Below are 72,089 nucleotides of genomic sequence, written 5' to 3'. Positions count from 1 at the left end.
TAAAGTTAATGGGACACCAACTCTAGCGGCTGATTATGAAAATTGCTCAACATATACAAGTTAGCATCCGGTGGTTTTTACATGCTGGGGACCCATACTCAACATTTCTAACATACAACTTTAGGGTACTCAAAATGTCCGGGTCTACAATGGGGCTCTATGGGCTGGCTACTAGACTATCATGGAGTCATTCAGATTAAAGTTGTCTCATTGTGGGTGTTATCATGGAGTCATTCAGATTAAAGTTGTCTCATTACTGTGGGTGTTATCATGGAGTCATTCAGATTAAAATTGTCTCATTGTGGGTGTTATCATGGAGTCATTCAGATTAAAGTTGTCTCATTGTGGGTGTTATCACGGAGTCATTCAGATTAAAGAAGTTGTCTCATTGTGGGTGTTATCATGGAGTCATTCAGATTAAAGTTGTCTCATTGTGGGTGTTATCATGGAGTCATTCAGATTAAAGTTGTCTCATTGTGGGTGTTATCATGGAGTCATTCAGATTAAAGTTGTCTCATTGTGGGTGTTATCATGGAGTCATTCAGATTAAAGAAGTTGTCTCATTGTGAGTGTTATCATGGAGTCATTCAGATTAAAGTTGTCTCATTGTGGGTGTTATCATGGAGTCATTCAGATTAAAGTTGTCTCATTGTGGGTGTTATCATGGAGTCATTCAGATTAAAGAAGTTGTCTCATTGTGGGTGTTATCATGGAGTCATTCAGATTAAAGTTGTCTAATTACTGTGGGTGTTATCATGGAGTCATTCAGATTAAAGTTGTCTCATTGTGGGTGTTTTCATGGAGTCATTCAGATTAAAGTTGTCTCATTGTGGGTGTTATCATGGAGTCATTCAGATTAAAGTTGTCTCATTGTGGGTGTTATCATGGAGTCATTCAGATTAAAGTTGTCTCATTGTGGGTGTTATCATGGAGTCATTCAGATTAAAGTTGTCTCATTGTGGGTGTTCTCATGGAGTCATTCAGATTAAAGTTGTCTCATTGTGGGTGTTTTCATGGAGTCTTTCAGATTAAAGTTGTCTCATTGTGGGTGTTATCATGGAGTCATTCAGATTAAAGTTGTCTCATTACTGTGGGTTATATCATGGAGTCATTCAGATTAAAGTTGTCTCATTGTGGGTGTTATCATGGAGTCATTCAGAATAAAGTTGTCTCATTACTGTGGGTGTTATCATGGAGTCTGTTACGCCCACAGGGCCTAGGGGTGTTTGCGGGGTAACAAAAGCAAGTTGTTTAATGCCAAGAAGTAGTTTTTATTACAATAGATCAAATAGATGTTACAGGATTATGCAAATTAAGGTTGCTCAGTGACTGGGTGAGACAGGGCTGGGCAGGCACCTAAAACATAAATGAAAATACAATACTATCCCTAACCTAAAGTTGAACCCCCAAATCTTCCTAACTGTCTACTTAGCCCAAATACTTCCCTGACTGACTACTCTAACCTAAACCTAGCCAAACATACACAGTGAAGGTGAACCTGCCCCTACCTGAGTGCTAACACGGTGAAAACTACAAGAGAGGAAATACTTAACCATATACCTTACCCTGCTCACCACAGTTAAACGTGGACTCTGCAACAACCTTCACAAATGGAACCAGATAAACAAGAGGACACTAGTAAGCGGCTAACAGCTAGGCTACCTCGTTGGGCACGCTGTCCCTAGACTACCCTGGTAGCTTTGACAGTGTGACAGCGGCGATGCGACCTTCTTCAGTAGGCTATTTATAGCCCAGGGGCGGGGCCGTCGGAACAGACGGACCGAGCGTCGATTGGCTGGAGGAGTTCTGAGTGACAGGAGCCCTTCTCAAGCACATAGCGGCAGCAGGGATCTGTAGACAAATACATACAAGCGCGCGCAGACAACACATAGCAGATCCCAACCCAAATGGCACTAAGGCTTTAATTATGACTCTCATCCGTAACACCCCCACCCTTAAGAAACAAACCCGCCGGTTTGTTTCATGTTTACATGGTTACATCAAAACAAGAAAATCAGTATAATGCATAACAAAGTAAATAAATATTTACAATACCAACCTCTACCCATCACTACATTTACGTTAGCCACCCCACACTCTGGACAGGGCGTCAGCTAATACATTGTCTTTCCCCTTCTTGTGTTTAATCTCCAAAATTTGGAGATGGGCTTTGATAGTCCAGGATTATAATTTAATTATAATCCTGGACTATCAAAGCCCATCTCATGAGTCTTTGATTGTGATTATACATTCTTGACAGAAACACCAGAGGATTGTGGTCAGTAAAAACCACCACAGGTAGGGAACTGCATCCTACATAAACGTCAAAGAATTGGAGAGACCACAGCAAAGCTAAAGCTTCTTTCTCTATAACAGAGTACCGCACCTGGTGTTTATTAAATTTCCGCGAAAAATAACACACAGGGTGATCCACTCCGTCAGAATCCTCCTGAATAAGGACTGCGCCAGCTCCGACCGAGCTCGCATCGACCTCTAATTTAAAAGGACGAGCGAAATTTGGAGCAGCAAGCACAGGGGCATTGCACATGAGCGATTTAACGCTCTCGAATGCATGCTGACAATCAGGAGTCCATACAAAACCAGATTTGGGGCTAAGCAAAGTAGTGAGGGGAAACACGACCGTAGAAAAATTTCTACAAAAACCACGGTAGTAGCCAGCGAGACCAAGGAATCTACGGAGCGCACGACGCGTGCAAGGAACTGGATATTCCTTTATAGCAGCAACCTTGGCCTCAAGTGGGCGGACTTGGCCTTGACCCACTTGTTTTCCGAGATACGTGACTGTAGCTTTTCCAAACTCGCATTTGGCGAGATTCAAAGTCAAAAACGCCCGAGCTAAATGCTGAAAAACTTTCTCTAACGTTTGCATGTGGTCTGCCCAAGTTGAGGAATAAACAATGACATCATCCAAATAGGCATTACAGTTTGGTACACCCGCTAGCACAATGTTAATGAGCCGTTGGAATGTGGCTGGCGCGTTGCGCATACCAAAAGCCATGACAGTGTATTGTAGAAAATAGTCAGGTGTCACAAATGCTGAGATTTCAGATGCACGTTTTGACAATGGCACTTGCCAGTAACCCTTTAACAAATCCAGCTTGCTCACATAGGAAGCGCTACCCAGGTTGTCAATGCAATCTTCCATACGTGGCAATGGATATGAATCAGGCACAGTTACATTGTTCACCTTCCTATAATCGGTGATAAACCTAGGTGAACCATCCGATTTCAACTCGACCAAACACGGGGAGCTCCAGGCACTTGTGCTGTGTTCCGCAAAGCCATGCTTTAACAAATATTCAGCTTCACTTTTCATCATCGCCCGTTTAACCGGGTTGGCACGATAAGCGTGCTGCTTAATGGGTTTGGACTGTGTGACTTCTATGTCATGTTCTACCACTGTGGTCTGAGTGGGGATGTCACCAAACAATGCTGGGAATTCATTAACCAATTTAACAATATCACCACGCTGCTCTGCAGTCAGATGCGTGAGATGAGAAGGCAACTCCCTTACCATCTCAGAATTGGGCAACCGCACACTCTGCTGCAGAGTAGGGCGTAATACCAGCCCATCATCCAACTCAGACCCAGTAGGCGTATCAGTCACAATCAGAGCCGACACACCAGAACACACAGGCTCAGCAGGAACAGCACTGGAGGGATCCCTGGAATGATAACGTTTCATTTGCGCCTCCTCTCAGGAGTGCATATGACATAATCAGTGTCACTAAGTTTTTCCAGAACCTCAAATGGTCCTTCAAAACGGGCCGACAGAGCCGACCCGGGGACAGGCAACAAAACCAAAACCTTCTCCCCAGCTTGAAATGAACGCGCCACCGCCGCACGGTCATACTGACGCTTCATTCGAATTTGGGACTCAGAGAGCGCATCCCTTGCAAAAGAGCAAGCCTGGTGAAAACGCTCTCTGAATTGGCTGACATAGTCCAGTACATTTTTCTCAGAATTTGGAATGGCAGACATGAACCGTTCTTTTAGAACTTTGAGAGGACCCCGCATTGTATGGCCAAACACGAGTTCAGCTGGGCTGAACCCCAGTGACTCCTGCACTGCATCTCGGGCCGCAAACAATACAAACGGAATCCCCTCATCCCAACTACGTCCAGTCTCCAGGCAGTACTTGCGTAATACACATTTAAGAGACTGATGCCAACGCTCTAGCGCCCCCTGGCTCTCAGGATGGTACGCGCTAGAGACCTTGTGTACAATGTTTAATGATTTCAAAACCTGATTAAACAATTTAGACTGGAAATTAGAGCCCTGATCAGTTTGCAGAAAAATAGGCAGACCGAAGGCAGCAAAAAACTTGTGCAAGGCTTTAACCACTGATTTGGCCGTGATGGTGCGCAGAGGAATAGCCTCGGGAAACCGGGTAGCTGCACACATAATAGTAAGCAAAAATTGGTTACCGGAGGACGTTCTGGGCAGCGGACCAACACAGTCCACAATCACCCTCTCGAATGGTTCACCTATTACAGGGATTGGATACAGAGGGGCAGGGGGAACAACCTGATTAGGTTTCCCCACTAGTTGGCACGTGTGGCAACTTTGACAAAACTTTGCAACATCAGTTTTCATTCCAGGCCAAAAGAAATGCTTCAGGAGGAGATTATACGTTTTCGTGACACCGAAATGACCTGCCCATTTACTTTCATGAGCCACTGAGAGCACCTGCTGGCGAAAGACCATAGGTACAACAATTTGGAAAGCAGCGCTCCATTCTGCGCCTGCATGAACAATTGGTGTCCATTTTCGCATTAGCATGTCCTGATCAAGAAAATAGCCAACTTGCTCACCTTTAATGGCGTCTGACGTCATCACCTCCTTGAAACACTTCCTCAGGCTGACATCACCCTTTTGCGCAGCCACAAGGGACCGTTTGGTTATTGGCACTTTGGGAACAACACTCGGGGGACCCTTGGTACATGGTACTTTGTCATTCTTTTTCTCAGTGCTATTTTTAGCATTCTCAGTTTTCTTTCCCACCTTTTCCTCTCTGAAAACGGGGCCAAGAATAGTCTCAGATAAATCAATCACATCTCCCAACCTCTTTGTTTGGGCGCGCGTAATTACGCACGCAGGATACACTCTGGAGCGATCCTCGCCCAACGCATCAAACACAGGCTCAGTGGGGGAATCCATTACTTCAAGTGGAGGAGTCACTTTCCCACCCGCTATATCATTCCCCATAAGAAATGTAATCCCTTTAATGGGCAACTCGGGGCAGATGGCAACAGGGAAACATCCAGTGATCAGCTTTGAACTCACATGGACACGGTGCAGTGCTCTAGGAACATAACCCATTTCTATTCCCCTTAACACAGTACTGTACCCACAGGCAGTTTGATCAGAAAACGGCAACACACCAGCCAGAATAATAGACTGAGAACCCCCTGTGTCACGTAAAATGCGCACTGGCTGCTGATCACTAGTCTCCCCAGTGAGTGACACAAAACCATCAAAGGTAAACGGAGCAAAACATGCGTCAGGGTTCCCACCCACATCAATGGACACAGGCTCTGTTTTAATCAACCCCATACCATGTGCTTGTCCCGTACCTTGAGATTGCTCTTTATTGCGCTTCACTTGATAACAATTGGCAATCACGTGCCCGATTTTATGACAGTAATAACACTCCCGGTCATCTTTACGCACCGCTGCTGACCTGGTGGAAGCGTTATTATTTGGCGCCGTAGCACCAGAACGGGGGGGATGAGTTCTCTCACTCCTAGTCTCTGCTGAGAACACACTCCTGTGAGTGAGGACAAACTCATCTGCCAAAATAGAGGCCTTCGAAAGAGTCTCCGCTTTCTGCTCGTTCAGATACACCACTATGCGCTCGGGCAAACACCGCTTAAACTCTTCAAGCAAAATGAGCTCCCGTAGGGCATCATAACCACCAACCTTACTTGAGGCGCACCACCTATAAAATAAGGTACCCTTCTCACGGGCAAACTCAACAAAAGTTTGGTTGGTCTTTTTGTGATGTCTAAATTTCTGCCTATATGCCTCTGGCACAAGCGCATAAGCGGTTAGAATAGCCGCCTTAACAGAATCATAGTTAAGACTGTCCTGCAGAGGGAGTGCTGCCACCACATCTTGAGCTTTGCCGACAATCTTACATTGTATTAACAAAGGCCAAACTTCTCTGGGCCACTTGAGTGCGGAGGCTATGCGCTCAAACACACTGAAATAGCAGTCAACTTCAAGTTCAGATTCCCGGAAAGTAGGTACCAAGGAAATGTGTTTAGATATATCATATAGATTCAGATTAAAGTTGTCTCATTGTGGGTGTTTTCATGGAGTCATTCAGATTAAAGTTGTCTCATTACTGTGGGTGTTATCATGGAGTCATTCAGATTAAAGTTGTCTAATTACTGTGGGTGTTATCATGGAGTCATTCAGAGTAAAGTTGTCTAATTACTGTGGGTGTTATCATCATGCCTGAGGGAAGTAGGGGTGCTGGGGGTGCGGCCGCACCCCCTCCCCCACGTCCCACCGCACCCCCCACCGCACCCCCTAAAGGGGGGTTGGGGGAAAAATATTGCCGATCGGCAAGTAGAGGCTCTGACATCAGTGGCGTGAAGTAGGAGCTATTGGCTACTTCTATTTCCAGTACAATTTCAAAATAAACATGTGTTGAATGATCGATTGTATAGACAAAAAAAAAAAAGAAAGGCTCTTGTTTTGAAATGTGCTTCTGGGCACTGTTTAGACAGGAAATGGCTTTCAAAGGACTTCCCTTTTAACTTGTCTAAGCGTCTGTCTCTCCGTGCGTAACATATGCGTCATGGACTCGGTGAATTATAACAATACGGGCATAAAAGGAATATACAGAACACCAAGACAACACAACCTAGGCTATGAAGGCATTAAACATCGCCCTCTGCTAGCCCTGGCGTCCTCACTCGTGAGTCGTGGCTAAAGACTTGTAATGATGGATGCTATGTTATGCTGCTGTGCTGCCTGGCTAGGCTAATGTTTGGGCTAGCTAGTGGCTAATGGCTATGGTGTACCAGAAGTTGACCAGCTGTTTCCTAACACTGGGGTCTGGACCGATGCGGCGGACAATATAGCATCTAATAATATACTGCTGGCTGCAATCAGATCAGTGGCATATGGCCACTGTGTGCGCATTTTTTATATGTCTCTGCACTGTCCACAGCCCGTTTGGAGAGGCAAAGGGAAAGTTTAGTGTGCAGTTCCCAATTTTGTTACATTTAGCTAAAAAATAAACCTGGGAAACCCGAATAAAACCTGCAAAAAAGGTTATAAAACACAATTAAAATCCGCAAATAACCGCAATTTTGCGCGCGCGCACGGGGATCGTGTCACGCACGACACGATCGACAGCCCCTCCTGTCTCAAATGAGTTCCCACGGCTATGGTTATCATGGAGTCATTCAGATTAAAGTTGTCTCATTACTGTGAGTGTTATCATGGAGTCATTCAGATTAAAGTTGTCTCATTGTGGGTGTTATCATGGAGTCATTCAGATTAAAGATGTCTCGTTGTGGGTGTTATCATGGAGTCATTCAGATTAAAGTTGTCTCATTGTGGGTGTTATCATGGAGTCATTCAGATTAAAGTTGTCTCATTACTGTGGGTGTTATCATGGAGTCATTCAGATTAAAGTTGTCTCATTGTGGGTGTTATCATGGAGTCATTCAGATTAAAGATGTCTCGTTGTGGGTGTTATCATGGAGTCATTCAGATTAAAGTTGTCTCATTGTGGGTGTTATCATGGAGTCATTCAGATTAAAGTTGTCTCATTGTGGGTGTTATCATGGAGTCATTCAGATTAAAGTTGTCTCATTGTGGGTGTTATCATGGAGTCATTCAGATTAAAGTTGTCTCATTGTGGGTGTTATCATGGAGTCATTCAGATTAAAGTTGTCTCATTGTGGGTGTTATCATGGAGTCATTCAGATTAAAGTTGTCTCATTATGGGTGTTATCATGGAGTCATTCAGATTAAAGTTGTCTCATTGTGGGTGTTATCATGGAGTCATTCAGATTAAAGTTGTCTCATTACTGTGGGTGTTATCATGGAGTCATTCAGATTAAAGTTGTCTCATTACTGTGGGTGTTCTTATGGAGTCATTCAGATTAAAGTTGTCTCATTACTGTGGGTGTTATGGAGTCATTCAGATTAAAGTTGTCTCATTGTGGGTGTTATCATGGAGTCATTCAGATTAAAGTTGTCTCATTACTGTGGGTGTTATCATGGAGTCATTCAGATTAAAGTTGTCTCATTGTGGGTGTTATCATGGAGTCATTCAGATTAAAGTTGTCTCATTGTGGGTGTTATCATGGAGTCATTCAGATTAAAGTTGTCTCATTGTGGGTGTTATCATGGAGTCATTCAGATTAAAGAAGTTGTCTCATTGTGGGTGTTATCATGGAGTCATTCAGATTAAAGTTGTCTCATTGTGGGTGTTATCATGGAGTCATTCCGATTAAAGTTGTCTCATTGTGGGTGTTATCATGGAGTCATTCAGATTAAAGAAGTTGTCTCATTGTGGGTGTTATCATGGAGTCATTCAGATTAAAGTTGTCTAATTACTGTGGGTGTTATCATGGAGTCATTCAGATTAAAGTTGTCTCATTGTGGGTGTTTTCATGGAGTCATTCAGATTAAAGTTGTCTCATTGTGGGTGTTATCATGGAGTCATTCAGATTAAAGTTGTCTCATTGTGGGTGTTATCATGGAGTCATTCAGATTAAAGTTGTCTCATTGTGGGTGTTATCGTGGAGTCATTCAGATTAAAGTTGTCTCATTGTGGGTGTTCTCATGGAGTCATTCAGATTAAAGTTGTCTCATTGTGGGTGTTTTCATGGAGTCTTTCAGATTAAAGTTGTCTCATTGTGGGTGTTATCATGGAGTCATTCAGATTAAAGTTATCTCATTACTGTGGGTGTTATGGAGTCATTCAGATTAAAGTTGTCTCATTGTGGGTGTTATCAGGGAGTCATTCAGATTAAAGTTGTCTCATTACTGTGGGTGTTATCATGGAGTCATTCAGATTAAACTTGTCTCATTGTGGGTGTTTTCATGGAGTCATTCAGATTAAAGTTGTCTCATTACTGTGGGTGTTATCATGGAGTCATTCAGATTAAAGTTGTCTAATTACTGTGGGTGTTATCATGGAGTCATTCAGATTAAAGTTGTCTCATTGTGGGTGTTATCATGGAGTCATTCAGATTAAAGTTGTCTCATTGTGGGTGTTATCATGGAGTCATTCAGATTAAAGTTGTCTCATTACTGTAGGTGTTATCATGGAGTCATTCAGATTAAAGTTGTCTCATTACTGTGGGTGTTATCATGGAGTCATTCAGATTAAAGTTGTCTCATTGTGGGTGTTATCATGGAGTCATTCAGATTAAAGTTGTCTCATTGTGGGTGTTCTCATGGAGTCATTCAGATTAAAGTTGTCTCATTGTGGGTGTTATCATGGAGTCATTCAGATTAAAGTTGTCTCATTGTGGGTGTTATCATGGAGTCATTCAGATTAAAGTTGTCTCATTGATGTGGGTGTTATCATGGAGTCATTCAGATTAAAGTTGTCTCATTACTGTGGGTGTTATCATGGAGTCATTCAGATTAAAGTTGTCTCATTGTGGGTGTTATCATGGAGTCATTCAGATTAAAGTTGTCTCATTGATGTGGGTGTTATCATGGAGTCATTCAGATTAAAGTTGTCTCATTGTGGGTGTTATCATGGAGTCATTCAGATTAAAGTTGTCTCATTACTGTGGGTGTTATCATGGAGTCATTCAGATTAAAGTTGTCTCATTGTGGGTGTTATCATGGAGTCATTCAGATTAAAGTTGTCTCATTGTGGGTGTTATCATGGAGTCATTCAGATTAAAGTTGTCTCATTACTGTGGGTGTTATCATGGAGTCATTCAGATTAAAGTTGTCTCATTGTGGGTGTTATCATGGAGTCATTCAGATTAAAGATGTCTCGTTGTGGGTGTTATCATGGAGTCATTCAGATTAAAGTTGTCTCATTGTGGGTGTTATCATGGAGTCATTCAGATTAAAGTTGTCTCATTGTGGGTGTTATCATGGAGTCATTCAGATTAAAGTTGTCTCATTGTGGGTGTTATCATGGAGTCATTCAGATTAAAGTTGTCTCATTACTGTGGGTGTTATCATGGAGTCATTCAGATTAAAGTTGTCTCATTATGGGTGTTATCATGGAGTCATTCAGATTAAAGTTGTCTCATTGTGGGTGTTATCATGGAGTCATTCAGATTAAAGTTGTCTCATTACTGTGGGTGTTATCATGGAGTCATTCAGATTAAAGTTGTCTCATTACTGTGGGTGTTCTTATGGAGTCATTCAGATTAAAGTTGTCTCATTACTGTGGGTGTTATCATGGAGTCATTCAGATTAAAGTTGTCTCATTGTGGGTGTTATCATGGAGTCATTCAGATTAAAGTTGTCTCATTACTGTGGGTGTTATCATGGAGTCATTCAGATTAAAGTTGTCTCATTGTGGGTGTTATCATGGAGTCATTCAGATTAAAGTTGTCTCATTGTGGGTGTTATCATGGAGTCATTCAGATTAAAGTTGTCTCATTGTGGGTGTTATCATGGAGTCATTCAGATTAAAGAAGTTGTCTCATTGTGGGTGTTATCATGGAGTCATTCAGATTAAAGTTGTCTAATTACTGTGGGTGTTATCATGGAGTCATTCAGATTAAAGTTGTCTCATTGTGGGTGTTTTCATGGAGTCATTCAGATTAAAGTTGTCTCATTGTGGGTGTTATCATGGAGTCATTCAGATTAAAGTTGTCTCATTGTGGGTGTTATCACGGAGTCATTCAGATTAAAGTTGTCTCATTGTGGGTGTTATCGTGGAGTCATTCAGATTAAAGTTGTCTCATTGTGGGTGTTCTCATGGAGTCATTCAGATTAAAGTTGTCTCATTGTGGGTGTTTTCATGGAGTCTTTCAGATTAAAGTTGTCTCATTGTGGGTGTTATCATGGAGTCATTCAGATTAAAGTTGTCTCATTACTGTGGGTGTTATCATGGACTAATTCAGATTAAAGTTGTCTCATTGTGGGTGTTATCATGGAGTCATTCAGATTAAAGTTGTCTCATTACTGTGGGTGTTATCATGGAGTCATTCAGATTAAAGTTGTCTCATTGTGGGTGTTTTCATGGAGTCATTCAGATTAAAGTTGTCTCATTACTGTGGGTGTTATCATGGAGTCATTCAGATTAAAGTTGTCTAATTACTGTGGGTGTTATCATGGAGTCTTTCAGATTAAAGTTGTCTCATTGTGGGTGTTTTCATGGAGTCATTCAGATTAAAGTTGTCTCATTGTGGGTGTTATCATGGAGTCATTCAGATTAAAGTTGTCTCATTACTGTAGGTGTTATCATGGAGTCATTCAGATTAAAGTTGTCTCATTACTGTGGGTGTTATCATGGAGTCATTCAGATTAAAGTTCTCTCATTGTGGGTGTTATCATGGAGTCATTCAGATTAAAGTTGTCTCATTGTGGGTGTTCTCATGGAGTCATTCAGATTAAAGTTGTCTCATTGTGGGTGTTATCATGGAGTCATTCAGATTAAAGTTGTCTCATTGTGGGTGTTATCATGGAGTCATTCAGATTAAAGTTGTCTCATTGTGGGTGTTATCATGGAGTCATTCAGATTAAAGTTGTCTCATTGATGTGGGTGTTATCATGGAGTCATTCAGATTAAAGTTGTCTCATTACTGTGGGTGTTATCATGGAGTCATTCAGATTAAAGTTGTCTCATTGTGGGTGTTATCATGGAGTCATTCAGATTAAAGTTGTCTCATTGATGTGGGTGTTATCATGGAGTCATTCAGATTAAAGTTGTCTCATTGTGGGTGTTATCATGGAGTCATTCAGATTAAAGTTGTCTCATTACTGTGGGTGTTATCATGGAGTCATTCAGATTAAAGTTGTCTCATTGTGGGTGTTATCATGGAGTCATTCAGATTAAAGTTGTCTCATTGTGGGTGTTATCATGGAGTCATTCAGATTAAAGTTGTCTCATTGTGGGTGTTATCATGGAGTCATTCAGATTAATGTAGTCTCATCACTGTGGGTGTTATCATGGAGTCATTCAGATTAAAGTTGTCTCATTGTGGGTGTTATCATGGAGTCATTCAGATTAAAGTTGTCTCATTGTGGGTGTTATCATGGAGTCATTCAGATTAAAGTTGTCTCATTGTGGGTGTTATCATGGAGTCATTCAGATTAAAGTTGTCTCATTACTGTGGGTGTTATCATGGAGTCATTCAGATTAAAGTTGTCTCATTGTGGGTGTTATCATGGAGTCATTCAGATTAAAGTTGTCTCATTACTGTGGGTGTTCTCATGGAGTCATTCAGATTAAAGTTGTCTCATTACTGTGGGTGTTATCATGGAGTCATTCAGATTAAAGTTGTCTCATTACTGTGGGTGTTATCATGGAGTCATTCAGATTAAAGTTGTCTCATTACTGTGGGTGTTATCATGGAGTCATTCAGATTAAAGTTGTCTCATTACTGTGGGTGTTCTCATGGAGTCATTCAGATTAAAGTTGTCTCATTACTGTGGGTGTTATCATGGAGTCATTCAGATTAAAGTAGTCTCATTGTGGGTGTTATCATGGAGTCATTCAGATTAAAGTTGTCTCATTGTGGGTGTTATCATGGAGTCATTCAGATTAAAGTTGTCTCATTACTGTGGTTGTTATCATGGAGTAATTCAGATTAAAGTTGTCTCATTACTGTGGGTGTTCTCATGGAGTCATTCAGATTAAAGTTGTCTCATTGTGGGTGTTATCATGGAGTCATTCAGATTAAAGTTGTCTCATTGTGGGTGTTTTCATGGAGTCATTCAGATTAAAGTTGTCTCATTGTGGGTGTTTTCATGGAGTCATTCAGATTAAAGTTGTCTCATTGTGGGTGTTATCATGGAGTCATTCAGATTAAAGTTGTCTCATTGTGGGTGTTTTCATGGAGTCATTCAGATTAAAGTTGTCTCATTGTGGGTGTTATCATGGAGTCATTCAGATTAAAGTTGTCTCATTGTGGGTGTTATCATGGAGTCATTCAGATTAAAGTTGTCTCATTGTGGGTGTTATCATGGAGTCATTCAGATTAAAGTTGTCTCATTGATGTGGGTGTTATCATGGAGTCATTCAGATTAAAGTTGTCTCATTGTGGGTGTTATCATGGAGTCATTCAGATTAAAGTTGTCTCATTACTGTGGGTGTTCTCATGGAGTCATTCAGATTAAAGTTGTCTCATTACTGTGGGTGTTATCATGGAGTCATTCAGATTAAAGTTGTCTCATTACTGTGGGTGTTATCATGGAGTCATTCAGATTAAAGTTGTCTCATTACTGTGGGTGTTATCATGGAGTCATTCAGATTAAAGTTGTCTCATTACTGTGGGTGTTCTCATGGAGTCATTCAGATTAAAGTTGTCTCATTACTGTGGGTGTTATCATGGAGTCATTCAGATTAAAGTTGTCTCATTGTGGGTGTTATCATGGAGTCATTCAGATTAAAGTTGTCTCATTACTGTGGGTGTTATCATGGAGTAATTCAGATTAAAGTTGTCTCATTACTGTGGGTGTTCTCATGGAGTCATTCAGATTACAGTTGTCTCATTGTGGGTGTTATCATGGAGTCATTCAGATTAAAGTTGTCTCATTGTGGGTGTTATCATGGAGTCATTCAGATTAAAGTTGTCTCATTGTGGGTGTTATCATGGAGTCATTCAGACTAAAGTTCACTGAACACAGATCAAAGAGCAGGGCTTCAGGATAGATGTGGCTGAGTGTCAGTCAGATGAAGGAACTCTCTTACTGTGGACAGAATGACCAGTATACACATTAGCTGTTTGAACAACACAATGCTATTTCAATAAGTAAAGATAAGTTACACAAGGGGGAACTTAATTAAATTAAAGTAAATTAAATCAAACGGTGGCTCCACATTTAATAATGTTGACGTTAAGCCAAACAGCATGAGGTGAATAATAAATACACAAGACACAAGGAGAGTCGTGCTTCCATTTTAAAATAAAGATGCAAATGACTGAAAACTATTTAAAATGATACTGTACAACTTCCACAGCAAACCAACGTGGTTTCATAAAACAAACGTGTGTGTGTGTGTGTGTGTGTGTGTGTGTGTGTGTGTGTGTGTGTGTGTGTGTGTGTGTGTGTGTGTGTGTGTGTGTGTGCGTGCGTGCGTGCGTGCGTGCGTGCGTGCGTGCGTGTGTGCGCGTGTGTGTGGTGTGGAACCTCTCAGCTGGTCAGCTGAGAGGTTCCATGTTCTACAGAGTACAGAGCAGACAGATCTGTGAATATTATCAGCAAATGGGGTGGGCCACAGGGTAGTGGTCCAGGCACCCAGGCTGGTAATCCAGCCCTTGCAAAGTTGTAGGTTCGAGGCCTGATCCTGACGGCCTTTTCTGCGTGTCACCCCCCCCCCCCCCATCTCTCTCCCCGTTTCCTGTCAGCCTACTGTACACCTATCAATAAAGGCAGAAAAAGCAACTATATATGTATATATATATATATATATATATATATACACACACCGGTATATATATATATATATATATATATATATATATATATATATATATATATATATATATATATATATACCGGTATATATATATATATATATATATATATATATATATATATATCTTAAAAAATAAATAATAAATTGTTAGGGTTTAGCTTTAGATTCCTTTCAAGTAATGATGTCGGTTTTTAATGTAAAATTAAGAAAGAATATAGCTGCAAGCAGCGATAAAGTGTCCAAGGCATAAAAAGCAGGAAAGCAAAAAGGCATCAAGGGAAAGCAAAGAAGAATATCAAAGAAAAACTAGAAGCAGTGTTCTTCCCAACAGGACTCCGGCAGGTCAGGTAGGTTTTTTTTTGGCCTAGTGGTGACTCTATAATAGGGCAAAGTGAAAAGGGTGCCACGTGTTCTTGGGCCTTTCACGGCAATCGGACGCTGCATGCGGGATTTGAACCATATTGTTCCAAAAATGTTTTTTGCAAAAATTGACCCGCTGGTGGCGCTATAACAGGCCAATGTGAGAAGGGTGGCATCTGTTCCTTGGCCTAGTGGGAATGTGTGTGCAAAATCTCACACACATAGCAGGCTGCGTTTGAGACATTTTGTTCAAAAAGGAGCAATCCTGCAAACCTTGGAATTCAATGTTAGCCAATTAGATAGAATATGATATCTGACAAATCCGTCATGATTACATCACTGTAGAGATACTGTGTACTGATTTGTGTGATTTTCGGATAAAATCTGAAGCCTTGCTGAGCTATGAAGACCATATGAATCGGCCGAGCCATGAATCTCATAGGGCAGGAGCCTATCTCCTGTTTCTGTAGCATAAGGCAGCTTGATGTACAAGTACACCCCCTGGACATGACGCTAGTATGTCGCAGGGAGTTACCCCCAATCCAACCCTTGATGCTGAGTTTCAAGCAGGGAGGCACTGGGTCACATTTTTTAGAATCTTTGGTATGACACGACCCGGGTTTGAACCCAGATCTCCCAGTCTCAGGGCAGACACTCAAACCACTAGGCCACTGAGCTGGTACATGATATCATTGTGGGGCGGCATAGCTCAGGGGTATAGAAACTGGTATTAGAGCACGAAGGGTATAAATCCCGAAGGGTTCCCAGTTCGAATCCGGGCTCCCCCTGAGTTAATGTCGAAGGGTCCTTGGGCAAGACTCTGAACCCCTAATTGCCTCCGGTGAGTAGGTTGGTGCCTTGCATGGCTTCCTCCGCCACCGGTGTATGAATGTGTGTGTGAATGGGTGAATGTAATGCACAATCTATGTAAAGCGCTTTGGATTAAAAGCGCTATATAAATGCACCATTTACCATTTATTGCAATCCTTGGAAATCACAACATAGGTGTAGACATGACAGTTTGTATTATAATGCTTGTTTCAGGAGTTATGATGCAAAATACATTATTTTAGTACAGGAGATAATAAGAGCAATCGTTCACTTGGTGATACAAGCGTGGAAATTGGTACACATCATCTTTGGAGGCCACTCTTCGAATTAAGAAACCGAGCCACTTGAAAATCAAAGATGGCGGCCCCCGAAATCCAAGATGTCCGTCCGAAAACGTGGTTTTTCCTTTATAACTCCAAATGCATTGATTTTAAGACCCATAAATATATTAAAGTTGAATATAAAGTTGGGCATTGTGGATATTTTGGTACCAAGTAAATGCCTGTATCTATTTCAGTTCTTGAGATAAAGCATATAAAAAAATTAGGTACACCTGAGTCTGTAAAAGTACCTATATGTTGTATCTCAAAAACTGTAATAGATAAAATCAATGCATTTGGAGCTGGAAAGGGAACCACAAGTTGAGCTGGTTCTCTTTTCAGGTCATATCATCCTCCTGTGGATTTTTATCATCATAACATGCTAGGCTTTGTACCTTAGGCACAGTGCCAACATTGGCACAGGGGAGGGTGATCACATTATTCATGCCATGGAGACTTGAGTTAAAAAATAAATGTATTTGTCGAATTCCTAAGTCAATAATTTGATTACAATAAATGTACCCCCATTGACTCCGAATGGGGACCCGCATTTGGGTCCCCATTCGGAATCAATAGATAAAAAGTCATTTTGGGGTGAACTACTCCTTTAAGAGCTGGAAATCATGTTTGTCACTTTAGATTTGAACCACTTTAACCATTGTTTTATATATTTTGCTATTCGAAGATAGTAGACCTACAAGCTCATAGCGCGGCACTCTACTCGGTAGTAAATCTGCTATTTTTTAAATGACCTTTAGAGTGGTTACACTGATTCCCCCCCGCCCCCCCTTGAACCCCCTCAAGGACCCCTGGGGGTCCCCGGACCCCACTCTGAGCACCATTGAGAATATATTCTTTCATGTACCGTAACAGCTTTTCTAGGATGTCAGCAGAGTTGGAAGTGGAAGGTAGAAATGAGCTGAAAGGGAACCACAAGTTGAGCTGCTTCCCTGTTCAGGTCATTTCATCCTCCTGCTCTCTTCAGAGCTCCCCAGGCACCTTGCCTTCTTCTGTGGAGGTTTACCGTCATAACACGCTGGGCTTTGTACCTTATTATTGCGACCGAAGGTCGCAGTTTACCATGAGAAATGTCACAGCTTGTCTCTGTGAAGCTGTGTGTGTACACATTTTTTGTCTATGGGTTGGTTCCCTTGACACATCACTGTGACATCACAGGTGATATCACAGGTGACAGGTGACTATGTAAAAGTCCATATATGGTAGAATCCCTTTTATGCCCATATATGAAGATCCCTGATGATCATCGATATACAGTACATCACTGTCCAGATGGCCAAGGCATGGCCCATATCTGTGTGGCTGGTTCAGATAGGGATCTCCATGTATGGGCATAAAAGAGATGCACTATATACAATACATGGATCTCCATTTATGGGTAACTGGTCCGATATACATCACTGGCCAGATGGCCAAGAATTGGCGCGATGTCACCCTGAGGCGTCTTACTAGTTAGATTAGAATGAGGGGAGGCAACCTTAGGCACGGGTGCCAACATTGGCACAGGGGAGGGTGATCACTGGAGGACCGTTGTTTGACCAGGTTAGCATTCACCAAGTTAGCATTCACCAGTGCCGGCAGGTTAGCATTTCACTAGCTTAGCATTCACCAACGTCGGCACGAGGTGGTCGGACCAACGGGAGGTCGAACCAATGCCACGTTACCAATCACTGGCACACTGGCAGCAGCCGTTCGCAACTGGTAAAAAAATGAACCTAGCCCAACCCTACCCTCCCCTGCCCCTTCTTTGTATATACTGTTTGTTTAGACTTACTGTTTTCTTTTTTCTTTTTCTTTACATATCTACTGCATAGTACTGTGTTCTATTTGTCTGTCATTCAATGTTATATGGGATACTTCAATGGTTTCCAGTGGAAATAAGCTTAGTCTTTTCATGGATCTCCTTTTAGTAGACCTTGTACCAGTGAACTGTACCGTCATGAAACTGTACCTTTTCCTATGCAAACTTCTAATAAAGTCTTCAATCAATCAATCAAGTGTGAGAGAGGATTTGTCTTTTATAACTACATTGAATGAAGCTGTGAGGAAAAGAAACGAAACGAGAAAGAATACCCCTGTACACCTAGCCCACAACACCTCTGCAACAGTTTTTCAGCCACAGAACAGTACATGTCAATGTACCTGACACTGCCATATTTCCACTTGTCTCTCAGGACCCTTTGGGTCAGCATACAGCTCCAGCTCTGGGGAACGGCTCTCCACCTCTGAGCTCTTTTCTAGCTCCATGTCCTCTACAGACAGTTTATTAGCACATTATCTAATAGAACCTCTTCAAAAATAACGAAACCACCGTTCATCCTGGCAGCGGAAACACTCGCAGCACCCACCGCTTTTGCAACAGCTTTGCTGCATTCTTCAACTGAACAAGGGAAGCACAGCGAGATCTTAAAGCCGTGTTTCCTTGTCAAAGTTGTAAACTCATTCATGACGCTAACAGCAGCGTGGCCGCCTCCGCGCCGCACCGCACACACCAGCCAGAGCAGTATAATCAGAGAGTGGTGTCACCGCGGGGTCAGAAACAGCGCTGGTCACGTGGTTCATTGTCACTTTACACCTCATAGACTTCAATGCATTTTGTAAACTTCCGGTTCGCCGTTTGTCACTATACGCCAATAGATGTGTGCGTAGAAGACCTGGCCCCATGAAGTGAACGGGAGTGACGCAACTCTCCATTCTAGGGCTCTGACACCAGCCAGTCAACACAAAGTCAACGGTTAACCCCCGCTCACACCGGGGTTTAAAACACTAAACAATGAATGAAACAAACACCTTTAACAACGTAATCAAAGCATGAGAAAAGATAGAAAAAAAGTTAGATAGAGAAAAGATAGTTACTCAGGCCGATTATCATACGCAGACTTGTGGAGTACAGACTTGCGTCCTTGGGAGTTCAGACATGCAAAGGCAGCCAGCAGGAAAATGAACAGCCAGCCAGCAAAAAAAAAAAAAAAAAAAAACAGCCAGCAAACAAACAGGCAGCAAACTGGCAGGCAGAAAACATGCAACATTTTTGCCTGATTACTGTAGCCCACTGTGTGGTTTCACCCAGGATTTGAACCCAGGTGTCCCACATGGAAGTCTAACTAGGCCAAAGGGATATTCTTATTGGGGGAGACCATCAGGCTGAGGCAGTGAGTCACTCTGCACTCACCCACCTTTTGACCTCCTCCCACAGGCAAACCCGACCCGGGTCACTGCACCAATGTAACACCCGAGTTTGAATCCCAGGCATTACAATGTTTTTTCCTGGTTTGTATTTAATAATTAGTATTGCCTATATATCAGTGAAATACATTATTGGCATTTAGCCTACAAATGTCATATATTTATGACAGCTCAGTCCTATAATAAAACAATCACTATCACTGGACTGGTGGCTCACAACCTCAGCCTGATGACCTAAAACCTCTAACTCTCCCCTGATCCATAAAGATACCCCTTTGGTCTAGTGGTTAAGATGTTGACTTATTTCTTAGGAGACCTGGCAGGGTTCGAATCCTGGGCGTTACATATGGATACATTGAAGGTCAACGATGCACATGCTGGCCTTCTTGGCCCCCACCAAAATGACCAACACCTATTTTAGGCATGTCTTTATAGGAAACATTCCTTGACTACCTCCCTTACAACATGTAGCTCACTGGCATCCTTCAAAACTGCCCTGAAAATTCACCTTTCAGGAGGCCAGAGAAGGAGGTTTGCTTCTCCCATAGCCCCCCCCCCCCCCCCCCCCTTACCTTAGCCGGAGCCCCACCCCCTTGTTTCCCCGATCCTATACAGTATATGTTTTTTATAACTGCGATATTATTGAATGTTTTCTTTGCTTGCTATTTATTATGTCCATGAATTAAATACAGAGGGCTTCCAACGTAAAAAAGACCGTAAAAGATCTTATTTAGGATGTTCCTTTTAGGCAGGGTGTTTAACTTGTAATGTACTACATTTGAATTGATTGACTATACTAGTACTATTCTCCATTTTTGTCTAATAAAATAATCAATCAAAAAAAAGACACCATTGTGTGATGAAGTATAAACCTAATGCTTAAGTTGTTAATTGTTAATTGCACGTCTTGATTATTCAATTCATTGAAAAGATTATCAATAGAATAATCGCTAAAAACATGTATCAAGTTGCAGCCCTACGCCTGATCTGAACCTAACTCTGTAGGTCTTGAATAACTGCTTACTGTCAGGTGTCAGGAATCAGGATACAGTGCACCCTGGCCATAATAAAGTATCGTTAGATTTTCAATAGGAATTCAATTTTAAAAAATCATTTTTCTCTCAATTTTCTAATTTTCTAGCTCCCCATAAAATCAAATATTGGTTCATTTTTCCAATTTTCTAGCTTGCAAAAAAATCAGGAGCCGGAACCCAGTATTTACCACAGTGACAGGATGTATCAAAGCAATAAAGCGTATAAGGAGTCGGTCCGACCACGATGTCAGACCCGTTCCCTTTCACACTACAGAGACTTTGAAGTCGGTTACCCAGGCCACAGACGTGGTATTTCACACAGAACAGCACAGTATTGGCATAGACATGAAGCGGAGCATCAATACATGGAGGGCCATGCCGAGACGACACCCCTCAGCAACCCACTGGCCTCCGACCCCCAAAGACAAGTACAAGATCATTACCCACCCCCAGAATGTGCAACAGATGACGGGGACGGAGATTGGAAGATAGTGGATGAGACCTACTGTGCCGATGAAGCCTCAGCATACCCAGATCGTCAAAGGGAGCAGTCACAACCTACATTAGATGTGCGCGCAGAACTTGCACACATTCAACAGACTCAGGAGGAACTGAGAAACCTAGTGGATGCCACCTGCTCCACACATCAGTACCTCCAACAGCAGACTGTATTACCTCCCACACAAAGGCAACAGCTTGTTGAGGCCAACCTTCACCAGGCACAGTTACACTCCAGACCTGCCTCCACCGACACTTGCACTCACAGCAATGCCTCCTAACGTCAGTCTGCTCCCCTACGGCCAATCAACAGGGGGAGTGTTACGTTGACTCTACTCAGAAGCCAGCAGACAACCTTACCAGTGGCAAGTCATTGTCCGAACTAGCCAGGCTAAACCTAAAGAGCCAGGAGCCGCCATTCTTGTTGAATAAGCCAGAGGAGTGGCCTGAAACCTGGAATACTGCAACATCGGAGGAGGCCTCAGAGCTCCGAAAGACTCTTCCCTCTGGCATGACATCTGTGATCGATTCATCACATGTCATGGATGTAAGTCAAGAGTTGCAAGAGGCAACGGTGCAGTCTCTTCACGGGGCGGCACACTCCAAGGACAAACCAGCAGCTGATTTGAATGCTGAAAAGCTCATGTTGAAAAAATCCCAGCTGAATAGCTACCAGGATGACTTCAAGGACCTGAAGGCAGGCATAGTGCTGCCTAGCAAACGCCTGACCTTGTCACCTAAACCGAGCCTAACAACTGAGCTCATCGGTGTAGGTGGTTGCCTGCGACGCTCTCCAGAGTTTGAACCAGGATCTGCGTATCCTATCATCATTGACCCCAGCCATCCTGTGACGAAATACCCCATTCCGCCTAACCGTCTCTTAATGGGGCGGCCAGACGGCTCCCTAACACAAGAGGGTACCCTGCAGAAGAGAAAACCAAACCTGTGCCATGCCAAATGGATAGAGGATTCGGGCCTTTTATTGGAGCAAATTTATTTGTCTAAATTTGGGGGCAGCTGTACAAAATGCCCTCATTTAATTGACAATTGACTGGCATTCAGCACAGGTGCGCTGATTAGCACAGGTGCCCTGATGAGAGTTCTCTCAGTCCAGAAAAGAAGAGAGCAGAGGAGAGTCAAACACAGCTTAAACACAGCTTGGAATGTGTATTTTCTTTCAGTCTAATAAGCTATTATTTCACTACTTGAAGGATCTTTATGTTGTGTGCGTCAATGATCTAAAGTAAGTCACCTGATTTTGTGTTATTTCTGTTTGCTTAATGTGAATGCATACTACTGATCAGTTCAGTCTAACATAGCAACCATGTGTAACAATCTGCCGTCTCATTGTAGTTTGGAGCTTATGTAGTTGGTGCTGGGTGACATACTGTAGTTTAATTATATTGTATTGGTGGTACATGTATGCTGTATTACTGTATCGAGTGTTATGTGCTTGTGGAGTAGATTGTTTACAGTCATGGGATTAGGATTATACTTTCTGTTTGTAACCTACTATTTTGTGATCTCCTGTCTCCCTCCTACCTTTAGAACCACACGAATACAGACTAATGTATGTGTCTTGCCATACTGTGCTGTTTACCTGTATTGTGCTTCATTGAACAAAGACTGTGCCTACGAGCAATACTCCATTCCTGTCTCCTTGTGAATTATTACAAATTCCCTGTGGCGAATACTCCTATCCTAAACAACCTACCAGATACAGTCCTAACCCTCTCTAACAATTGAAAAAAAAAGACAGTTAATTATAAACGGTGACATTTCATCTCAACCAACAAAGGGCAACATGCAGTACCATAAACTCACATAATACAACAGTCTCAAGACTCACATCAGTGACGCATAACTCAGGGAAATGTTCAGGGTTTGGTGCCTGTGCCTCCAGGCCTAGGCTCTGCTGCTGTTACACTTGCTGTTGCCTCTGCTGCTGCCACACTGAAGTGAGGAACTCAGCCAGGCAGTTTATATAGTCAGCCACTGATTAGGGAGTGAGTGCAGGTGTGGTGGGTGGAGCTGTCAATGATGATGGGCCAGGGGGCGGGGCTGCTGTCCAATATGACTCTTTTGTACAGCCGCCCCAAATACGACAGTATTTACAAACTAAAAAAGGTCATATTGGCAAGTGGGTGGTACCGCTGCCCCATAAGAGGCTGTGATTTAAACAAAAAGGTCACTGGCTATAGGGCCGCCCCATGAATAACAAATGGGTGCTGGGGGAGGCTCAGGTGGTGGCAGACGAGGGGGCCTAGGTGCTGGGGGAGGCTCAGGTGGTGGCAGACGAGGGGGCCCAGGTGCTGGGGGAGGCTCAGGTGGCCTGGCCGTTGGAGGCGGAGACTGAGGAGACATGGCTACTGGAGGCAGGGTTGAGGGTGGAGCCTGGGTCACCGGAGACAGGGCTGAAGGTGGAAAACTGTGCCCTGGAGGCGGAGCTGAAGGCGGGGACTGCAGAGCTGAAGGCAGGGACTGCAGAGCTGGAGGCGGAGACTCTGGAACCCTGGCTGCAGGAGGAGGAGGCGGAGACTCTGGAACCCTGGCTGCAGGAGGAGGAGGCGGAGACTCAGGAGCCCTGACTGGAGGCGGCGGAGACTCAGGAGCCCTGGCTGGAGGCGGCGGAGACTCAGGAGCCTTGTCATTATTTGATTTGGAACCGACAAAGGAAAAACATCTTTAAAAAAGGTATTTTTCATTTTTTTACCACATTACGAATATCAAAAAATGGACCAATTTTTCCAATTTTCTAGCTTGCAAAAAAATCAGGAAAATGCTTCAATTTTTTAAATGTGTGATTCGGCTTTGTCATTATTTGATTTGGAACCGACAAAGGAAAAACATCTTTAAAAAAGGTATTTTTGAATTTTTTACCACATTACGAATATCAAAAAATTTACCAATTTTTCCAATTTTCTAGCTTGCAAAAAAATCAGGAAAATGCTTCAATTTTGTTAAATGTGGTCAGGGGATCTTAGTATAATTGGATAATTCAATTTAAATCCAAAATAGAAAAATCAATTTTTGTGATTTCTGTCCACCCAACAAATTCAAAATAATCACATTTTGCCCCTTTTTCAATTTTTCAATTCAAATTGAATAACACAAATTATACTAAGATCCCATGACCGGGGGATCTTAGTATAATTGGGGTATTCAATTAGAATCAAATAAACAAAATTTGCTATTTTTTCAATTTTCGTTTAGAATTTAAAAATTGTGAAAACGCAAATCAGAAAATCACAAAAACAGCCAGGGTGTCTTAGTATAATTGGGATATTCAATTTGAATAAAAAGAAACAGTAATTGGCTATTTTTCCAATTTTCGTTCAGAATTGAAGAATTGAGAACCCAAATAAGAAAATCACAAAAATGGACAAAAATGTATTTGTGCACAAAAAAATCTGGAAAATAGGCCCATTATTCAATTTTCTAGTCAAGGAAACAAAATCAGCATCATCAATGTCACGTGACCACGTCACAAATCACATGGTCTACAACTTCAAAATAAAAGCTAGTCTAGCTCTAGTCTAACATCCAAGCAATAGGATCAACAGGCATGCAGACAGGCAGGCAGGCAGACAGACAGACAGACAGACAGACAGATAGACACTTAGAACTTTGACATACAGAGTTATAGAATGATGCCAATGACATACACTTTAATAAATATAAGTATTAATAACATTAATGATTATTAGTGCAGTCAGTCTGTACGGAGTAAAATCATCTGTGTTATTTTATCCATTAATAACTCTTGAGAGAGTATGAATTGAATTGGTTCCATTCCATTCTCTCTCTCTCTCTCTCTCTCTCTCTCTCTCTCTCTCTCTCTCTCTCTCTCGGGTTAAATCAACACTCAGGTTTTTTACTGTGTAGTTTCATGGGTGATATAATTCAGTTTATTATTATGTATTACTTTACCCTATGCTCATACATATATTTAGAATCTATTTCTGATGTTATATTTGACTCTGTATTTAACTTAAAATGGGGGAACTACAATAAGCACTAGTTATAAAGACTTCCTGGGGTCTATATCCAGGGACACTGTTGATGTCAGAAAATATTGTTTACAGCCTCTCAGTCTAGATTAATAAAAGCATAGCTTCGTTTTTGAGCGAAGCTCCAACATTTTAACCTGACTTTCGCCAGATGGTGGCAGCATTGCTTATGCCTGCATAACGCTCTGCTTTACCATCTGGTCTCGCTCCGGCAGAACCGATGTAAGGGGCGGGCCATTTTTTCAAATTCTATAGCAGGTGATTGGATATGGCCGTCTCTCTATCACAGTCTGGGAGTGCCAACTCCAACCACTCATATTGGCCTGTCTGCATGACGTTGCACCCAGAATCCGCCTCCTGGGTTTCCACATGGTCTGCAATCAGACTCTATTGGCTCAGAGCCGCTCAGAGCCCGCCCATAGCTGCCGCAGATTGGTCCGGCCCGGGGCTTTACGAGTGTTATCAACTCTGCCGGGAGCGAGCCCAGATGGTAAAGCAGAGCGTTATGCAGGCATAAGCAATGCTGCCACCATCTGGCGAAAGTCAGGTTACCAACATTTGGCATTGGGACGAAACATGGACAAACGCGTCCCGAAGCATGCCCTACATCTGGCCTTCATCTTGTCACATAAGCCCCTTTTCCACTGCAGCTTTAGCACCACACCACAGTACACCACACTACACCACACCACACCGCACCACATAAAAATATCTACATTTTCCATTACACAAAAGTACCCCTTTCGGTAAGAAACAAATTGACCCTTTTAACTGTGATTATAATACAATATAAATTTGTATTACAACTATCATAAATTATAATACACTATAATGGATTATAACTGTGATTATAATACACTATAAAGTATTAATGTATCACTATGATAATTATAATACACTATAATAGATTATAATAGTGGTTATAACACAATAGAATCTATTGTCGTGTATTACAACTATATCCTGGTGGTCTAAATGAAAAGTCAGTGAGTGATCAGTCATTATGAAGTGTTTGGCCCTGTTTGGCCTTGCTCAGACCTACTCTAGATTGGATACCTTTTAGTACCACGTTTAGTATCACTTTCACACCACTCTACCCAGTTTTTTTTTTTTTTTTTTTGCTGATGTGTTTTTGTACTTCCAAAAAATGTACAACATTTATGGGTGTTTTTATCCACCTCCCCCGGGGTCCCAGGAGTTCCCAGGCCAGTGTTCTCTCCATCCTCCATCTAGTCTTTGGCCCCCAGACCACCCTATAGGGAGATGCTCAGGAGGCATCTATCTGTACTACAACTTAGGCATTTTATCTCACTTAAAAGAGCCGTTAAAAGATTGCCTCATTTAGCTAATTTGGTTCAGTGTATATTTATATATTTTTAAAATAATTAATTGAAAATGAATTCACAAGGTGGCACCACATTCCTCTGTTGACAGTTGAGAACACAATCTGGTATTTACCCTTTTCATAAAATGTGTGTGTAAATTAAGCTACCTTGACTTATGTTATTCATGCAACACCTCAAAAAACCAAGCAGGCAACAATGAAATCACTCCTCCCCTTGCTCTCTCTCTCTCTCTCTCTCTCTCTCTCTCTCAGGGCAGGCGGGCAGGCGGGCAGGCAGGCAGGCAGGCAGGCAGGCAGGCAGGCAGGCAGGCAGGCAGGCATGCTAACATTGACATACATATATTATACTGCAATTTGGCAAGTTGCGGTTGGTTGTTTAAGTTGGACTGGTTAAACTGACACAATATGTCCATATGGGCATTCCCACATATGGGCTTAATATTGATGGGTATAAAAGGGATTCTATTGTATGGGCATTCACAGATATGGGCTTAATATAAAAGGGATCAGATGTAGAGGTCATCTCCATATACTGTATGGAGATCTAGGTGATGATCCAGTTGTCTCCATGAATGGATATCCAGGATTTGATCTTTCATGAGGTGATGTCACGACAATGTGATGTCACAATGTCAACAGACAGGTCAACTGTATGGGCAAACTCAATATGGGCTAATATTAATGGGCATAAAGGGATACTATTAGTGTGGTTGCCTTAAAAATGCATCATCTGGGAATCAGATGTAGAGGTCAGCTCTATGTATGGAGATCTAGGTGATGATCCAGTCGTCTCCATGTATGGATATCCAGGGTTTGATCTTTGATGAGGTGATGTCACAACAAATGTGATGTCACAATGTCAACAAACAGCAGATATAGACATTGAGGCGTTACTCACGGACAAGATACATACGGTTAAGATCTGTGGATTTTCATTGTAATAAATACTAGTAAGACGCCTCAATTCGCCCCAATTCTTGGTCATCTGACCAGTGATGTATATCGGACCAGTTACCCATAGGCCTTACATGGAGACCCCTACTGTACAGTTTACAGTTTACAGTTTAGGCATTTAGCAGACGCTTTTAATCCAAAGCGACTTACAATAAGCAGATAACATCACAATAATAAACAAGATAATATGTCAGTACATCATCAACAATATAACAAATGCAAATGGATATCTATCTAGAAAAAACACAATATAATCAAAGTTCTGAAAAAACCTAAAAAACAAAAACAAATGCTAACTAGCTTCATGTATTCATTGATTCTTTTTCTGTAGTGCTAAGGGTTTAGGTGGAGTCTGAAAAGGTGAGTCTTCAGTCTGTATATACTGTATATGGAGATATGCTGTAAGAGCCCCAAAAAAGCTTACTCAGTTATCCGTCATGTGAAAGTCCTATGATGTCTATGACATCTGACATCATACCCTTTTATGCCCACATGGAGATCCCTGTCTGTAGAACCAGCCACACATGGGCTGTCTTGGCCATATATGGATTCTGTTAGTGTGGCATGTGGCCGATGTGGCCTCCATATATGGGCATTCCCATTTGAATTTCTGTTAGATATGGGCATAAAAGGGATTCTGTTAGTGTGACATTGGTGAAGCCAGCATGTGATGTCAGAGTGGAAAACCCATTCTGTTCCCCTGACGTTACAGTGACGTCAGAGTATGATGTCAGAGTGACAAACCCATAGAACCACAGTGTCAGGCGTTATAGACAGAGAGAGAGATACATACTGTATATACATACGGACAAGCTGTGACCGTTAACATACTAATCTGCGACCTCGCAATTATTATTATTATTAATAATAATAATAATGATTCTTAGTTATTAAGGGTAATAATGATTCTTAGTGTGGTCAATAGGCACTCTGTGCTGTTTTATACATTTTTAACTCTGAGAGAGTATAAATGGAACCAAATAAACCCTGTATGGGTCGATTTGGTTCTGTTTATGCGCTCTCTCTCGAGTTAAATCAACACTCAGGTTTTTACTATGTAGTTTCATGGGTACTATTATTCAGTTTATTATTATTACCCGCCTTAACATAATTATGCTCATACGTAGGTGTAGAATATATTCTTAGGCCAGTCTTAGGGCTGATTCATACTCCACTTTTAGAGACAAATTTAGTTCTGGGAGTCACAAAATCTTGGTGGCACCGAAAAGCTAAATTGATGACGGTACACGCCCCCCGATCCTCTGAATGACGCCATATCGTAGTTTAGACAGAGTTGAACCGAAATAAATTTGGCTCTAAAGTGGAGTATGCATCGGCCCTTAGGCTTTTATGCTATAGGCTAGGTCAGGTCAAGGTCCCTTTCTGCCAACAATGGCACAGGGGAACCCACTGTCACACTGGCAGAGGAGTGAGAGAGATCACTGCAGATTAGGTTGTCTTATAACCCTTAAATTCAACAAATTCTTTCAATGGACTAAAATCTTGTTTTATTGATGGCCTTCCTGCCCTGGCCTTTGTGCCCTCAAAAAATGGACAAGACCAATGGCCAATTAAGTGGGCTTGGCCCTAAAATTACGAAATTCCAGGCCTGTCCTGCACATAATTCTACATCTATTAAAACTCTGAACTTTGACCGGGTAGGGAGTCGTGGAGATTGTTGGATTATTATTGTCTAATCGTTATAACAATGTCCTGCCAATCAAAATGTGTCAATATATTTGATGGCATCATTAAAATGAATTTTAACATGGCACACTGACAATCTTCTAGACAATAAAAACATAATTTGATAAAGGTTGCTGACCCAAGGCTGCAAGGTTCAGCACTGGAAATGCATGCATGAAATAAAGACATTTGGACAGATCAGTAGGCTACAGTACAGAGCAGTATCTGGACACTACTCATCTCCATAGTATGTCCCTACTGGCTGATAGTGGGTCGACTACTTCATACTGCAGGGAGACATGGTGACATTAACTTGTCACCTTCTCTCTCATGAAGCACATGATGAGGTATAGTGAGGTACTTGATATCTAACCCAGTACCTTCTGAATATGCCTGTGCATTGTATCGTGCTCCTTGTCACTGAGGCTAAGCCAGACCTTGTCTGTTTAATGGCAACATGCTGGATTCTGGAACACTGTCACTGTTCCCCAGCAGACTACCATAAAGATGCTGTAATGCGCATGATGACACTGTGTACTGAACTTGTGTGTGAGTGGACTGACACTTTGTCCTTGACGGGGGGTGGCTGGTGAGCATAATGTACACAAGTGGAGACTACATTTAGTCATAGCGAGGCAGACATCACGATAAAATAAAGTTGTTTCAACTTTTTGTTCTCCCAGAGGTCAAATTTAACCTTGACCTGAACTTTAATGTGTGATTGACCTGATATGAAAAGTAAAAAAAAAGAAAAAAGTGTCCAAATCTGAGTCCATTGCTCTCAGCAGGGAACTGATAGATTGCACACTCCAGGTAGGGAGACCCCAGGTGAAGGAGTTCAGATATCTTGGGGTCCTATTCATGAATGAGAGCGGAAAAAGGAGCTTCGGAGCAGCAGGAGCTGGCGGTCTCGGAATCGCACTGTTGTGAAGAAGAGAGAGTTGAGCTAGATTGCAAAGCTCTCAGTCTACCGAGCAATCTTTTGTTCCTACTCTCACCTATGGTCATGGAGTGTGGGTCATGACTGAAAGTAACTCTTTTTATGCATTTGATGTACTGATGTTTATGTATTGACCTTGCTTATTATAAGTCGCGTCTGCTAAATGCCTAAGTTGTAGTACAGATAGATGCCTCCTGAGCATCTCCCTATAGGGTGGTCTGGGGGCCAAAGACTAGATGGAGGGATTACATGGAGAGAACACTGGCCTGGGAACTCCTGGGGACCCCGGGGGAGGTGGATAAAAACACCCATAAATGTTGTACATTTTTTGGAAGTACAAAAACACATCAGCAAAAAAAAAAAAAAGAAAAAGAAAAAAAAAAGCTGGGTAGAGTGGTGTGAAAGTGGTACTAAACGTGGTACTAAAAGGTATCCAATCTAGAGTAGGTCTGAGCAAGGCCAAACAGGGCCAAACACTTCATAATGACTGATCACTCACTGACTTTTCATTTAGACCACCAGGATATAGTTGTAATACACGACAATAGATTCTATTGTGTTATAACCACTATTATAATCTATTATAGTGTATTATAATTATCATAGTGATACATTAATACTTTATAGTGTATTATAATCACAGTTATAATCCATTATAGTGTATTATAATTTATGATAGTTGTAATACAAATTTATATTGTATTATAATCACAGTTAAAAGGGTCAATTTGTTTCTTACCGAAAGGGGTACTTTTGTGTAATGGAAAATTATTTTTATGTGGTGCGGTGTGGTGTGGTGTGGTGTGGTGTAGTGTGGTGTACTGTGGTGTGGTGCTAAAGCTGCAGTGGAAAAGGGGCTTATGTGACAAGATGAAGGCCAGATGTAAGGCATGCTTCGGGACGCGTTTGTCAATGTTTCGTCCCAATGCCAAATGTTGGAGCTTCGCTCAAAAACAAAGCTATGCTTTTATTAATCTAGACTGAGAGGCTGTAAACAATATGTTCTGACATCAACAGTGTCCCTGGATATAGACCCCAGGAAGTCTTTATAACTAGTGCTTATTGTAGTTCCCCCATTTTAAGTTAAATACAGAGTCAAATATAACATCAGAAATAGATTCTAAATATATGTATGAGCATAGGGTAAAGTAATACATAATAATAAACTGAATTATATCATCCATGAAACTACAAAGTAAAAAACCTGAGTGTTGATTTAACCCGAGAGAGAGAGAGAGAGAGAGAGAGAGAGAGAGAGAGAGAGAGCGAGAGAGAGAGAGAGAGAGAGAGAGAGAGAGAGAGAATGGAATGGAACCAATTCAATTCATACTCTCTCAAGAGTTATTAATGGATAAAATAACACAGATGATTTTACTCCGTACAGACTGACTGCACTAATAATCATTAATGTTATTAATACTTATATTTATTAAAGTGTATGTCATTGGCATCATTCTATAACTCTGTATGTCAATGTTCTAAGTGTCTGTCTGTCTGTCTGTCTGTCTGTCTGTCTGTCTGTCTGTCTGTCTGTCTGTCTGTCTGTCTGTCTGTCTGTCTGTCTGTCTGTCTGTCTGTCTGCCTGCCTGCCTGCCTGCATGCCTGAGCTAGACTAGCTTTTATTTTGAAGTTGTAGACCATGTGATTTGTGACGTGGTCACGTGACATTGATGATGCTGATTTTGTTTCCTTGACTAGAAAATTGAATAATGGGCCTATTTTCCAGATTTTTTTGTGCACAAATACATTTTTGGCCATTTTTGTGATTTTCTTATTTGGGTTTTCTCAATTTTTCTATTCTGAACGAAAATTGGAAAAATAGCCAATTACTGTTTCTTTTTATTCAAATTGAATATCCCAATTATACTAAGACAACCTGGCTGTTTTTGTGATTTTCTGATTTGCGTTTTCACAATTTTTAAATTCTAAACTAAAATTGAAAAAATAGCAAATTTTGTTTATTTGATTCTAATTGAATACCCCAATTATACTAAGATCCCCCGGTCATGGGATCTTAGTATAATTTGTGTTATTCATCTTGAATTGAAAAATTGAAAAAGGGGCAAAATGTGATTATTTTGAATTTGTTGGGAGGACAGAAATCACAAAAATGGATTTTTCTATTTTGGATTTAAATTGAATTATCCAATTATACTAAGATCCCCTGACCAAATGTGTGATTCGTATTTGTCATTATTTGATTTGGAACCGACAAAGGAAAAACATCTTGAAAAAGGTAATTCTTAATGTCTTACCCCATTACAACAATCAAAAAATGGGCCCATTTTTCCAATTTTCTAGCCCACAAAAAAATCAGGAAAATGCTTAAAATTTGCTCAATTTTTTGAATGTGTGATTCATATTTTGGCATTATTTGATTTGGAACCGACAAACAAAAAATAGGCCCATTATTCAATTTTCAAGTCCAGGAAACAAATCGTCATCATGAATGTCACGTGACCACGTGTCAAGTCACATGGTACACAACTTCAAAATAAAAGCTGTATGCTAGTCTAACATCCAAGTAATAGGATCAACATGCAGGCAGGCAGGGGGTCCATGGCTGGTTCCCAAAGTGTGGTTTGGGGACCCCCAGGGTTTCTATGGCTGGTTCACAACAGCCTGGTACACGTACAGCCATGGCTGGTTCCCAAAGTGTGGTTCGGGGACCTCTGGAGGTCCATGACGGATTTCCAAGGGGGTCCATGGCTGGTTCTCAAAGTGTGGTTTGGGGACCTCTGGGGGTCCCTGAGGGGTTTCCAAGGGGGTCCATGGCTGGTTAGCAGGTTACTTTTACACTCTCATACTATCCAAACCTCCACCAGCCGTCAGCCTGTCCTTCCCTCCGTCACGTCACTCGTCACACGTCACACTTTCCCCCTACTCATATCTCCGCCACCGTTGCCCTGATCCATGCCAAAATTTACATACAAACTCATTGCCTGCCAAACTACAACCTCGAAGGACCCCCGGAGCTCCAGGGACCCCCAGGTCCCTGGGGGACCCCTAGGTGTAAAAAATGACCAAATGTGCAAAAAAGACCACCCCAACGGGGCTGCTCTCGGGGAATTCCCGGGGACCACCGACTCCTGGTGCTCCAGAACGGATGCAAAAGTGGTGGTGCCCCCAGTGGAGGACCCCCTCCACTGCAGCTCACATAAAATGCCTAAACTCGGGCTAGGAGCGACCGGGAGAGCTGGTGCCGGTACCTATTCGTCCGCCTCGGCGGCGCGGAGACCCCACCTCTCATTTCTCATATGACCGTCTTCTAGCGCCACCATGAGGCCGCTTCTTGCAAAACACATTTTTGGACACTGCTCCTACAATTTTTGCCCTAAAATCACACAAATCGGTACACAGTATGTCTACACTCATCTCATCAACATGGATCTGTCCCATCTAACGCCACCATCAGGACGATTTTGGTAAAACAAACTTTTGGCCTATTTGTGGAGATAAGCGACCAACGGTCGCTTATCTCCCGATTAGGGAGTCTTACTGGTAGTGTAATAGGTGAAATAGTGTAATAGTGCATTCTTATCAAAACCTCCACCAGTTGTCAGTCTGTCAGTCAGTCTGTCAGTCAGACTTTCAGTCACACTTTTGCCCTTCTCATAGTGGTTTTGGCTGCCAAACCACTACCCCATTTCTCCCTCTTTTAGCGCCACCATGAGGCCGCTTCTTGCAAAACACATTTTTGGACACTGCTCCTACAAATTCTGCCCTAAAATCACGTAAAGCGGTACACATTAGCATGGATCTGTCCGAGATAGCGCCACCATCAGGGCAATTTTGCCCTAAAATCACGCTTTGCGTGATTTTACGGCAAAATCTGTAAAAGCAGAGTCCAAAAATGCGTTTGAAAAAATTGCCCGGATGGTGGCGCTATCTTGGACAGTGTAGACATACTGTGTACCGCGTTGCGTGATTTTAGGGCCAAATTTGTAGGAGCAGTGTCCAAAAATGTGTTTTGCAAGAAGCGGCCTCATGGTGGCGCTAGAAGAGGGAGAAATGGGGGTAGTGGTTTGGCAGCCAAAATCACAATGAGAAGGGAAAAAGTGTGACTGAAAGTCTGACTGACAGACTGACTGACAGACTGACAGCTGGTGGAGGTTTTGATAGTAACTGCGACCTGACGGTTGGTTATCTCCATATCTGGAGATTCAACCTTCAACGTGTAACTATGGCTACCTAACGACTAGCTACATGACGTGAAGGTGAGTGAGGGTCTTTGTAACAGCCACCCCCAGATTTCCCGTGGAACTCTGTACAATATCGAGAAGGCCCGAACGGAAACTCTTAGTCAACTGGCCACCCCATCAAAGAGTAAAGGGACATCAAGGCCTCTCTCTTGTCAATGGGCTGGTGTCGGCCACCCCGTACGGGTTCTAGTCTGAGGTGATAGCCTGCCACCCCGTTAGTAGGCACGGGTCCCGACAAGCCAAGGGGTCGATTGCACCAGCTTCCTCCTGCCGCGAAGGGTGCCAGCATGACTCACACCATCCATAGCAACCATGTTTTTTACCCTAGCAACCAACTGTTTACCCTAGCAACCAGCTTGTTTACCATAGCAACCATGTACACTATTACACTTATTGCTAACCAGCCATGGACCCCCTTGGAAACCCCTCAGGGACCCCCATAGGTCCCCGAACCACACTTTGAGAACCAGCCATGGACCCCCTTGGAAATCCGTCATGGACCTCCAGAGGTCCCCGAACCACACTTTGGGAACCAGCCATGGCTGTACGTGTACCAGGCTGTTGTGAACCAGCCATAGAAACCCTGGGGGTCCCCAAACCACACTTTGGGAACCAGCCATGGACCCCCTTGTAAACCCCTCATGGACCCCCTGCCTGCCTGCATGTTGATCCTATTACTTGGATGTTAGACTAGCCTACAGCTTTTATTTTGAAGTTGTGTACCATGTGACTTGACACGTGGTCACGTGACATTCATGATGACGATTTGTTTCCTGGACTTGAAAATTGAATAATGGGCCTATTTTTGGTTTGTCGGTTCCAAATCAAATAATGCCAAAATATGAATCACACATTCAAAAAATTGAGCAAATTTTAAGCATTTTCCTGATTTTTTTGTGGGCTAGAAAATTGGAAAAATGGGCCCATTTTTTGATTGTTGTAATGGGGTAAGAAATTAAGAATTACCTTTTTCAAGATGTTTTTCCTTTGTCGGTTCCAAATCAAATAATGACAAATACGAATCACACATTTAAAAAATTGAAGCATTTTCCTGATTTTTTTGCAAGCTAGAAAATTGGAAAAATTGGTAAATTTTTTGATATTCGTAATGTGGTAAAAAATTCAAAAATACCTTTTTTAAAGATGTTTTTCCTTTGTCGGTTCCAAATCAAATAATGACAAAGCCGAATCACACATTTAAAAAATTGAAGCATTTTCCTGATTTTTTTGCAAGCTAGAAAATTGGAAAAATTGGTCCATTTTTTGATATTCGTAATGTGGTAAAAAAATGAAAAATACCTTTTTTAAAGATGTTTTTCCTTTGTCGGTTCCAAATCAAATAATGACAAATATGAATCACACATTTAAACAATTGAAGCATTTTCCTGATTTTTTTGCAAGCTAGAAAATTGGAAAAATGAACCAATATTTGATTTTATGGGGAGCTAGAAAATTAGAAAATTGAGAGAAAAAATATTTTTTTAAATTGAATTCCTATTGAAAATCTAACGATACTTTAGTACCCTGACCTTCCGGTTGGTTCTAGTGGAAGTGGCGGAAGTGCTGTGTTTAATGGAAGTTACGTCATGCGTTGTAGTCTTCCGGTGAAATTCTCACGGCGGAAGTTGAACGGTCTCTGCCTGATATTGTGACCAGGCTTTTCTCTTCGCAGATGAGTAAGCCTGGCTACGCGAGGCTATACAGTGTGGCCTAACATTGTTGTTTGTAAGGGCACAGTCACACACACTTTTATTCTACCCATAGGCTATGTGATTTTAGCCTCTTTCAGGAGGGGGAAAGATTTTAGTCATTTAGTCATGTAAACACTGAGTTAAAGGTAACACTGGCTTTTGAGCATGTACTGTAGATTGGAGTCCCAGAGAGGAAAATCATATCAAATGGTCCATAGACTAATAATTAAAACGGTTGATAATCATTGTGTTTGGTTAAACTGTAGAATAAGCTATAGTGCACTAACACAACATAAAAATAATATATAATCATGGAAACAGGGCTTGGTTTAGGAAAGCTTATCATTTTGCATGAAATAATGTATTGAAATATAGCCTAAAAATAAACATTACGTTTACATGGCTATATTAGAGAGTTGGATTAATCAGCGGTGTAAAGTAATTTACTTACTTACATTTACTTAAGTATTTTACTTAAGTACAATTTTAAGGTATTTGTACTTGAGTATTTCCAATTTCCAATACTTGTACTTCTACTCTGCTACATCTCAGAGGAAAATATTGTACTTATACTCCATCACATTGTGAGCTGGTAGATTTTTCAAAATATTTTTAGGTAACACTTGCTAATCATCCTTTTGTCTATAATGCATTATAAACATTCTTATAATGTATTATTATCTTCTTATAACACTATAGGCCTGGGGTGTGGGAAAAACACTACTAATAATATCCATAATACTTTGTATGTGTATAAACAACACATGTGCTTGTAAGGTTCACTGTCCTGCAGAATACACCAACCATTAGTTAATAAAATAAGTACATAAACCATAACTAATAATAAAACCGTAACGCTGATAGTCAGTGCACATTCTTCATTATCTGTCATTTATGCCACATACAGACACAATTTCACTCCCAACTAGAAAATATTGTTCCTTCGAAACAGTTGTGGGCTCGCTTCAAGCCAGAAAAGAATGGCTATAAAAGTACAAAATGTCAAGATCGCAGGCAGTGCTCTCTTTAACGTTACTGACGCAATCGGACACTGCATGCATGATTTGAGGCATTTTGTTCCAAAAATGTGTTATGCAAAAGTTGACCTGCTGGAGGCGCTATAACAGGCCAATGTGAGAAGGGTGGCATCTGTTCCTTGACTTAGTGGAAATGTGCTTGCAAGATTTCATGCACATCGCAGGCTGTGTTCATGATTTGCGTTTTTTTTGGCCACTTTATTGCTGCTTGCAGCTATATTTATTATTATTATTTTTTTTTGTCACTTCATAGGCATGTTAGATAAAGGTCCTTAGATTGTGTGTAGAATGTTTCATGCAAATTGCTAAAATAAATTGCTAGAATAAAAATGGTTTTAAGCGTTTCACAAACTGCTCAAAATGATATAGCGCCCCCCTTTGGCCAATTGGGGTAAGATTGGATTTAGTGATGTTTGGACTAACACTCTACATCTTTGCCAAATGCCATGAACATGTTACTTTGCATGTATGATTTAAATTGATTTAGAGGCAAAAGAATAATTTGCATAAAACTGCAATATTGGGTGAATTATTAAAAAATAATGTTTCACTTTAAAAAAAAATCTGGTTGATCAGTTTCGTGTAAAAAAAAGTTTTGTGCGCGTAACGCAAAAATCCCAGGAGGAGATAGATTTGTACTGTTTTTCATATAATTCAAAATGTTGGGGGATCTAAAGGTCAGAGGTCAAAATTCAGAGCGTAAAAGTTGTTCGGCATGAGGAGACGCATAAGTGTATACAGGTTTCATGGCTGTACCTCAAACAGAGCATGAGCTATACCTGTTCAAAGTTTGCACTTTCGAAGGCTTCCTATACAGACGAGCCCACAATAATGACAATATCTAAAGTGTGCTCGCCTTTCAGGCGAGCCCACAATAACAGACACATACATAAAGTGAAGAACATTTATGTATTTTAATTTGGTAATACAATCAGTTAGACGATGAATTTCTATGTTATAAGTGATTCCACCACCCATCAGTCAGCAGCTCTCTCGGTTGTGCCTCACAGGCCTCAAGGCCTGGATGTCTGCCTTGTCGTTCTAACCTCACATCAGCAGGCTTTCTGCAGTGTTGTGGAAACTAGACTAGTTTCTATTTAGTGTTCAGTGCTCTGATCCCGTCTAGAGCCCGCCTACTGTATCCTGTCATTTGCACGCACGCACACACACACACACACACACACACACACACACACACACACACACACACACACACACACACACACACACACACACACACACACAGGGCCGGTTCCTGGCATAGGCAACATAAGCGGTCGCTTAGGGCCACAACCATAAGGGGGCCACATCACAGGGAGAAGACTGCAACGCGTTTTGAGCTTGTAGATCAGCTATTTTTCACTATATGCATTGTGGAGTGAGTGTGAAGTGGCCCTCTCGACATGTGGCCAAGACCCACAGGTTAATATCGGAATACTGATATATTATTGATTTCAGCTGTTACCCACTTTAATTACTTCAGTCTATAGTAGTAGCATAATGACCAGTGCTATAGTCTTTTTTGTCAATGTATTTGCATTTCATAAGGTTAACATACGAACATATAAATGTATTTGAAATTAAATAATAATGTTACTTTTCAGGATTCCAGTTAAAAAAAAATAGCTAAAAAGAATACAGGATTCCAATTTAAAACAATTTGAAAATAATGGATCACCGCAATGCTTGTAGATCAATTTTTTTTACAATATGCATTGTGGCCCTCTGGAGTGATTGTGAAATATAGTGGCCCTCTCCATCATCTAAGTTGCCCACTCCTACCCTATCCAAATGCTACTTATTATTTTAATGCGCAATAAAATTTAGATCTCACACAAGACAACAGAGCTGAAAATATGCCACATACTGTAGAGTTGAATAGGCCTACAAGTTGCAATTTGAGACCAAAAGAACACAGGATGAAGGTGTGTGATGTTTTGTATGAATCTGATTCAAATCAATTGTTGTTTTTTCTTGTTATAACATTACACTCATGTTTTTGGACAAATTAAACAGTGTCTAGAAATAGATAATGTATTATAATAGTTATATCTTGGTTTTGAAATGTTTTTCATTAGAGCATAGGCCTACATGTTTCTGTTTTAATAGCTTTTAACCAGAGAGAATGATCTAATAATGTTTTACCTCCATTGTAAACTTTATTGTGTGTTATAGGTAGAACTGTCTGATCTGTGCCAAAATGCAGATTTCTATGCATTTCTGGGGTTTTGACCGCCCCTCAAAACCCCAAATATTTTTGGCCGCCCGCCTTGCGGGCGGCCAGGATGTATCCCTAATTTGAATCTCTGGGAGTTGGCAACCCTATGTGTAGTTAGTAGATACATGCTTGAGTGCTAACAACAGACACCACATGTTCTACTAGATAGAAGAAGACATTATTATTTATAACTTTGGTTTTGGCGATTCAAAGACAGTTAATAAGTGCGCGCGTCCGTCAGTGGGGGGCCACCTAAAATAATCTTGCTTAGGGCCACCTGAACCCTAGAACCGGCCCTGCACACACACACACACACACATACAGTACATGAACACACCGTTTCCCTATCCGTTCTACAGACCCCGAGTGGATCAGCTTCCTGCAAAGCAAACTGATCCCATCCTGATGTTGTTCAGTATCACACACTGCCACACCCATCCCAGAGAAACACATTATTTTCCTAAACAAACTGCTTTAAATAGACTTTATATTTGTATTATTTAAGACATTTTAAAATATTTAGTATTACTTAAACTATGCAGTTCTATTGTACAGTAACATGTTTGATTTTCTGGTTCAGTCCTTACCTGTCAATGAGTTCTGTCTGTCAACAGTTGTCTGTAGATTGAGATTTATTTAGTCTGGTTGTTGTTTTGTAGATGAACTGCAGTCACACAGATACAAGTTTCATTTCCTATGCAGAGAGAGAGACCGAGAGAGAGAGAGAGAGAGAGAGAGAGAGAGAGAGAGAGAGAGAGAGAGGGAGAGAGAGGGGGAGAGAGAGAGAGAGAGAGAGAGAGAGAGAGAGAGGTTAACCACATGCTGACACTGATGTTCAAGTTGCGGAGACTACAGCAGGGGCGTCAATTGGGTATGGCCGGGGTACGCAACTGCCATACCCTGGGTCCAGGGGGGGAGAATAAAAGTTACTTTAAAATATAAACCCATGAATGTCTCTTTGTCTATCTGGGCTGGTTATTATGTTGTTAAATTACATTAAAATAACTACAAATGCAACATTTAACAAGGTATTATAATTATATTCTCCACACTTGTATTCTCCCCATCTTGACAAAATGGTATGTATTCCGCAGGTCAGCTCTCAGCTGCAATTCATTATTGTTAATTGTTTACTATATTATGCCAAGTTTAGCCGCACTTGAACAACTGTTCCAGGCTGCCATATCCAGCCCAAGAAACCATAGAAATTTTGGTGGGGGAAAAATAGAATGTACTTCTTAAAATAAATGTATCATGCCTGTTGCTAAGGTATGGCAACATGACTGGTGTATGGCAACATGACACCAGTCATGTTGCCATACCTTACCTTTTTCTGAACTGACACCACTGGACTACAGAACAGGAAAGTTGAGTCATTGAAAGAGGAAGTGTCACATAGAAGGTCATGCAGGGATAAATAAGACATTAAAGGGATAGTTCACCCCCAAATGGCTTTATTTCTATCGACTACCCACTCAACCCTGCAGAAGCTTGAATTTGTGGATTTTCTTTTTATAAATATGTTTTTAGTTTTTGACGATAATGAATGCTGTGGACCATAGGTGTTCAAAGTGGTTCAGAGCCCTTGAAATTAAAACATTTGAGAGAGAGAATTTCTCTCTGAGTGTGTGTGTGTGTGTGTGTGTGTGTGTGTGTGTGTGTGTGTGTGTGTGTGTGTGTGTGTGTGTGTGTGTGTGTGCGCGTGTGTGTGTGCGTGTGTGCGTGCGTGTGTGTGCGTGTGTGCAAGTTTCTCAACATCCTTGGACAGTTTCATTCCGGGATGATGACTCGAGTGGTAGTGGGGAGACACAGATCTGAGCCCTTTGGTGTACAGACTGGAGTAAGGCAGCTCCAGTCAAGTTCAACATCTTCCTAGTTTGTGTAACAACACTGTTGCATAGGATGATGGAGGAACAGGCTGGAGTCACCGTTGACTTCAGGTTGGATGGTAACCTGTTTAACATCTGGAGGTTACAGCAACCACCAAGCTGACCTCTGAAAGAATCATCGAGCTACAGTATGCCGACCACTGTGCCCTGGTAGCCCACACACCAGAGGCCCTGCAAAGCACTCTCTCTGCAGCAGTAACCGCATACAGCAGAATGGGTCTGACCATCAACACCCAGAAAACAGAGATCATCTGTCAGCTTGTCATTCTAGTATCTCATACAAAAGAAGCAAAAATAGCAGATCTACAAGCTCAAAACGCATCGCGCTGCGATGCGTTTTGAGCTTGCAGATCGGCTATTTTTGCTTCTTTTGAATTGGATTCCTAAATTATTTTTTGTTATTTTTTTAATTGGAATCCTGAAATGTAACATTTTGATTTAATTTCAAACACATTCATTTATATACTCATGTTAACTTTATGAACCTAAATACAAATACATTGGACATAAAAAAGAATACATTTTAATACTACTATACTAGTCATTAAGCTACTAATATATGTAACTGCTGCAACCTCTGGCGCTCTCACTCTGCACAGGGAGTGGAGCACATAGAAAGCCAGTGCACACAACACCGTGCAGCAAAGTGTGCAAAGAGGCATGCCCGCAAAGCCACCCCTGCTCCCCTCAGTACCGCTTTTGTATGCCCGGTCTGTGTGTGTGTGTGTGTGTGTGTGTGTGTGTGTGTGTGTGTGTGTGTGTGTGTGTGTGTGTGTGTGTGTGTGTGTGTGTGTGTGTGTGTGTGTGCATGGGTGTGCATGTGGGTGTGTGCGACGACAAGAAAATAGCACTACCCTTTTGAAAAGATCCCCACGACACCACTGGTTGTGATGCACAACTATACAGAGATATAAACTATAGTTTATATATTATAGATTATTACAGTGATACTCAAACTCCGGCCCACAGGCCACTTCCGGATCACGGCACAATTTTGACTGGCCCACCAGCTTAATGTCCTCAAAGTCACGCATCCAACAAGCTTTAAACTGAGCAGATTGGACCTTGCGTTCCAGAGATAACGGCCAAAACATATTGAAAGCGGCCATTGAAATCGCCAATTTTGGTAGTTTTTTTTTTTTTTACCAGTGGCTCTGCTCGACTAATTATTAGCACACCTAAAACTAAATAGGGCCGGTTCCTGGCATAAGCAACATAAGCGGTCGCTTAGGGCCACAACCATAAGGGGGCCACATCACAGGGAGAAGACTGCAACGCGTTTTGAGCTTCTAGATCAGCTATTTTTCACTATATGCATTGTGGAGTGAGTGTGAAGTGGCCTTCTCGACATGTGGCCAAGACCCGCAGGTTAATATCGGAATACTGATATATTATTGATTTCAGCTGTTACCCACTTTAATTACTTCGTCGATAGTAGTAGCATAATGACCAGTGCTATAGTCTTTTTTGTCAATGTATTTGCATTTCATAAGGTTAACATACGAACATATAAATGTATTTGAAATTAAATAATAATGTTACTTTTCAGGATTTCAGTTAAAAAAATAGCTAAAAAGAATACAGGATTCCAAAATTGTGAAAATAATGGATCATCGCAATGCTTGTAGATCTATTTTTTTACAATATGATTGTGAAATATAGTGGCCCTCTCCATCATCTAAGTTGCCCACTCCTACCCAATCCAAATGCTACTTATTATTTTAATGTGCAATAAAATTAAGAACTCACACAAGACACAACAGAATTGAAAATATGCCACATACTGTAGAGTTGAATAGGCCTACCGTACAAGTTGCAATTTGAGACCAAAAGAACACAGGATGAAGGTGTGTGATGTTTTGTATGAATCTGATTCAAATCAATTGTTGTCTTTTCTTGTTATAACATTACACTCATGTTTTTGGAAAAATTAGACAGTGTCTAGAAATAGATATGTATTATAATAGTTATATCTTGGTTTAGAAATGTTTTTTCATTAGAGCATAGGCCTACATGTTTCTGTTTTAATAGCTTTTAACTAACCAGAGAGAATGATCTAATAATGTTTTACCTCCATTGTAAACTTTAATGTGTGTTATAGGTAGAACTGTCTGATCTGTGCCAAAATGCAGATTTCTATGCATTTCTGGGGTTTTGACCGTCCCTCAAAACCCCCATTTTTTCCCGGCTGTATCCCGTATTTGAATCTCTGGGAGTTGGCAACCCTATGCGTGTAGTTAGTAGATACATGCTTGAGTGATAACAACAGACACCACATGTTCTACTAGATAGAAGAAGACGCTATTATTTAAAACTTTGGTTTTGGCGATTCAAAGACAGTTAATAAGTGCGCGCGTCCGTCAGTGGGGGGGGGGCCACCTAAAATAATCTTGCTTAGGGCCACCTGAACCCTAGAACCGGCCCCGAATTTAGGTTAATTGTAGGCCTAATGCAAATGAAATAAAAGAGAGATGTACTGTAGCTCTACTTAAGAACTGTATCTAATCTAAACAGTAGATTGTTAATTTTTATTGTATTTTCCATTAGCCATAACTATCTATTTTCACAAGTTTTAAAAAAAAGCCATTTGTGTTGAATGTGGGCCAAGTCACAAATAACATTGAAGCAATTGAAAGAGAGATGTGCGACAGATATCCACCCAGACAAATAGCAGACAAATGTACATTAGTTTGTTTTAGTGTTTGTTTGGAACATGCTAATTGCACAGAATTATTAAAAAGAGAGAACATTTAGCAAATTACTTTGATTTCAAATTGTCATTGCCAGAATCTAAATGCAATTCCAAGCCATAAAATAATACACATTGCATTTGTCTTAAGTTATGTGGAAATAAAGCAAATACCACACACCACACCAATCAGATTATATGTTTGATAAAAGTAGACAATATGTCAAAAGGATCACATAACATAAGAATTCCATAACACAAATGGATATTATTTTCTACTAAATACTGTCATTGTCATCTCCTTCCATCTTGCTCAAGAAGCTCTTGAAGTTTAACAATATGCTAATTAACATCAGCTTATTAAAGTAAAAAACAATTGTACTTAAGTACGGCACTTGAGTAAATGGACTTGGTTACTTTCCAATATTGTTAACCTGATAACATGTTCTGTATGTATTTTATTTATGTAGATAATACAATATATTTACCCAAGCCTTAGCTGTGGAAAATACAATTATAATATTCATAATAATCTATAATTATAAACAACAAATGTGTCGTAACGGTAGCGCCTACACCTCAAAGCTCAGATGTACAACTACAACTAGTAGTCAGACTCAGTGCACGTTCTTCACTCTGTCATTTACTCTCCACATACAGTACAGTACAAACATGAACCAGCTGGATGTAATCACTGTACACACAGATCACACTGCAAAGTTGACACAGATCTCAGATCAGATCTGACACAGGGACCGCCTCACTGTGATGTGCATTCACATACACAGACTATCGCACGAGAGCTACCTGATTATATATATATATATATATATATATATATATATATATATATATATATATATATATATATATATATATAACATTTCATCCACAATTCCATGCTGTATTGATCTGGTACCATAGGAGAGATAACAGGCAAACAATGATCAAATAAAACATTCTTCTACATTCTATAATTGTGTAGTCTTCTTGTAAAGTAAGTAATGCAGATGTTAAATAATGGGTAATTTTTTCCACAATGGATGTATTTGAGTCTTTTTTACCTCCTTTCAGGCTTTACATTTAAAGTTTACTCCAAGCAAGAATGTATGAGCCCATGAGTAGTGCACTGAATGCCACCTGAGAAAAGGAACCCACTGTGATTTTGCTATTCAGTTCTAATACTACGGGTATACTTGATGGTAAATCCTGTCTGTCTCTCTACACTGCCACGTCACCGCCCTCTCAACAGCCCCCCAAAGTTCCAGTCTAACCCCCAACCTCATTGATCATTGTTGAGCTGTTCAATATAATATTGGTCCATTGAACCTTCAAACAGGTGTACTGCATGTAGCCTACTTCAATATCAAGGGCCACCAAAAGCTACCTGTGCAGCATGGGGTTTAACAAAAAAAAAAAAAGATTATTATATATCATGATTATTGCTGTTATGACTATAGTTGGTATATATTATGTATGTACTCGTCTAGCTGTTGGTGGTCTGATCTCAGAGGGAGGGGAGGATTGGTCATGTTACTGATTGGGAAATGACTTGCAGTTGCAGTGCTGAAATAAAAATGTATTATTTTAGTTAAAAAAAGAGGTCTATTTGGTTTTGTTATGTCCTTAATAAAATAACCTTGAAGCCCCATCTCTAATCTCATATTTTACAGAATGGCAACATGAGACTATTTTATTAGGGCTGGGATGCGATTAAAATGTTTAATCTAATTAATTACAGGCTCTGTGATTAATTAATCGCAATTAATCGCATTTTAATCGCACATCGAAATTTGACCTGAGAAGCATTTTTTTTAAGTAAAACTCATTTTGTTGTACGAGTGAATCAACAAGTGAGTTTTTTAAATCTAAATTTCGCATCTCCTGGGCCAAGCAAAGCGCTCTGATCGGCTACTTCTCCCTTTGCATTTGTTGTCTCTTCTTGGTTGGTGCATCGCTATGATCGGTATGCCTGAAACTGAAGGTTCTGTGGTGCAAAAACTAAGTGCGATTAAAATGCGTTAATTTTTTTAATCACGTTAATTTTCTGTAATTAATTAATCGCAATTAATCAGTTAAAGTCCCAGCCTTATATTTTATATAAAATAAATATAAGCCAAATGAGACAGATTTTTTATATTACATAAATACATTGTTACATTTAATACATAATGTATTAAATAATATAAATATTACTAATAATGGAACTATTACATGTTTATTTACAATATAAATACAGTGTGTATAGCTAATTGCTTTACTTTACCTATATACTTAATGTTATTTCTAGTGCTGTTCGAGTTAACTAAATTAATCGCGATTAACTCACCGTTATGTTAATCGCGATTAATTATTTTAATCGCAATTAATCGCATATTTATATATTATAGCCATTTGGCCTTTGGACACTGTTTCTCAACATTATTATCTCAACTATTATTTGGGGAGGTCTCCAGGTGATTAGCTTAATGTGCAGATCCTTATACCCATCAGCTGCAGTCCGTTTAATGCAATACCATTATGATTTATTTGGGTTTTTAATTGATTTTGAATAAAAGATTAAGATACTTTAGCATAAAGCCAGCATATTTTTCCACTCCCAAGTTAATTGGGCCACGCAAGACTTGAAAGATATCCCTCTAAGTAACATTGTGAACTGATAAAAGCTGATGACTTATTTGCGATTAATCGCGCGATTAACTAGCTAAATCATGTGATTAATCGCGATTAAAATATTTAATCGTTGGACAGCACTAGTTATTTCATATGGAAATCCATGGTTATAATTATTCTAAGTATACAGTAACATAGCTACGTTTCTTAGGTTTATAACAAACCAATCCGTTTCAAAATAGGTTGAAAATTGAGCAAGCTCTGGTCATTTAAATAGTACTTGCACTATAGACATTAATGTTATACTGGGCGATCGGTCCTGTCCCAAGATGGCCGACCTGTAGCGACGTCAGTCCCCATTGGCCAACAGCGTGCGTGAGCTATCTAGCCTTCTTATATATATCTATGGTCCAGACAGTCCTCTATCTTTGAGTGCAGAGGTTCCTGGTTTGATTTCCAGACCTCCCGTAGTTATATGCTGGACTATGTGTGTTGTGGGCCTATAGCCTAAGAACATGTCAAGTGGCCTACTAGGGGAAAACTCTGGTGTCCAAAGGTAGTGTGGTGCAATGGTATGGTCAGCTGTAGCTAGTCCCTCTATAGTCATCCTGTAGGTTTAAATCAGAACGGAGGCCTACAGGCCCAGGGTCAATTCCTGACATTAACCTCTAATACTGGCCCCTAAACCTGTGTCAAGTTACACTTCTGTTTTCAGTTTACCGAAAACATCAAAGAGAACACAATGTTATTACAACAGGCTGTGGCAGAGTGTTTTGAAAGCCCATTTCTGGATCAAAGAACTCACACAGTGAAGCCGAGTGGTGAGATGGATCCTGAGTTCGAACCCATGCATGGCTGTCATACAGCCTATAATCTTTGCTCTTAAATTCTTAACACAGTGTGGTATAGCCTACTGTAAATGAGGAAGGTCTCATCGACCCCTGGCTGTGATGTGGATGTGAGATCAAATCTAGTCTTTGCTTTTAATGACTTGTGAAAGTTAAGATTCCAAACAATTAAAGTGCTGTACCCAGGAGTAGATAGATTATAATATCCCATAGCTCTAGGTTGAGGTCTTGCCTCTGCTATTGCATGTATGTAATGTGAATCAGAATCAGAATTGAAAAGTGCCTGGAGTCAGAGGAGTCATTCACTGACTCCACCTGGCATGGTGGTCAAAGCACATGCATGAAGACAATACAGTTGTAAGTTCAAGTGTGTTTGTTGGTTTGTTTGTTTGTTATCTCTAGCCTACATGAATGTTAAGATTGTGCACAAAGTTGGAGTCTGGACTACATGCAGGAATAATGTGGCTTGATTTTAAAATATTGATGTTGTAGGTTGAAGTCTCCTCGTGTATTTCGGCAATTAACATTGATAGGAATCATTACAAATTCCTTTCAAACATGTCAGTAAATGTGTGAACCCCTCCAAAGTAGTATTTCAAGTTAACATAGGCTAGTTATGTGTGATAAGAACCAATTCCACGACTGATGTCAAGAAATTGGTTGGAGGGTTGAAATGCTCTCTGAATGGGCACAGTGCTCAATGCTGACACCATGTGGTGTATCTTATGAATAGCTGTTCCTCTTCCTCCACCATCATATCTGTCAAATCATTAAAACCAAGTGAGACTGTGATTTTGAACCATTAGTTGTGTGTAAAGAACTAAAGAATGACACCTGTGTTGCTCACAAATCACTGTTTTCTGAAGGGCCACATGTTCTTTAAAGATGGAAGATATATTGGCATTTTTACGTTACATATTAACATAATGGGAATCTGAAAAAATATGAAAACACCCCAAAAATTGCATGTCCAGGAAGAGCAGCTTAGAACTCCACCATATTCCAGTGCACAACAATAAAGACTCGCACACATCTCTGTAAAGTCACGCAGTAATAAAAGCCAGGGGTGTCGCACTAACCTCGCCTACCAAGCCTGGTGTTCGTTCACAATAGGCTGTTTGGTTTCCGCCTAAAGCGCGGAAACCACTAGAAGCGGCGTCGCTTTGATTTGGTTCCCTCCGTTTGTTTCCCCAATCCTTATTAAAATGCTCGAGTAGCCTAGTGTAGTCTTGCCCGTCGCTAAAAGTTGGACTAAAAGATGCATATAGCAAACAAATTTTTCAAAAGCAAAACTACTCCGCATCAAGGAGTTTATTAGGTAGGCCCTAAAAGCGTGTCCTTGAGCGCAGGGGAATATTTTGGGTTAAAACTGAATCCGGTTTGATCTTTCCGGCAAATTGTAGTCCTTTGAGTACTACAACATGACGTTTTGTGGTTTCCGCTCCAGACCGGTTACAAACCCGAAAAGTGAAGTGATCCCAGACTAGTGTCGCACAAGCTCGCAGCGCTTGTAGATCTGCTATTTTTCAATGGCTAAAGTATAAAATAATTAAGGCCCCTCCACCTTGGGCCCTAGTAACTCAGTCCCACTTTTCCCCCCCTTGTGACACCCCTGCACACAGTAATAAAAGCCCCAGGCGAACAGAAATAAGCATGAGAAACAAAACAATGAAAAAGTTATATAGAATCTTTATTTATTTAAAACAACATTCATTCTACAATAATAACAACAATCTAAAAAAAAAGGCACAATCATTCATTCCACATATCTGACGAAGAGGGCGATGAAGAGGCAGCCGACCAGGGAGGTGGCGGAGGCCGAGAGGACCACCACGATGACGCTTCCTGCGATGTTGACCAGAGCGCCCAGGCCTGCTCCCACGATGATCTGGGCCAGCTGGACCATGCAGGTGAGAGCAGCGCAGTCCACCCCGGTGCCCCGGCGCCGCCCACTGCTTCCGTTTAACTTGATCTGCTCCTGAGATTGTGGTCAGGATGGGCGAAGGAATGAAAAGGAGAAAAAGGAAAAGCGAGGAACAAATAGCAGTGGTGTAAGGTTAAAGGCCAACTTTAGTTTTTTACAACAAGGGTTCATATTTTAGATTGTAATTAAAGAATATAAAAGATGAGTGTTAAAATCATTTAATTTACTTCTTTCTATTGTTTTAGAGATTCTTATTTCAGTGGTTGGGGGCATTCGTACAAGTGGCTAAATATGTAATTTTACACAAAATAATAATAATAATAATAATAAAGCTTTATTTGTATAGCACCTTTCATGACATGAAATGCAGCTCAAAGTGCTTTACAGAGCAGAAAATGAAGCACAGTTACTTAACAGAAAAAATAAAATACACATGAATACAATAAAGCAGAACAATAAAAACATAAAACATTGAAGAACAATTTCAGAACAGTGTGGACGTCAATAGCATCAAAGAGATAAAAAAATAATTCAGCTAAAAGCAAGAGTAAAGAAATAGGTCTTGAGCTGTGCTTTAAAGCTATCCACAGAGGCTGCCTGTCTTAGGTGTAGTGGGAGTTTATTCCAAACTGTCGGTCCGTAGAAGCAGAAAGCTGCTTCACCATATTTTTTATATTTCATTTTAGGCACATCGAGTAGGTCAGCACTAGAAGACCTGAGTGGGCGGTTTGGAACGTATCTATGCAGGCAGTCATAGAGGTACGAAGGTGCCAGACCATTTAGGGCTTTATAAACAAGTAAAATAATTTTAAAATCAATCCTAAAAACAACCGGGAGCCAGTGTAGCGACGCTAAGACTGGAGTAATATGTTCTCTCATCTTAGCTTTAGTTAAAACTCTGGCTGCCGCATTTTGAACAAGTTGCAAACTGTCAGTTGTTTTCTTTGGCAGACCAGAGAGAAGTGCGTTGCAGTAATCAAGCCGAGAGAAAACAAAAGCGTGGATCAGCGTTTTTGCATCGTCCAATGTTAGATAGGCTCTAATTCGCGCAATATTTCTAAGGTGAAAGAAGGCAATCTTGGTGACATGATTAATGTGTGTATTAAAATTCAATTCAGCGTCAATGATCACTCCCAGGTTCTTTACAGAAGTGTTACTTTCTTTAGACAGGTTACCAAGTCTACTTATTATTGATTCTCTCTGCGCAGTAGAACCAATTATGAGAACTTCTGTCTTGTCCTCATTTAGTTTGAGAAAGTTCTCACTCATCCAGCATTTTATGCTAGACACACACGTCAGCAATGGGTCTAGAGCACAGGGGTCGTCCGGAGCTACCGAAAGATACAGCTGGGTGTCATCAGCATAGAAATGGAAATTCACACCGTGAGCGGAAATAAGTTCTCCCAGCGGCAGTATATAGAGGGAGAATAATAAAGGACCAAGAATTGAGCCCTGTGGAATACCAGAGCAGATGTTGTGTTTGTTTGACTCAAAGTCAGCTAGATTAACAAAGTAGCTTCTGCCTGTTAGGTAGGAGTAAAACCAGGACAAAGCTGTGCCTGACAGCCCTACCCAGTGTTCAAGACGTTGTATTAGAATTGTATGGTCAATTGTGTCAAAAGCCGCCGTTTGATCCAGCAGTAGAACGGATACATTTTTGTTATCAGCAGACACCCTAAGATCATTAATTACTTTTAAAAGTGCAGTTTCTGTGCTGTGTCCTTTCCTGAAGCCGGATTGGAATTTGTTGTGCACCTTATTGTTCTGCAAAAATACATCCAATTGATGAAAGATAATTTTTTCTAGGACCTTGCCCAGAAAAGGCAAATTGGAAATGGGTCTATAATTACACAGCATGGACGGGTCGAGGTTGTGTTTCTTGAGTAAGGGCTTAACTACGGCCGTTTTCAGTGTTTCTGGAAAGACACCTGATTGTATAGAGTTATTTACTATTTTTAGGATATCTCCAATCACACAGTCTACAACCTCTTTGAGAAATGGTGTGGGTATTGCATCCAGCGAGCAAGAAGACGATGTCATTTGCGATATGGTTTTACGAAGTTCCTCTTCATCAATTTCACAAAATGATACTAGGCTGCCCCTAGATTTATCTACACTTTTACACATGGCACCATTAACCGCATTTGCATTTGTGACAGTATTATTCATAATACCAGCTCGAATGTTCACAATTTTGTTGTCAAAGAAGGATGCAAACTCATTACACTTTGCTTTAGAGGCAAGGAGTGACTGCTTGTAGGACTGGGGGGGGTTTAAGAGGCGTTCAATAGTGGAGAATAAGACCCTAGCATTGTTCTTGTTCTCATTAATAATTCCGGAAAAATAGGCCTGCCTAGCCAGACGCATGGTTTTATTGTACGTGGCTGTTAATGACTTAAAAATCTGTAGATGGATAGTTAGTTTATTTTTTCTCCAAGCTCGCTCTGCTTTGCGGCATTGTTTCTTGAGTGAGCGTATATGATCGTTTATCCAGGGTGTTTCTTTTACTTTATGTTTCTTTTTAGTTTTCATAGGAGCCACTATATCCAGAGCTGACTCTAATTTAAGATTAAAATGTTGAACCATATCATTTACTGAGGGAATATCAGGAAGGGGGGGTGCACATGCAAGATGGCGAGCAAACTCTTCTGCTGCCGATGCCCTGAAAAATCTCTTTTTTATAGTATATTCTCTATTGTATTTTTCTAGATCAGAGACAGTCATATTAAAACACAGTAAATAGTGGTCCGATAAGTCAGGCTTAGCGATGATCCTGTCCATAGAAATACTTAGCCCTTTAGAGATCACCAGGTCTAGGGTGTGGCCCTGATTGTGGGTTGGCCCGGTAACATGCTGAACAAAATCAAGGGAATGTAATAACTGTAAGAAACTCATAGCAGTAACATCTGTAACAATATCCACATGTAAATTTGCATCGCCAGCAATCAAGGTTCTCTCATAGTCAGTGGAACAGATAGATAAAAGTTCTGATATTTCTGTAAGAAATAAGGCTTTGCTACATTTTGGTGGGCGATATATGGTAATCATTAGAACAGAGGATTTACTCTCAAATAAGTTAGCTTGGTATTCAAAGGATGAAAAACTTCCAAAAGACAGGTTCTTGAATTTAAAGATGTCAGAGAAAATGTACGCCAAACCTCCACCTCTTTTTCCTTCGCGCACTGATTGAATAAAATGATAGTTTGGTGGGCAGGCGACGCCAAGTGCAACGGCTCCATCTGTGCCCAGCCAAGTCTCTGTTAAAAAGATTATATCTAGCTTCTCTTCACAGATTAGATCATTTACAGAGGAGGGCTTGTTTAAAAGTGACCTGATGTTAAAGAGGGCCAGATTTATTTTTTGACATTCTACTGTACTATAGTCCCTACAGGGTATGTAAGTTAAATTTGCTAGATTAGCAGAGCCACTGCTTGTCCTGGACACTCTATTTGAAATTACAGTAGAAATATTGTGAGCCTGCTTAGTAAAAGCGCCTAGAGGAGCATCGGGTCCAGATACGGTTGTTGCTGGGTATAATATCGGACCCAACTGATATCAGTGGCTGAATGTATTGTTCAGCTGGGAGGCCATGTATTGGCCCAGTATTGTCCCAGCTCGTTGAGGTCGTGGAGCCATGTTCAGCTGGGAGGCCATGTTTTGGCCCAGTATTGTCCCAGCTCGTTGAGGTCGTGGAGCCATGTATTGTAAATAAGCCCATTCCCAATATACAACGCAACCTTTCATGGTTGGATGTGACTTATGATGGCTAGAAGTATTACTGTAAATAGCAGTAAAGAAACTGCTGGCTTATTGTGTCTAAAAAGACATATTTAGCCACTTGTACGCATGCCCCCATGCGTACGCATGCCCCACATTTTAGCACGGTAAACACGATAAAACAATAGGACGAAGCAAATGAAAACATTTGAACACTCACTTTTTCTTTTCCCTAATTACAAACCAAAATATGAACCCTTGTTGTAAAAAACCAAAGTTGTCCTTTAAGTAAGGGTAAGTAGGCTACATTTACTCATGTAGGCCTACTGTAGGCTACTAAAAGTACTTTTTATTTTATTTTTACTCAATACTTTTAATTCTACTCCAATACATATTAGAAACACTACAGAGACATGTACTTTTTACTCTAATACAACAATTTGAAGATTCTGAATACTTAAAGGTTTTGTACTTTTTACTCGAGTAAATGTTGAATTCCGGACATTTGCTAGTAAGGTTTTACTTGTAAACAGATATTTCTACTTATCTACTTATAGTATTGACACTTCTTCTTAAGTAAAAGAATTTCACCACTGACAAATTGGTGGTTGGAGAGTAAAGGAGCTAGTTGAGATACCACCTTCACCTTGCTTGAATGGTGGGAGGTACAGGCCTTAACCCCTTTTTACTTGGCATACCTATTTAGGGCATGTCATTATATGCGAAAATAAAAAATAAAATATTGTACTTGTTGACTGGCTATTTTCATTTTACGATTAAATAGGGCTTGAACAATGGTTAAATTGGTTAAATGTGCGTGCGTGCGTGCGTGTGTGTGTGTGTGTGTGTGTGCGTGCGTGCACACACCTCTTCCTCTAGCTGGTACTCTGCTATAAGGTTGAATGGGATTGTGTAGAGGGTGCTGGACATGACTCCAAACACAGTGCAGAGGGAGAGAACGGCGATGACGTTTGGGAACAGACCAATGAGACTGGTACCCATGCCGAACACAAAGTATCCCACGAAGTAAAGCCCTTTCAGACCGATGTAGGGCAGCAGCAGGCGCTGGACGTCTGGAAAGACACACAGACAATAATCAACACATGTCCTATAACGATAACTATAACCATATCGTTCACAGTTGTATCCACTTGACTTTATTTATTTTTGATTTATTTTAAAACTATATTTTTATAGTTATAGTGCTCAGTGTGACCAGTGAACACTCACACATGGACAGCAGAGAGAGAACAGAAACAGCTTTTGTCATGATCTGTCTCTGTTTTATTTTGTACTGATGGTATATATTTTATTGTTTCCTGTTTTCTGTGGCGTACTTGGGTTTTACTGCTATACTGATTTATGTACCTCTTATTTTGAATAGTGCTTCCTGTTGACCTTGTAGCTGTTGTCTAGCTGTCTTGTCTCACCCACCCAGTGATTATTGTTCATTTGAGTCGCTTGAGTCCTGTTTGCCCCAGCCAATCCCTGTGTTGATTGTCTTTGAGTTTCACCTGTGTCCATGTAGTTCTCTAGCTGTGTATATATGCCTGTTTGTATCTTTTTGAATGTTTGTCCGACAGGTCCTCTGTTACTTGTATTCTACCTGTGTGGACTGGAGAATAAAGACTATGTTTGCGTACTTTGAGTGGTCAGTCAAAAACCTTGACCGCTTTTTATCTAGAAGAGGGTCTGTCAATCGATTTCTTTCCTTAATTTAAATTTCTTAAAATATTTTTCAGTGGAAGACAATGGGGCTCTGATGACTGCAATAGATGACTGATTACAGTCTGGCCACTTGAGGTCAGCGATTCGATCAACATGGGAGCCAAGCCATTCCCATGTGGATCCTGAGATCCTCATGGTTTCTTCTTTTTCTCCCCCCACAACCATAGTAAAGCACATACTGTACACCAGGGTTCCCCAATTAGTTTTCCCCAAGGGCCGAATCATGTCTAGGGTACCATAAGCCGAGGGCCACAACATTGCAGGGGGCGACGGTGGTGTTCCCACTACTCCAGCGACAGTTCAGATATCATCGTTGTCGGGTGAAAATCTTGTATATCCAAAACCGTTTGTTTTGCATTTATCATTTTAAAAATGATTTAAACTAGTGAAAACAGCCAATCTACAAGCACGCGAGGCGTTGTGTGCTTGTAGATCTGCTGTTTTCACTACTTTTGTGCGACAGCCTTGTATGATGAAGCAGGGCTTTACTTTGCGAAAGAACATACAAATTTGGAGGTACAAGGTTTCCACCCAACAACGACGATATACTAGTGTTGTTGCTGCTCTTATACCACCATTATTACTGGGGTTGGTGGGGGCCAGAAAGTAGCCCCCCGCCTATTGGGGAACCCTGCTGTACACAGAGAGAAGTGGAACTCAGACTTACAGGAGAAGAGAGCTGAAGAGACAGCATTAATACACAGCCCCCAGCATCCCACCTCCACTCCCCGCTCATAGGTGATGTAGGCAGTGGAGTTATGCTCTGCATACGGGTTCCCCTTGTATACAATCTGCAGCAAAGAGGAAAGCAGATGAAATGGGGACATTTTTTTAATCCAAATAGAGGACACAGCACCTGACATGAACACACATGTCACTTTAAAGCAAGAGTTAGGGAGTGAAAACCAAAACAGTCATAGAGAAGAATGTATTAAAAGATCAGCAGTTAAGTTAAGTACATTTAAAAAAAAGTTGGAAGAAGGATAGCAGATGACAGTACTACACACACGATATCCATAAGGAAAGTACTAAACACAGGTGGGGAATTTGGAAATTTGAAAAATTAAACAAATAAATCTGGAGAAAAAGGTGGGGATAATTGGCTGCTTGTAAGTAAATATGCAGACACACGAGCACACGCGCACACACACACACACACACACACACACACACACACACACACACACACACACACACACACACACACACACACACACACACACACACACACACACACGCTGTCTCTGTCTCACACTCTCCCATAGACAGCCTACACATACCTGACCCATGAAGTCAGTGAAGAAGAGCATGTTGGCGAGGAAAGCTGTCCATCCCAGCAGGTGGCTGATACACAGGCAGCGGTAATGACCTGGCATGTTGATCATAGCTCTGGCAAGGGATCTCAACGTCATTCTCTTCTGAACCTGTACACACAGACACGCACACGCACACACACACACACGCACGCACGCACGCACGCACGCACGCACGCACGCACGCACGCACGCACGCACACACACACACACACACACACACACACACACACACACACACACACACACACACACAATGGCAAGTGTCTTCATTACTAAATATATCCATATGATTAATTAATTTAGCTAATTATTAGTTAGGTTCAGTGAACCAATATACACTGTATATACAGTATAGGGCTGTCACGATATGACATTTTACATGATGATTAATTGTCACTCAAATAATTGGCGATTAACGATTTAATTGTGTTTTTGTCATTGACAATTAAATTTCTGTTTGGCTTTTAGGCTTTGAAGTTTCACATGGCAGATATGACACAAAACCTAAATACACGAAGAAATTACTGACATATTTGACAACTTACTACTTAAAAAATAACATTGATAGTGGAAATAGCCGATCTACAAGCTCACAACGCGTCGCATCTGTGAGCTTGTAGATCTGCTATTTCCACTATTTCTGACATTTTTCAACATTCACGATTATGACGATTATGACAAAATAATTGCGATAATGTCAAGTAATCACGAGTAGACGATTATGTAATAATTGTGACAGCCCTAATACAGTATACTGTATATTATAGACTGTGAATACAATTGTAGATATTGTATCTTCATACACAGGCACACAGGATGAATACAGACTTAGGTGAGCTTAAATAACCCACCCAATTGGTCAGCTGATTGCCACAGGATCTTGCATAACACTGTATACACCAACATAGTTATGCACATGTGAAATGTGCTCAGTTATTTGCATCATGAAGGCTGTAGCATTAAAACTCAATCATGCCAAATAACTGACCGGTGCGCCACCGAGCCACAAATATGGAACACATTATTTTAGGTTGTGGCTCCTGCACCGTTACCTTTACCCAAATGTCCACAAGCCCTGAATGCTACTTCTTAATTTAAAATCACACCCGTGTGAACTGAGCGGTGGTGTGTGTGTGTGTGTGTGTGTGTGTGTGTGTGTGTGTGTGTGTGTGTGTGTGTGTGTGTGTGTCTGGCCTGGCCTGAACAACAGCGCCCCTCCCTTAACATGTGTGGTCACAAAAGGTACTGTAGGCTACATACAGACACGCACACACACACACACACGGACGCATACACACACGGCCACGTATAGGAGACGGTGTAACCACCGCTCAAAAATGTGTTGGGGGGTAGAGTGGTGTCAAAGTTGTACAAAAAAGTATCCACTCTAGTCTTACTGCGCGCATTGATTGATTGATTGAAGACTTTATTAGAGGTTTGCATAGGAGAAGGTACAGTTTCATGACGGTACAGTTCACTGGTACAAGGTCTACTAAAAGGAGATCCTAGAAAAGACAAAGCTTATTTCCTTAGGAAACCATTGAAGTATCTCATAACATTGAATGACAGACGGATAGAACACAGTACTATGCAGTAGATAACACTCATGTTTACATGAGTGCATGTGTATGCAGATGTGTGCAACTGTGCATGTGTATGCATGTTTATGGGGAGTGGAGTTATGAATTCAACAGTGCTTTCACAGCTGTTTTGAAAAAACCTAAAGCGCACTGTTGGTTTCACAGAAAGCTGTTGTGTATATAAGCAGAATATATGCTCTTTATTATAGGACAACACCTCTCTTATGTTACTGTCCTTATTGTATCCTTTCATATCATCAACTGTCAAAAGAGTCACATGCAGATTATTCATCTGGACAACATTTAGAATGTCATTAAATGTATTTATCAAATTGTCAACAATCACATGGGCAATATCACATTTAAGCCTTTCTTTGTCAAGTGAATGTAGCACTGGCCCTTTAAGGGAAGTGATTATAAGGGGGTGGCCAGGTTCGAGGCCTTCTGTTTGTCCAGAAACCTGAGCCAGAGTGTTTGGTGGGGACTTGGAGGCACGAGTAGTGCTGCCTAGCATTTGGTAAGAAATAAGTTAATGTTGAGGCTTTGATAATTCTTGGGGATATTTTTTAGTTTTTAGTTAGTGTATACTTTATATTCTATTTTCAGAGTCGGCAAGTTGATGTTTGAGGGTGAGCTGAACATTGCCTGAGTCAACAATTGGTAGGGGAATGGGTTTTAAGAGGGTTTTTTGATATCGGGACAATGTTGGTAAATTATTGGCCTAATTATTCTCTGTACTTCACAGAGCCTTCAGGTTCTAAACAGAGCCACAGCCACTTCTGTGGCCGTGGGTGTGAGAGCCTTATATTGATGGGGTATGTTTTAAAATGTTGTATTTTGTATAATATATATATATTTTGTATAATATAATGAATTTCTTTGGGTAACCAGATTTTATATGATTTATTTTTAGGAGAACACCAACCTTTCACTGTTTTGTGAGATGCTGTCTGGTTCACCCTGAGTGCCAGCAGCCTCATGCAGACAGACAGACAGAGCAGTAAAAGCAGCGCAGCATCCCTTCATTTTGGAACAGATTGTTGGTTGTCTTGCAAAAATCGTGTAGACGGCCAAAATAATCTCAGTCCACCGCAACAATCCTCTCCACAGTGACTGTTTGCCTCAGAGTGTATTTACTTTATTTGTTTTGGGAGTTTTGCATATTTATATGATTTGAATTGTTTGCTGTGTATTTAGTTTAGAGGCCCTAATAGGCTCTTAAGCCTCTCCCCTCATAGCACTCATTTGCCCTTGGGCTTATGAATATTGCATATTATTAACCCCTCTTCCCTTCTGTATTTTAACATAACTATTTTGCTACTTGTTCAAAAAAACTTGACACTTTGATACATCAGCCTCTGGTGCTGTTCATTCTGAACCCGTACCAAAATGATGTTCTCTGTGAAAATGAAGTTCATTTTCCCATATGTTTGTTTGATTGGCTCCGTTCACAGCAGGTTTGAACTGGAAACGCACCCAGTATGACATCTGCTGCTAAGCCAATCAAACAAAGCTGTGTGGGGAAATGAGCTGGAACAGAAAAGTATCATGTTGTCTTCTGAAAACCTGCAGTTTTGCACAGAGCTGATTATGACGTGGAATGAAGTCATACTACTAAATGGAATTGTGCTGCCAATTTTAAAGCATCAATGGCTGGTGGTATATCCCATTTGGACCTGGAATCCCATTTTGTAACTATACCTTTCAATCTGGGAACCCCTTTTGGGGTTCTTGTTGCTATATGTACATTATATATTAGCAACATTCAAGTTTTTAAGACAACTTGGTCAGGATGTAGAAGGAGTTTTTTAGAATTCCATAAATCCCATAAATAGTGGAATGTTCTACACAAGCACTGTGGGTCTCAGATAGATGGCAGCATGGTTTTATGCACAGAGTTGTTCTCAGTTACCGTACTGTAAATACCCCCTGGTCTGTTTAATTCTCTTATTACTTCAACCCACTTTTACCTTACATTGTTTATACCACTGTCAGCATGTGAGCATACTGAGAACTGAGGAGAAGTGGTAGAAAAAGTACTCAAACGTTTTGCTTGAGTAAAAGTATCAATAATGCTACAAGTAAAAGTCTGGAATTCAAAATGTACTTGAGTAAAAGTATGCAAGCATTGGCATCAGAATATTCTTGAAGTACCAAAAGTAAAGTACAAAATGTTTGAAAATAGCAGATCTACAAGCTCACAACGCGTCGTGACACAATGCGCTGTGAGCTTGTAGACCGGTAATTTTCAAATGGCCTAGGTATAATTGTATAAAATAGGGCTAAAGTAGATTAATGTATGTTTTATAAAATAATCATTTATATCTGCATTGTATAGTAGCTAAAGTTCTCAAATAATTGTAGTGGTGTAAAAGTACAATATTTGCCTCTGAGAGGTAGTGGAGTAGAAGTATAAAGTACTGAAAACTGGAAATACTCAAGTAATGTACAAATAGAGGGTATGCACGTGACATCACAATACCCGGAAGTTATGTGGGAATTATACTGAGTGGCAAAGAACTACTTTCTACAGGCAAACAGAAAGGTCCTGCATTAAATACTGTTAAATGACGTTAAACTCACTTTGCCACTCGATTTGCCATTCACTTTATACATGCGCATACCCTATACTGAAGCAACGCGCAGTGAGCTTGTAGATCTGCTATTTTCACTAGTTTGGGTCCCATGGGAAAAGGTCTGATTTATTTTTTGGGTCTTGAGCTAGAATGTTTGGGAACCACTACACCACTGGAAGAAACAACCTCCATCACATACCTCATCACCACAGACCGGCTGCTTTGTTTTGCTGGACGTCACAGCGTTGGCCTCGCCCAGGGCAGAGAAGGACCTGGGCCTGAGCTCCGACACTATGGCTGGGACCGCTGGAGGGATTGGAGCTTCTTTGGTCAGTGACCCATAGCCATTGCTATGAGGCCCCAGCAAGCGCAACGCACTCGGGGGCGAGAGTTCCGTGTGCGCCGTGATCTTGCCGAGCGGTACCTCCGGTATGCTGACGAGATGCACCGCAAGGAAGAAGCCCCAGGTCAAGGCTGAGAAGAAGAAGATGACCTGGTACTCTGAGCCCAGCAGCAGGCCGAGCGACGAGTGGCCCCAGTCCATGGCTCCCACCAGATAACCACACGCTCCGCCCAGGCCTGAAACAAGGATACAGACAGGGGCGTCACACCAAATTCAGGGCCCTGGGTACAAGGATTCACTGCGGGCCCCCCATGAATGTTAACTATTGAAAAATAGCAGATATACAAGCTCACAGCGCGGCACCGAGTGCAGCGCTGCAAGCTTGTAGATCTGCTATTTTTGAAAAAATCCTGATAATGTGTGCCAAGAAACCTATGTTTCTATGTCAGTGATGCTCAAACTTTTTCATGTGAAGGACCCCCCCCATCTCAAAATATTTAGTTCCAGGGACCCCCCAGAAGCAAAATTTGAGTTACAAATGTTCACTTAAAAAATACATATAGTCAAAGATTTGCGCACATTTTCATGACTTTTCAAAAATAGCAGATCTACAAGCTTGCAGCGCGGCACTCCCCCAGAATAATCATATTTGAACTGGGGACTCCCCACCCTGCACAAGCACTTGGAATTGTAGGAGTTGGCGTAACATTTTAGTTTGACTATCTATTCCATTGTGAAAATAGCCGATCTACATGCTCACAATGCCTCACAACGCGAGGCAGTGTGAGCATGTAGATCTGCTATTTTTAAAATGTTTGCTTCTAATATTTGACAATTTGACCAATGTTTGACCAGAGCAGAGGTATTAAAAAGGTCTTTAAAAGTCCTTAAAAGTGGTTCTCAAAACCTTTTCGGGTCAAGGACCCCCGAATTAGTATTCTTCCAGGCAATTCTGAAAACATGTGCCAGGGATCCTCCATAAAATCTGTGTTTTCAAGATTGTTTGAAAATAGTCAACCTACAAAATAGATGAGCTGTTTTCAAGTAGGCCTACAATTTACAAGTTGGTCATTTAGCAGTCTAACAAGTGCAAGATCCTTCAACAAACGACAGTCATCAGAGTGTAAAGAGAATATACTTTATAGTGCTTCAAAGAAACTACAGTTCTAGCTAAAGATCAAACCTAATATCTCTAAACAACATAGGGAACATACACTTAATATTTTACTCTGCCTCTTAATCTATATATATACAGTATATTTTACCAGATACTAGTTTGTATTTTGCAATTGTCATGGACATGGTTAACAATATGACAGTTGTTTGGGGAAATGGTGCATTGAGGAAATTTGACATCCAAATAAGATTGGATAGAAATGTGTTTTTGTAGTTTTTCTTAATCATGTGCTAAAGTTGGCGGTGACTTCTGAGACAGCTTACACTAAGCTGAGGCCAGTGCCATGTGACAGAAATAATTCGTCACTACTCTAAGAAGTTATATTCTCTGTATTTTAAATGTGGAAATAATTGTATAAACTAACTTGCTCTTTATGACTTGTGAAATAAACTATTTGTTTTGCCAGTTAATGAGCTGCTGCGCTTTCACCTTTAAGTAGCCTACTGCATTCATGTGGAGGAATACACTATTTTGTGAGTGATATGAGCTGTTTTATTGCCACAGACATGTCAATCGACAGTGTTCACAAAGGACAAACCTGTACAGCACAGCACATTTAAAATCAGAGGATCTGAGGAAAATTGATTTACTTTACAGTGCTTATCTATTTGTGCCAATGGATTTGATGTGCCTACACATTCTTGACTTAACCGTTAAGCCCCTTTTTAAAAATAGCCTGTAAATATGCCATTTTTGGCTGTTTTTGTTTTGAATATATACAGTAGGGAAGCCCTCTTTTGAAACGAGGGCTGCCTGCATTTGTCTTCATGTGCTGCTGAGTGTTTTGTACTGTCCTGTGTATCAAAATCAAAATGTCATGTTTATTTTTGCTCCGTTTCAATTTATTTTCATGTGCTTTATGAATGGAATCACACGTTTCTATGTTCAAAATAAAGTATTCCATGTTTCCACATTTTGATCTTCAACCTAATTTTTGTTTATAATAGCCTACAGCAGGGGTAGGAAACCTTAGGCATGGGTGCCAACATTGACACAGGGGAGGGTGATCACTGGCACACTGGCAGAAGTGTGTGTGAGAGAGAGTCAATTAAATTAAGTCAACTAATGTGCAGCAAATTACATCCTTCACATAATTCTACATTCATTACGAAACTGAACTTTGACATGAGGAGGGAATCGGGGAGATGGGTGAGTTATTGCTTGCTCTGAGTCTCTTGATCATTATACACTTCACTGAGTGGACCCTTTCTCTCTTCTCCCCGCTTCCCTCTGAAGCATGGAAACATGTTGACAGTTCAGTCTGATATCAAAGCTACAATACGTTGTTTTAGCCTGGTGTTTGGTAGGGCACCAGCAACACTTATTAGTCTCACGTTTCAAAGTCAAAATATGGCACTCTCTCGCAGCAAAGACAGAAACGTAAATTAATAGTCATTAATCCAGCACACGTCACATGGCACAGACTTCCGAGTCAAATCCCCCAATTACCATCATTGTGAAACCTACACTATTGTTCAGGCACGTGCACACATAGACATCCAAGGGGGCTTGAGCCCCTGCCCTTTTATCCTTCTGTAAAAAGTGCCCTCTCCAGACCATGAATGCAGTTTTTACTATGGTGAAAGAAACACAAATTGCCATGTCCAAACTCTCAGTATTCACTTGATTATGTTTATAGTTCAGTGTGGTATCAAGTACCGAAAATAGCCGACCTCCAAGCTCACGTACTGCGACGCGTTGTGAGCTTGGAGGTCTGCTATTTTCGATATTTCCACCAAAAGGCCCTTTTAACATTCTCTGCACGTCCCTGCTATAGTTCCACTCTAAGGTCAATACACTGAGGTAATGACACCATATTTCACTTTAAAAAAAAAGGTCATTTTATCGTCTAATCAGGCTTTTATGAACACCCTGAACATATTTTAATTTGCTTGATTCAATATTTAGATATTTGATGTAAATGTTATCAGGCCCTCCTCCTCCAGGGCTTCTCCCCATACACACCTATTGTAACTTAACCATGATAGATTAATTCAAAACACACATTATTTTTTCTGGTGACTCATAATACCCTCCTAATACGTGAGCAGGCCGTGTTTTTAATAACTTTTTTCATTTATTTTAATAATTTCTTATATATTCTTCTATTCGTATATATATTATTTTTTTCATTTTCCCAAAGAATGAAAAAGGTTATTGAAAAAATCACGGCCTGCTCACGTATTAGGAGGGTAGTATGAGTCAACAGGGAAAAAAATGAATGTTTTTAATGAATCTATCATGTTTAAAATGGAGTTTGAAGTTACAATGGGTGTGTATGGGGAGATTAGATAACATTAGATAACATTTACATCAAATATCTAAATATTGAATCAAGCAAATTAAAATCTGTCCAGGGTGTTCATAAAAGCCTGATTAGAGGATATATTATTATTATTTTTTTAAAGTGAAATATCCCTTTATTCCACATGTGAGTGCTTTAGTTTCCACCACTGCTCACCAGCCTCACATACCAGCGGTAGCGCTGGCATCATGTGAATGGCCTCTCCGCTCTCAGCCCAGACCCATGACTGCAGCACATGATCTGCTCTGGGCTGGATTACTGCCTGGCTGGCTGGGTGACATGTTCACCACACCCTGGGCCTGCTGTCAGCTGCTGAGCATACAGCATGCTTTCACTGAATACTACAACAGTCTACACACTCCACTGGTTCACAACCTGTGGGTCGGGACCCCCTAAAAAATTAAATTTTCCCGGTTTCAATGGGTTGTGTTCCCTGAATGTGCCATTTTTGTCTTTCATATGAGCCCCAACACTACTAGAAAAACTGGTATGTGGCTACAGTATCTTCCTCTTGAGAAGAAGGAGATTAGCTTAATGTGCAACATTGTTTTCTCACTCAACAGTAAACAAACCAACATAAAGTTTAAGTGTATAGAGGGTATATGCACGTTTCTAAAGTAACAATTTAAGGACTACCTCTAAAATGACGAATTAAACATTGGCCAAAGAAATCGTGAAAGTAGACAATCTACATGCTCACAACGCCTGTGAGCATGTAGATCTGCTATTTTCACAATAGAACTGTGTTATACAAAATGTAATGCCTCAACTCTTAGTGCTCATCAGATTGTGGGGGTGCCCAGTTAAAATAGGATTATTTTGGGGGTCGTGGCCTGAAAAGGTTGAGAACCACTGGTCTACACCGCTCGTTCCAAAACACTGCGAAACATTTGTGGGTCACAGAAACAGGAGTCCCCTAATTTTTGGTTTCCTACATAAAAAAAAGCTAAGATTTTCATGAATAAAAGAAAAATGCAATGATTTTTCGAAAGTAATTTCATTAATAAATAAAAGAAATAAATTAGAAAATAAATATTTAAGAAGTGGTGAAAATAGCTGATCTACAAGCTTGCGACGCTTGAGATTGTAGATCTGCTGTTTCACTAGTTTGGGTCAAGGGAAAACGTCAACAACCTGAAAAGTTTGGGATAGACTGGTTGGTCTACATACACACACTGACACATGTAGTCAGTTCTCGCAGTGCATTAAAAAAGAAGAGGTTTCTTGTTGGCATTTTGTCCTATATTATTTGAACCACATTACAAAGTCACAGATGCAAATAAATATAGTGTTTACATGAAGCAGGTGCAGTCAGTACACTGTGCCCTCAAGAAGCACCCTAAACGCCACTATATCCCGACCAATCCAACCAGTTTCAGAGAGACCTGAAGTTTGTTCTATTTGTGTGGAGCATAATAGAGCTTCACTGATTCAATTACTGACTCTTTGTCCAGGCATACTGTAACTTAAAGGTGTAAGGTTGTGTTCTTTTGTTAATCTAAGTGTTAAATAGCCGGAGAGACCCCTTTACTGAACAAACACTTTAGCGGAATTTATTGTAATATAGAGCTTAAAGGGATATTCCACTTTCAACAGGTGGTAGGGCCTCTCTCCACATACAAACCCATTGTAACTTCAAACTCCATTTTAACCATGATAGATTCATTAAAAACACCCATTATTTTTTCTGGTGACTCATACTACCCTCCTAATACCGATACGTGAGCAGGCCGTGTTTTTTTGATAACCTTTTTCATTTATTTTTTATAATTATTTGGAAAAATGGAAAAAATGAAATACAAAAAAATCATTATTACAAATAAATGAAAAATGTTATCGAAAAAACACGGCCTGCTCACATATTAGGAGGGTAGTACGAGTCACCAGAAAAGATAATGGGTGTTTTTAATGAATCTATCATGGTTAAAATGAAGTTTGAAGTTACAATGGGTGTGTATGGGGAGAGGCCCTGTGCCTGGAGGGCCTGGTAACATTTACATCAAATATCTAAATATTCAATCAAGCTAATTAAAAACTGTTCAGGGTGTTCATAAAAGCCTGATTAGATGATAAAATTACCAAAAGTTTTTTTGAAAGTGAAATACCCCTTTAAACCTTCTTATGATGAGCAAATATTGAGATTCTAAATAAGTAAAACCAGCAGGAGGCTTATCAAAAGGTTCTTTGTGTCTTTCTGGAAGAAGATAAAAAGATGGCATGTTCAACCAGTAAATCGTTAAGATCATTATCAGAAATCCACTGATCTTCCTTTGCCTTATTTAAAAGGTCATTGGGAACAGAGTCAAAATTGTGCCACGGGCCAGAAGTGGCCCGTGGGCCTGAGTTTGAGTATCACTGATGTAGACCATGTAGCTCTGCTATTGGAAGGTTCATAGAGAGCGATACGCCATTTATTAGTCAAATTGGATTTAAGCCTGTAGTTGGAATTTCAATATTGCACACTAATATTGATCACGAGGAAGGTTTATGTGCGTTGAAATATTTCCTGTCTGATATGCCTCCTACTGATTTAATTTTAGCCTATAACTTATAGATTGGATTATTCCATCTATAATGATGAAATTGGCAAACAATGTATTGGCATTCCTATGGGCTCTTGACTGAAAAACTGTCTCAGAACACTTCTGCCTCATGCAGATTAGAGACTATAGGCCTAAACACAATTTGACTTATGAAGAGTGTACAATGCTCTCGATGAACTTTCTAAAAATGACATTATTGATCTCCCTGATCTGCTGTGACAGTGATTCTCTCAAAAACCAATACATTTTATAAGCTAGACGTCAATTGGACTCCAAATATTACATTAAAGGAGTAGTTCACCCCCAAAAATACTTTTTTTTCTTAAGTTCAATAATATTTTTTTTTTTTATTTGTCACATTCCTAAGACAAAAAATGTATTCTAGTACATTTACCCCCATTGATATTAGAAAAATCAAACCTCGGTTCGAAGTGGAGCGGTGAATCTGAGCAGCTATACCCTGTGTGTGTTGCTAAATGCCTAAACTGTAAACTGTAAACTGTGCCTGTGAGTGAGTGGTGAGTGTGCCTGGCCTGCACAAAACAGCGCCCCTCCTTTAACTAGTGTGTTGTGTGTGGCCACTCAAGGTATTGCCAGGCTACGGACACGGCCAGCCAGCCAGCCAGCCAGCCACCCACCCACGGACATACCCACGGACATACCTGTCTATTGGGAGCGCTTTCACCGCTCCAAAAACTGGTACGTAGCTACAGTATCTTCCTCTTGAGAAGCGCTATCTTCCACTTGAGAAGAGGGAGATGGCTTTAGTTTCGAAGACCCAAAGGCACCTATAAATGCCCCCATCGATCAATCGTCCGTCTCATAGATCACTCACAACACACAGCTTGTTTAAATGATGTTCAAATCTGATTTTGTTATAATATACAAGAATTCTCAAAAATAGCCTAGGACTAATTCATTGTACAATGGTGTCATGCAGGCGAAAATAGCTGATTAAGTTTGAATAGTATAATTCAGACTTAAGTGGTTAATGACGTTATCTTTTTTTGCGACCTAATCTCACTTCTGGAATGATTGGTAAACTGGAATTTGAGTAATTTTTTCCCCAAACTGAATCACATTTCACTCCGTTGGCATGTGTTTACCTTACCAATGCAAACACAGACACTTCTGTGTCTGTGCAGTTGTGAGGCCTGCATGCTGAATTAACACTAAAATGAGAGAGCAAGTGAAGGTCTAACATAAGTTGAATAATAGAGTTTATTATGGCTAAGAAAAGAGGACTGATTAAACTACTGATTAATGACCTCATTCCAAGACTCTGTCCCCATTTTGTCTCTTATAAAAGCTTGACAATTGAATCGCTTTCAACATTGTATCCCTGTTTTAGGGATGCAGGCTATGTCATTATAGGAAAAAATCTATCTATCTACACTACAGTATCTAATCTATCTACGGTAATATCTATTCAGACATGTTAGTGGATGCATGTTTAAACAATGGTAAGTAATTTAGTCAGTCAGTCAGTCAGTCAGTCAGTCAGTCATTAATTCATTAAGTTATATTGATTAGGCTGGCCCCTCACGGTCTGTCATCATTTAATGTGTGTGTATTCCATACCTGTGAGTAGAGCGTGGTAGTGCAGGCCTCTCTCCTTGTCCTGATGTGAACACACATCAAACAGGTAGGCTTTAACGGGCCCGTCAATAAAGTCTGCTGCAAAGTCAAACAGCACCACTCCCAGCATCACCACCACGATGGCCCAGGTACTCTTCAGTTCCTTGTTGGTGATTATTGCTGTAAGACCACATGATACACAAGGTTTGTCCTGACAGAAAGCAATAAAACACTGTTGGCAGATGTCACCTATATAATATGAGATAACACATGGACATGAACATTTCATGATAACTTTGTTGTACAAAGGTTTTTGATGCGTTAATACTTTTACACGGTCATAATTGGCCTTCCAGACATGATCAGTTTGTCAATTCAGGAAGAGAACAAGAGTTAATAGGCCTACACAATATTGTACCTTTGAAAAATCATAATCCACTATTATTTAACACTCATTTACTGTTTTTTTTTTTTTTTTTTTCAAAAGCCCACACCACCAAAAATGTGTTTTCACGTCTTTTCTTCTTCTTCAGTGTTTATGCTAGTTGGCGCTCTTTGTCAAGTAGCCATATCAAAAACACCAGGAGATCACGTGATCGCAAGATTTCCTCCACAGTTCACTTCCTGTTTATTCCATTTGGGGAAAAGCCTGTATCTCGGCTTCATGTTCTCCTCATTTATATAGCAATACAGATAGCAATATAGCATTTCTTTTGACAAACATGCTCTACCCAATGCCTGAGTAGATGCTAGAATGACACCTGAAGTGGTTTAAAGTGAAACACCCCTTTAAGTGTTGTGTGTTATGCAAAGGTCTTCCCCAAATATATGACTGTGAGCAGGCTGGTTATATTTCATGGCAATAGTTCACATCGGTAAAGAAATATTCTGAAATGATTTTGTTCCCACGCAAAATGAAAACAGTGCAAGACCACAGCCTGTGCTCTTCTGTACAACTTGTACACTGAACAAATAAATGTCCACAGAATCGTGCAGTGATCAGAACAGCGTGCAATGGAATTGTCTTTCACAACAGTGTTTCAACATGAAGGTGAGGGTAAAAGGAAATACTGAGAAATAATATTTAAAAGCGTGAAAAGAGTGATTTTAATTCAATGTTTTAATTTAGGGTAATGGTTAAATAGTCACCAAAACGATTTGTCTTGCAGGGGAGATGAAATGGCATCTGGAAGCTTTTGGTTTTTATCGTGATTTTAAAATATTTTGAAAATGGTTACTCCCTCCCCCCCTCCCCCAGTTTGAGTATGGTGGTTTCCTGCAGCACTCGTAATAATTACAATAAATGAGTAGCTAATCAGCTTATCCATAGAAGGAGGGATTAGTGTACGTACAGTGTATACAGTACTACACTATTATAGTAAATTCCAGAGCCCTTGTAAAATGCTGAGCAACTACAATCACAACATTCATTTCAGAAAACGTACATTTCCAGTGGTCAGCATTTTTTTCCTGAATATCTTATGGCTTAAATGGGAGATTTGAAGGTTCTCACAGTTTGAGCAGAACATTGTATTTTCAGCTTACGGAAGCCTTAAGGTGCTTAACACACCAGGGGGGGGGGCATTTCTTTCATGCCATTCCCCATAAAAAGTATATTTGTTTGTATATAATTGTTGTTTGTATCATGAATATCAAGAGACACCATTTTTATTCAATATGAGGTTGATTTTCACTAAAGCCATCGACCTATATGAATGAGGAAACAGCCATTCATCTCGCCCCTTTCGGTTGGTATCAATAACCATCATGCATTTCATCACAGAGTACTACTGTATCACATCTTTCAACCTTTTGTTTCAACAAACATGTTTAGAGATACTATGAGATTATGAAGGTTCATTACTGGGCAGGGATGCAGTATTCTGCATCACTGGCACTGGTTCTCCATGTGAGGTCCAGGGATACACTGCATGGGGTCCTTGGGGAGTTCACAGTTCAATGATAGTCCCAGACATAAAAATCACACCAGGTGCGAAGTGAGCGTGGTATCCAACATGACACACGTGCATATGTCCTCGTATGGGCCGTTCTGTCCATGACATCAGCTGTGGTGATGTCGGTCCTTGAAATGAAAACACCTGCTGTTGATATAGCATTTGAATTGATGTATTCAAATCCTCACAGAGAATCAGTCCTCCATATTTTTCACAGATAATCTGACTAGGATACAGTAAGTGATTATACAATGAGTCAACCTACAAAACCAAATAATATCCACTGCAACTACCCCCTCCAACTTGTTGCTGTAAATATGTCATTTGCGTATTTAAAATCAAGTGCAGATATGCTCTCCCACCGCTTATGTGGACACAACAGCTTTTCAATGTTAATACCTTGCGTGAGCATGGCAAGAACGGTCATTCACAGTAGTCAAAGGGTTACTGTTTTGTTTACTGAGATTCTCAACAATTATTAAAATAAGTATTTTGTGTTAATTTAACCACTTTCACGTCCCTATTTTGGGCATGTCATTATTATATGTTATTTTCCAAAGGTTTCACAAATAGTTCAGTAGTTAAAGCTCAAGCGCTATTCGTCGTACAACAAGGTAAATAGGGACTTAAGTGTTTAATACCACTTCATTAGTGATAATCAGTTCATGTCTCCACCTCTTCCCACAACATAATAGTACCAACTCCCTCTCTTACTCTGTTCATCCCTTCATTCCTCCTTCTCTTCCCAAAGTGAAAATAAATTGTCAGCTTGTAGATCTGCCATTTTTTAATAGACAAAGTACAAAACAGCCAGGGTATATAAAAATGGCAATACTCAATTGAACGTAAATGTACATTGGAATTGTACTTATAAGTTGAGTAAATTTGCTTACTTTTGTAACTTTTTTTGGGGTCAAAATAACATTTTTCCCACTGACATGACACAAAATGTGTCAATAATATTACCAGAAACACTTAAAGAGCTAGCCCTGAATGACCATAACAGGTCTGAAACTATGAGAGTGTTCAAATGGAACAAAATGGGTCCATTTGGTTCTATTTGAACACTCTCAGAGTTATGGGGGTACTTGGAAATAAAACATTTGAGAACCACTCGACTACTACGACTAGGCTACTACTCGACTACTCGACTGTGCCATAGTGTAGTAGTAAGTGTCATACATTGTGACAAAAACCTGGAGACATGACATTCAGTAACTAATTGGGTCTTTATGATAAAAAATAAGAACATTATAATGGTGTGTAAAAAAGAAAATCTAAAATTTGCCACAGACAAGAAAGACCAAGTCTTTAGGCTACCACATTTTGTCCGTGTACGGACATATTGATGACCCCTGCACCACACTGGTCCCATGTCCGTTCGAGGAGTCTCACCTGAGATGAACGCGTCTCCGTTGAGGAACAGGGTCAGTCCGACCAGCATGAGGACGCCCAGGGCCAGGATGTAGGGCCTCCGCCGGCCCCACGGCGAGCGGCAGTAGTCGCTGGCCGAGCCGATGATGGGCTGCAGCAGGAAGCCCAGGATGGGACTGATGAGCCACACCAGGCTGTAGAGGCTGCGGGGCAGGCCCACGCTCAGCAGCACCGGCGTCACGAAGGCCGCCTCGACGGCGTAGCAGAACTCCCGGCCGAACATGACCAGGCCGTGGAGGACGAGGCGTCCCCGCGAGCGCCTGGGGAGCTCCACCTCCCCGAACACCAGGCTCTCGCCGTCGTCCAGGTAGCCCTCCTTGTTGGAGCCCCCGTGTGTCCCCCCGGCGGGCTCCGGGAGCCGGCAGGGCGGGGGCCTCGAAGACTGGTCCTCTGATAAAACGGTCATGGCTTGGACTGACAGAGATAGAGGGTTAGAGGGAGAAAGAGGGAGAAAGAGAGAGAGAATTGAGTTGAATAGTGTGTCTCTCTCTCTCAGTTGACCTGGGGCAGGATCGTAGGCTCAGTGCCAAGTAAGTCCACTCATGCTCAGCTCGGGATAATCCTCTGATCTACTGCATAGCTGAGCAATGAGACCAGAACGCACCGACACACACACATCACTGGGTCTACCTCGGCGTCTGACTGCACGGCGGAGCAGGGCGAGATGAAGAAAAGAGTCTGAGGGGAGGATAAGAGAGAAGGGGGTGTGTGCGACTGACTGAGACATGAATGAACATTCCTTGTGTTTTTCCTCCTCCTCCAGTCTGTGAGGTCCTGAAGAAACCTCCCCGCAGAGGTTCCTGGAAGTACCGTACCGTGGAAGTGACACACGAGCATGTGCGTATGTGTGTCTGGACGTACAGTATATGTTTTCCTTTTCTCGTGTGCTTCGTCAAATGAAACACACACCATGTTCACGCTGTACGCCGG

General features: G+C 40.8%; 1 protein-coding gene across 1 annotated transcript; it reads right to left on the bottom strand.

Moving 5' to 3' along the window:
- Window positions 1-48,739: 48,739 nt before the first annotated feature.
- slc45a2 (solute carrier family 45 member 2) lies at window positions 48,740-71,565 on the bottom strand (the record flags this gene model as incomplete). The annotated part of the gene is made up of 7 exons (XM_080743039.1): window positions 48,740-48,961; window positions 53,492-53,697; window positions 55,020-55,143; window positions 55,633-55,776; window positions 60,024-60,403; window positions 67,774-67,950; window positions 71,121-71,565. 7 exons carry the CDS (start codon window positions 71,563-71,565, stop codon window positions 48,740-48,742), a joined length of 1,698 nt encoding a protein of 565 aa, XP_080599165.1.
- Window positions 71,566-72,089: the final 524 nt, after the last annotated feature.

The sequence above is a fragment of the Nannobrachium achirus genome (genome assembly GCF_963921795.1).
Source record: "Nannobrachium achirus genome assembly, chromosome: 15".
NCBI classification, from domain to species: domain Eukaryota; kingdom Metazoa; phylum Chordata; class Actinopteri; order Myctophiformes; family Myctophidae; genus Nannobrachium; species Nannobrachium achirus.
The sequence above is the reverse complement of the archived record's forward strand: the minus strand, read 5'-3'. Positions and strand labels throughout refer to the sequence as shown.